The following is a 72,089-nucleotide window of genomic DNA, read 5'->3' on the forward strand; positions in this document are numbered from 1 at the left end:
TGGGGTTGTGGGATCAAGCCCTGTGTTGGGCTCTGTGCTGAGCATGGAACCTGCTTAGGATTCTCTCTCTCCCTCTGCCACTCTCTCCCGCTCATGCTTTCTCTCTCTCTAAAATAAAAAAAAAGAAGAAGAAGATAGAAGGAGCTATGAAGTCAAAACCATACATGGGTATGTATTACTGAATCTGAACACAATTTTCAAGGAGTTATCAAAAAGTATCTCACGTATATACCTTTGCAGGGACATAACACCAATGTGGATGTATATTACTGGATATGTTTGCTTTATAAAGTGATTTAAATTGTGCAACACTTTTCTTAACTGCTTTAAAATTGCTTATATGTATAATTTATACATATATATGTATAATTTATAATTGCTTATATTGGTTTAAAATTGCCAATTCATTATCATTCTACTAGGGGGTCTAGTAAGATGAATTATTTTTAGAAAATTTTGTTGCTTATCCATAGGCAGTTCTCTTCTCCTTCTAAATACATGGCTGGATTTCACTCTTCCACCTGCTTGTAATTAGGCAGGGCCCCAATGACTAGTTCTAGACAATAGGTTGTGAGGCAAAGTGATATATGTAATTTACTGGCAGAGATGGTACAAAGTCCAAGTATAATTTCAGTCTCTATTCTTCAATCAAGAAGACCATGTGATACACAGGATGCAGATAAAAGGTGTGAAACATACAACAGCCTGTGTTTTGTGTGACATGCGGAGCCAATCTCACTTTATGTACATTCTGGACATGGTGGATGAACAGGAGATAACTTTTGTTCAAGTATGGAGTCTTTGTGTTTACCTATCAACACAGTACATTAATGAAACCAAGCCCGACTAAGACTGTAAGCATTTTCTTTACCTTAGAATTTAAAGAAGGTTGGGTATCATTTGATCTTATGGTGAAACCCAATTAACAATCAGTTCCATACTTCATGGCATGACCCCTCTTTCACTAGCAGGCATCAATTACCAGGAAAAATGCTAGCAGCTAGTAAAAGTGCGGGGGGGGGCAGTATTTTAAGGGACCTCGTTGTTATTACGGTTAGGTGGGGAAAGGCAGTCTTAAAAGAACAGTAAAATATAAAACTCCTCATTCTACTAGGCTTATCTAGAATTAGATTATCCTTTAAAAGTCTTTCTAATTAGGAATAGGTTTTCTAAATTTTAGTTTAAATTTAATTCATAGGCAATATCATACCTCATAGAAAATAATGCCAAATATTTAAAGCAACAAACACTATCTTACTGAGAGAAGAGCCCCGCTAATATAGGGAGATAATGATGGGAGGTATCATTTAGGAAAGGTCCAGAATATATCCCAGTCTTGTTCTGGGTGATTGATCCTGTGTGGAAACTGACACTCTGCAAATAAGATGTGTCATGAGGCAGGAAGGAAGGTGGTCAAGAAGGACCGAAGAGGCAAGACATAAAGTGAGATGGCACGTAAATGTATTTCATTGTTTTGTGATATTTGTTCTACTGCTCACACTGATTTTGATTCTGTTATTCTTGTTTTCTTTATCTCCAGTCTGCTAGGCCACTTAGGAGATGTGTGTATCCAGGGACGCCTGGGTGGCTCAGTTGGTTAAGCATCTGACTCTTGGTTTTGGCTCAGGTCATGATCTCCCAGTTTCATGAATTTCAGCCCTGTTTCGGGCTCTGTGCTGGCAGTGCAAAGCCTGCTTGGGATTCTTTTCTCCACCCACCCCCCCCAGCCCCTCCCCCACTTGTTCTGTCTCTGTCACTCTTAAAAAAAAAACTAAAAAGATCATGTATCCACTTAGTTCACTGAAGATGCTAATGAAGACTCATCAGCACAATCTGGTCATTACAGTCCCAGTTTTGAATCCTTTTTTGCAGAATTTTTGCCCAAAGTACCTTGTACTACCTATAGTTTTTAAATGACCAGATTAGGAACAACTTGAACGTAATTTGTGAATATTTTCCATTATTTCATCTGTGATTTTGCTAAACCTTCTCTCTCTGGTTGGAAAGAGAGATTAGGTTTCACGAGACTGTCTTAATGTGTTTAAAGAGCTTTTAAAAATCAAATTGTAACTACTAGCTATATAATGACCTAACCAAAAGAAGCTGGAGCTATTAAAAGGACATGAGAAAATATATTCATAAGATATTCAAGAAAAATATTGCTTCTATTTTTGTAAAGATATTATCTGAAATAATGTAAAAATTTTATTGTCTTAGTGATGCCATTTTTGTTTTAACAGAAATTATCTTCATACTTTTATGCTATTGGCTATATAAATGGATCAATTAAAGCATGTACCGAAGCATCAATGTAAAATAATTAAATAGTTACTAGCATAGTCAGTGAGAAATAGCCCACAACTTCAGAAGTCACACACCTCATGAATATTTTATTCCTTAAAATAAACACATAAGTTTATTTAAATAAATAAAAGTGAGTTCCTGGATATTGTAGAGACATGAGTATCATATTTGGGAAATTCAGACTGAGCTAATACCTTTGGCTGTCTAAACACAATGAGAGGACAGCATTCCAAACTCAGTCGTGTCAGAAACAAAGTGAGAGAGATAATAAAACAATTTCCAGCACTTTTATTTTCAGTCTTGGTTTTGAGGCCATGTTTTGGAAACTTATAGTGCTATGTATATGAAGGTTGTATAGCATTCATGAGTAATGAATTGAAAATCTCTTTGAAAGGTTCTAATTTGTTTCAAAGTCACTGGTAAACTCAGGGTTATGCTAGGTTATACTACAGTTGAGAAACGAGGAGACAATATCCCTTTGCATTGGTCTGCTAAGGCTGCCATAACAAAACACCAGAGAGTGGCCGGCTTAAACAACAGAAGTTTATTTTCTCATAGTTCTGGCGGCTGGAAGTCCAATATCAAGGTATTAGAAGGTTTGGGTTCTCTTGAGGCCTCTCTCCTTGGCTTGCAGATGGCTCTCTTCCCATTGTGTCCTCACATGGCCCTTTTGCTGGGTGTGCACCTCCCCGATTTTCCCTCTTTCCATGAGGACATCAGTAATACTGTATTGGACTGAGGGCCACCCATATAACCCCATGTAACTTTACTTTTTAAAAATGTATCTCCAAATACAGTCACATAGGGGTTTAAGGCTTCAACATATGAAGTTGGGGGGAGGGACACAATTCAGTCCATAACACCCTTCTGATAAAATATTAATAAATATACTCTGATCTTCAAAGTCAGAAAAGATGTAGAAAGAAATTCCGCTTCTCCATGCATGTTTTAACATACTGCACATACAAGACATACATACAGTCATAAGAGTGGTATATGACCACGTTGGGTATTTAAAAAAAAATGGTTGGAATTGTAATGATAAAGGGGCAAAGCCATTTTGAAAGATGAAATCCCAGATTCTCAAGGAAGTTTTTCCTTCAGGGGCCCCTTACTGTGGGTAGCAGATGTTGTCAGTGCTCTGGCCATAACTCCTCATCTTCCAGCATGCTCCAGTGGACGTTCAGTTGCTGGGATCTGTACATGTATTCCTGAGGGCTGTTTTATTGGAATGGAGGAAAGCTCTATCCAAACAGAGAAGAAATTCTGGAAAATTCACAGCCTCATTCCACCTCCCCAGCATTTCTCACAGAGGCTCTCAGGAGCTGCACAAATTCTTAGATGTGTGCTTAGCAGTTTCCTGGGTTCTCCATGGGATCAAACTCCCGTTGCTCCCTGCAGTAGATGGTTTAGTAGTGTAGCCTTTATTGGCTGGCATTCCTGTGTCTCCTGTATCCCACAGGTAAACTACTTGCCCTTGATTCCTTGTAGCAGAGTCTACCCCTGGGAAAACCCAGTATCAGACCTTAAAGTGAACTGAAAGATCAAGTTTCGACCAGGACAGATGCACGTCTTACATAAGATGTTCTTGCTGGTGGGCTTCCTGGTTTAGGCTTGCAGATAATTTTTTTATTTTTATCTTCTAGAAACTGATGGCACAGGAACGTAAGGCGAGATTTTTCTAATTAGGATGTCTAGAGTTGCCAGTTCTCTGTACTGTATGGAAGAATTGGTTATTTTACAGATTTAGGTTTCTCTGGATTGCTAAGCTGGGAGAACCAAACGCATAGAAATGGTCCTGCCAAAAAAGATCAAGAAGATAGAGATGGGGAAGATCCAAAGTAGAGGTAGCTCTTCAGGAGAATGGAGGAAGGAGACGTCAGCCAGGGAAGAGGACTTAAAAGGGTCATAAAAAAATAGTATGGTAGAGTGGCTCATACCGGCTAGCCAGACCCAATTGCACATTTTTCAGGAATTTTGTAAGGTTGTTGTTTAAAATATTTAAAATTAAATTATAAATTTAATTTATATTTAAAATTATAAAAGCCAATATTTAAAATTAAATTATATAAATGTAATTAAATAATATACGCAAAACAAAGGTAATAACCATTATTCCCTTGTCATTGCTATTTTCCGTGGTCTTGAGGTTTTATGTCTATTGTATTTATATAGTGGAAATACTATATAATGATATTTGTTGCTACATCTAGTTTCAACTTTGCACTGAGTGATACCTTGTTGGTAGCCTGCAATGAGATATGCTGGGATATTGCTGTCAATCAGGACTGTTTTTCTTTTTTTTCTGGAGACCCAGTTATTACACATTTACCAGCATACCACAGATGACAAGGTAACATATTTATGATAACTGAGTATTCTGAATACAGAAGAGGTAAATTTGGAAGGTGTACAGGAGACTTCCCTGATAGATTGATCATTTGAGCTCAGAACACCCTGTCAGACTTGATAAAGTTATACAGAACTTCACCATAATCTAAGACCCTTCTGCCTCAACTTTACTCCTTCCCACTCTCCTTCACAAGAATCAGACCAACACGGTGATATTACAGATCTCTCAGCCTCCTCCAGCTCTGTTTTCCATCACAGGCATTTTCCTTAATAAATCTCTAATATGCTTGGTTCTGTCTTGGTGCCTGCTTCTCAGATGATCTAGACTGACACTTGTGGTTCCAAGAGTGGTCCAAGAAGACACTTGGTAAGATTGAGATTCAAGACTTTATCCACTGCCCTGCAGGTGAAAAGAACACCGTTGTGGTTGGTAGGTGGGGCCTGGGAAATGCCTGGAACACAGAAGCAGCTTAACCACTAAAGACCTTGGAAGAATATCCTAGTGTAGAAAAATAATGTTACAGGCCAAAGAATAAAAGAATTTAAAATATACAGAGAGGGAAGTCCGGAAAAACAGTGGAGTTTGCTAGTTATTGAAAAGTTGTATTGATCACATGAAGAGGAAAAATGAGAGATTAAGGGCCTTTGAAAAACAGTCTTGATTTTGATGGCTATGCGTGAGAGCCAAAGGCCTTAACAAAAAGTCCCTTACCCTCTGCAATGGGAGAAAGCCCTGCTGAGCAGCAGGCCAAGGACCTTATTGTTAAAATTTCAGAGTTTTAGAGACATTCCATGCATGGCCAAGTCAATTTCAATATGTGGAGATAAAGGCCCTGATGGGAAAGCCTGGGCCCTGTAGTATAAGATGGTAACATCTGGCTGGATGTCTCTGTAGAGGTTGAGTCTGCAGCTCGCCTGAACTCTCTAGGCTTGTTGAGGTGACCCACCCTTCCAAAGTAAGAACCAGCACTTCTGCTGTGCTAGAATATTCTACAGGTACCTCCTCATTGCAAGGCAACAGGCGTCTGCTTCAGGAAATGCCTCCACATTCTGTCCTGACTGCCAGGCCAAAAGTAACATTAAATTTTGGCATGATATGGATGGGGTTTGTGCTAAGCTTGGGATTTGTGAATGATTTGTGCTAAGCTTGATTTAAGAAAAAGATGTTGCACATCAACTGGTTTGCAAAAGGTAACTAGTATGTAGCAATAGGAGTGAGAAGAATGCCTGTTATTGAATTTTGAAAGTGCTTAGTAAGGCTGGATAACCAAGAATTCCATGACTTGGGCTCACTCTCTCAAGACACAGGATCTAGCTCCAGAAGACAACTTGCTACTGGAATGACTTGTAGAAGTCTGGACAAAGTGATGGTCAAAATTCGACAAAGTATAAATGGACAAGTTTCCCTCATAGACAGCAGAAGTAATAAAGAGGTTGAAAGAAGCATTCTGGAAGAGATATATTATATGAAGACCTTGCAGAAAATCATGTTCCATGAGAAAATCCAGAAGGACACACTATTCACTGAATCCATGAGGAATGTGCTCATAAAAGGGGCGCCAGCATCAGTGGAACTTCAGTAGTAGGTTTTCTATGTAGGCCAGGGGTAATGGTAGGGGAGACAGTTGTAGAGCTGAGTTATTAATATCCATGGAGATGTAGCCACGAAGTAATAAAAGCCGGGTGGGGGGTGGGGCACCAAAATATCAGAATCCAGGAGGCAGCAATTACTGTAAAGGCCAATAAGATTGGATGAAGAATCAAGAAAGCTTGAATCAAAGGTAAATTGTGGAGATGCTTGTGATTGTTCTCTCTATATATTGTTGTCATTTCAGTCCACCTCCACCCAAAATAAATAAGTAGGTACATGGTTCAAGGCTCTTCCTTTTGGGAAGTTTTTCCTATTATCTTTCAAGGGCACATCTAAATGAAGTGTAATTTTGGGGCCCCTGGGTGGCTCAGTCGGTTAAGCGTCTGACTTCTGCTCAGGTCATGATCTCACAGTCTGTGGGTTCCAGCCCCGCATCGGGCTCTGTGCTGAGAGCTCAGAGCCTGGAGCCTGCTTCGGATTCTGTGTCTCCCTCTCTCTCTGCCCCTCCCCTGCTCATACTCTGTCTCTCTCTGTCTCAAAAATAAATAAAAACATTAAAAAAAATTTAAATGAAGTATAATTTAGTCACTGTCTATTTATGGCTTGTACTCATGTAACAGACCAGCTCATCTGTAAACCGAGCTTGGGCTTACAGTTAAAAAAATATTTCATGGTCCTGTAAGTAGTATAAATGCTTGTTTGTTCTTCTAGTTCATCCAAGAAGCATATCCTAAAATGGGATTGAGTGTGCAAAGATGCTATTACACAAGAAATGCCTGAATCAGAGAAAATCATCCTTCATGTGTCCTCCTTCTCTGCCACCCTGTGCTGTGCATGGACTCACACACACTCCAGGGACACCCACTGCCAGTCTCTGTGCTCTTACCCCACTCCAACTCTTTAATCTCTGGCATCTCCTCTGTACAGCTTCCCTGCCACTCTGAAATTAGCTGTATTCAGTGGGTTGTCTTTTCATTTTGTTGATGGTCTCCTTTGCTGTGCAGCTTTTGGTGTTAGATTAAAAAAATAATCTCTAAAACCTGTGTCAGGAGCTTACTGCTTATGTTTTCTTCTAGGAATTTTATGGTTTCACGTCTTATGTTCAAGCATTTAATCCATTTAGAGATAATTTGTGTGTATGGTGTTAAGATAGTAGTCAATTTTCATTCTTTTGTAAGTGGCAGGTCAGCATTCCCAGCACTACTTATTAAAGAGACTGTCCGTGGGGCGCCTGGGTGGCTTGGTTGGTTAAGCGTCTGACTTCGGCTCAGGTCATAATCTCGTGGTCCGTGAGTTCAAGCCCCGTGTCGGGCTCTGGGCTGACAGCTCAGAGCCTGGAGCCTGTTTCAGGTTCTGTGTCTCCCTCTCTCTCTGCCCCTCCCCTGTTCATGCTCTGTCTCTCTCTGTCTCAAAAATAAATAAACGTTAAAAAAAAAAAAGAGAGAGACTGTCCTTTCCCTGTTGCATATTCTTGGCTCCTATGTTATAAGTTAATTGACTGTATATGTATGGGTTTATTTATGGGTTCTCTATTCTGTTCCATTGATTCTGTTCCATAGTTTTATGCCAATATAATGTAGTTTTAAAAACTATAGCTTTGACATATAGTTTTAGGGGAGCCTGGGTGGCTCAGTCAGTTAAGCATCCAACTCTTGACTTCAGCTCAGGTCATGATCTCACAGTTTGTGAGTTTAAGCCCTACATCTGGTTCTACACTGACAATGCAGTGCAGATTCTTTGTCTCCTTCTCCCTCTGCCTCTCTGGCACTCTCTCTCTTTCCCTCTCTCAAAAAGTAAATACACTTAAAAAAAATACATTTTAAAATCAGGGAGTGTGATTCCTGCAACTTTGTTCTTCTTTTTCAAGATTTTTTGACTATTTATAGATTTTTGTGGCTCCTTACAAATTTCAGAATTACTTGTTCTATTTCTTTGAAAAAGGACACTGTAATTTTAATAGGGATTGCATTGAATCTGTAGATTGCTTTGGGTAGTATGGACATTTCAACAATATTAATTATTCCAATCCATGAGCACAGAATGTCTTTCCATTTACTTGTGTCTTCTTCAATTTCTTTTATTCACATCTTGTAGTTTTCAGTATATAGCAGTTTCACCTTCTTGGTTAAATTTATTCCTAGGTATTGTATTCTTTTATTTATCTAGCTTTTTAAAAGGAAGTGGTCCCTTTATAGCCAACACCCTTGTATAGTGGAACTACAGGTCTTTCTGGGCTAACAGTGTAAATGAGGGAATTCTAATCTAGGATTTGGGGATAATAACAAAGCCACTGGAGTGAAAAAAGTTGCAGATATAATGGGTGAATAATGGGTAGTTCTTTTACAGGTGAAATTGAGAACAGAACTGGATAAGGTTCATTGTAAAGTGAAAAAAGTTTAAGTTGTCTTATCTCTTGAGTGACAGAGATGAGGATGGCTAACTATAACTATTTTGGGAGGTCAGAGAAGGAAAAAGGGGAAAAAAGAGGGTTTTTTTTCATATCTTCCCATTCTGCTTGTATCCACTACAAGGAAATGATGCAGCTGATATTGACAAAAATACCTTGCATAGAATAGCAGAGGCATAGAATATTTCTTTCTGTCGGGAGTAGGGACAAGAATTGATCATGGACAAATCAAAGAGTGGAAGGTGTTCTAAGATCCTAAAAATATTTAGACATTAAGCATTTATAATGGGAAAAATCAGCAGAGATATGGAGGAAATTAGAGAAAAATGGACAGCAAGAGTCCTGCAAAGTAATCAGTGGCCAAGAGAGCTTCAAGAGTTAAAGGTTGCACAAAACACATAACCAATGAACACATCACATGGGATCCTATGAATTTAGATACCGATTAGGATTTATGCCATCTTTCTCAGACCGAGAATATATTTTCTGACTGCCGTTAAGGTTTACCAAACCCAAACATTGAAACAAAGAGATGCAGTAGCTAATGAAAGTCAGTATTGACATCTTTGTGTGTGTAGATGATGGAGTAGGAGCTCTGTTCTACACACAGAGGTGTGCATGGTTCAGATCTTAGTTCTGCCACTATTAGTTCCATGGCTGGGATCTTGTTACTTAAAGTGTCTCATTCTATGTTTTCTTATCTGTAAAACTGGAATAGTGATATCTACCTCAAAGCGTTGATGAAATAATCAGGTGAAATAAACAGAATAGTTTCTCAATAAATAATTCACTTCCTTGAATTATATAAAAATATTAAGATGGTTGAAGTACTAATTTCCAGAATTTCCAGCACTAAAATCCAGAATTTCTATTTGGAGTGTTTGTGGACCCCAATCTGGATGGAAGCCTGGAGGCCAGGAAACTTCTCTTGGGGCTGTGTTTCTATAGCAAGAATACTGTTTTTTTTCATAGCTGTTATATTTATTTGGGTTATCTTTGGTGGGTTGCATGGCTACTGATAAGAGGGAGTGCTAAAGCATCACTCAGTTTGCAAGCCTCCCCTTGGCACTGCTATTGGTGATAAAGTTTGTTGCTTGGTGAAATGGGCCATGTCTCACTATTTTTGTAGACCCTAGCCAGTAGTAAATGAGCATACCAGTCAAAGTTGATGGTTATAGTTATACTGCATGGTTGCTGAGAGCCCAAGCTGGGTGACAACTATTAAATCATCCTGTAGAAAAATATTCCAAGAGGGAATGTTAGGTCAGAAGGCCTGCTTATTAAATCTCTGAGATGACGGTTTTCTATGTCTCACTGGAATTCACAAACCTCAACGACTGTAGCTAATAGGCCTGAATTTTCTCAACAGCCCTTTCTAGAAGGCATACAGGAGAGTGGCTGAGCAACTTCTGACTGGGATTTTGACTGTTTTTATGAGCAATCCTTGGGTCTTTCTAAATACACTCATAAGGTAGAGAAATTCCCTTCTGAAAGCAAATAAAAAGCTCTACAGTACATGGTCAAAGTTTAACTTCGAAATGAGATAAAAACTGTTTTGTAAAGTCTATGTGTAGAGTTTGAATGAGTCAGACATTTGGGAAAATCTTGGAGTCTCAAGAACAATCCACCAATCCTGCCCCAGACTCTGTAATAACACAGAATCTGAATTTTATCACTTATCTTTAAGGTTAGCTTTTTAATAAGGATTGTGTATTATTAAAGAAACAGAAATACTCCTATACACATATGTTCACACCATCTAAAGCTTTGTAGTAGGGGTATCACAGGGTAATTGAGCAGGAACTAGGAGTTGTGTGCTTAACATCTAGTTGCCTATAGCAACCAAAAGAGAATACTTAATGTTTCAGGGATTTTGTTCTGCTTTTATTGTTGCCTTGGGGCCATTGCTCAATTCTGGTGTTTTCATAAATGGATTGTAGAAGCTTTTGACCTTTCTCCTTTCACTTCTTCCTCTTCTTCCTCTTCTTCACCTTTCTGGTATGAAAGTCTTTTTTATGATACTACCTGATTTTTTCCAATTTTCTCAAGTGGGATTTTAAAAATTCTCAAAATGAATTGGACTACTGTGCGAATGTGATTCAGAAATTTGTCATTGTGATCTGCCAAACTGTTTAGGCTTATTTAACAGGTTAAGCCGATGTCCACTCACTTCTTCCCTCACTATTTCGTGAATCTCCCTTGAAACTGAGCTTGGTTGCAATGATGAATGATTTCAGGTAAAGGATTATGGTCACCTGTATATAATGAACTCCAAAGAACACTCAAAATACATTTTAATGCATTTAAACTCCTGTTTACATTAGGCATAAGTAGGATGTCTGGATAATTTTTCCTAACTTGAGTATATACAGTCTTTCTCTGTTGATGATTTTATACTTGTTCTAATTGAATTTCCCTCTTCCATTTATTGTATTATATTTTTAAAAACCTTTACATTTTACAATATGCCTTTTTTGTTCTTTTTTGTTTTTAACATTTATTCATTTTTGAGAGTCAGAGAGAGACAGAGTGTAAGCATGGGAGGGGCACAGAGAGAGGGAGACACAGAATCTGAAGCAGGCTCCAGGCTCTGAGCTGTCAGCACGGAGCCCAATGCGGGGCTTGAACCCACAAACCATGAGATCATGACTGAGCCAAAGTCGGACGCTTAACTGACTGAGCCACCCAGGCGCTCCTACCTTTTTTCCTTAATCCACAACTAAACATTGGATTTCTTGCATGTAGCTACAGCATTACTTATCCTTGAATCTCAAGAACTTATCAGTTCCTAACCCATAAAAGCTACTCAACTTAGTTTTGACTAGTAATTAAATGAATTAACAAAATAATTTTATATTTCATCCAAAGTAAATGCAAATTCAAAATAATAACAATAACTCATCAAGGTTTCATTCAAAGTGGTGTTCAATTATAGTTTGGTCAATTACTTCTGAACTAAATTAAGACAATGAGCCTTGTTAATTGATGACAGCCCACTGAACAAAGTTGAGAGTGTTGAGGAAAGGTTTGCATTAGTGAGAAAGCACAATATTATCTTTTGCATACTACGGTGATGAGCAGGTAATGAAGAATAGGACTGTTATCATAAGTACAAGTAGAAATCTGACTAACGTACTTGCTAATTTTCTTCCTTTCTGTTACATCTGGTGCCAAGATGATGTTCATGGTACACTATCAATGTCACAATTGTTGGGTATTGTTGTGATTGTAATTTTTGAGTAGCAGTAACAATGGATTCAAGCCAGTTCATCTAGAGTCTCTTCCTTAATATGGTTTATGACCAGAGGAGATGGTGTATGAGATTACCTGTATAGACTTTGCCCATCGATAGAGCATATCTAAATGTTCAGAAGAGCATTTAAGTAGAGACCTAACTCTTATCTTGTAAGACCCAGACAATGATTTTGACTATGTATCAATTCTCTTTGAAAGTAATGCTCAAAATGCTATGGCTTTAGAATAAGCAAATGAATAATAAATTTGAGAACATATAAGCAGTACAATTCTTAAAATTCTGTAAGAAACAATGAAAAGTCTATTAGGAAAACATTTGGAATACATATACAAGCAATGGGTGAATTATTTGAATTCACAGAGTTTACACAAACCAAATCTAACAGAAATATTAGATAGAATAGAAATATTATATGTAGTACATTATGTATATTATTTATGCATATAGAAATATTAGAATAGAAATATTATACATACTATTATACATATGACATATATACAGATATTTTATATGTATACACACACATATCATATAGAAAAATAATAGAAACATGGGCAAAGGATTTGAATAAATATCAGAAAATATACAAATGCACAAATAAATAATAAATTTTACTTAAAACTAAAGGCATACAAAACAAATCAGAGAAGTGATTTATTAAATATATAAATATATTGTCAAAAAATAATGTGTGGTATTATTTCTTATAGGAAAGATGGTGGGATAACAAGGCTCTCATACTTTGTTGGTGGAAGAATAAAGTGGTGTTGTGTATTTAGAGAGTAATCTGATATCTGACAAAACCAAAATCCACAAAGATTTTGACATATTTTTAGTGATTCATTCAGTAGTCATTCTTACAAAAGAACGTTAAGATGCAATAAACCTTATGTCAGCATTTTTAGCTATTGGAAAAACCTGAAAATATCTTCAGTTTTCACCAATTAACCCAGCTAGGTCCTGGTTTTTACCTGCCCCCTCACTGGTTTTCTGTCTGTTTAGCACTTGTCACTCTTAAAAATATGCTGGTTAGGGAATAAATTATATGATCACCCTCCAGTATGGAAACAGTTAATTTAATTATGGAAGAAAATATGGCACACATGGATCTCATTTTTCATTGTATACCTTTCTACACTGTTTGAATTTTGCCCATGTGTATGTACTACTCTTTTTGCTTAGAATATTTTTGGTAAAGTGTGTGCAACTTAGTTATTCTCTGAAATTCAATTAATGGGAATAAACTTTTACATTCCTACACAAACTATTGAGAATCACTGTTTTTATGGTTACTTTGAGAGGAGATAAACATTCCTGCTGAACCCTGAGGTTCTAATCCTCTGATTTTGATGCAGACTAAATTCTAGTGAATTAAGTTTTGTTTATCGAGGAACTGGAGTTTGTTCTATGTAAGACTATCAAAATCTCTTAGTTTGGTACTAGTATAATGCTTGTGAATTTCATAAGCAGATGTTAATATTTTCTGAATGAAGAAATTTTATGCCTGAAATAATATTCTCAATTTTAGCTTAGGTCATTTAGTGTTAAGCATTATGCTGAAAAATCACAAGACATAATTGAAAAGAAAGTCTCAGCAACCTTTTAATATGAAACAGACTAGAATTGGATGGATAAAATGGTGGGAAGGCTCCTTTGTAAGCCTACTTATTGTTGATTTTGACGGTTCCAGAATCAGGCTGTTAGGGTTCAAATCCTATAATTTGGAAGTTATGTGACTTTGGGCAAATTAGTTACTTTCTCTGTATTTGAGATTCTTCATCTGTAAAATCAGGATATTAACTGCTATGAACTTCATGTATGTGTCCATCACAAAATTCACACATTGAAACTCCCCAGTGTGATGATATTTGGAGATGAGACCTTAAGGAGGTCATTAGGTAATAAGGGTAGCGTCCCTATGATGGCATTAATGCCCTTATAAGAAGATGCCAGAGAGCTAGCTACCTTGCTCTTTCTCTCTCCATCCTCAGCCCTCTGAAAACCAAGAAGAGGGTTCTCACCAGGAACCTAATCAGCTAGCACCTTAATATTGGACTTGGCAGGCTCCAGCAGAGTAAGACATGAATGTTCACTGGTTAAGCCATTCAGTCAATGGTATTCTATTGGAACAGCCTGAACTAAAACAATAACTATATCTAATTCATAGGTGCATTTGTTTCCTATGACTGCTGAGACGAATCACCACAAATTTAGTGACTTAGAGCATCAAAAGTTTATTCTTCTATATTCTGGAGTCAGAAGTCAGAAGTGATTTCACTGAGTTCTGATTTGACTTACAAAATACAAAAACCCATCTAGTTATCCTTGCATCTTTCCGGTTGCTTTTTTTCCTTATGGTCTTACTTTTCCCTACACCTGTCTAAATGGGGATTGTTTTTATTTTTCACTCTTTCAAACTACCACCTTGACAAGGTTCTCAAACCTTGTGGCATATTCGTATTGCCTTAGGAGTTAAAATGCAGTACTTCCAACCAACGCAGTTAGATTTTCTGGGGCTGGGAAACGGGAGTCGTTTTTGTTTGTTTTAAAATTTCTTTGAGATTCCAAGGAGTAGTGACATTGGAGAAAAAATGTACTTCACTGTCCAAAGTGTGGTCATCAGACCAGTAGTTTGGGCATTACTGGATGCTCGTTAGAAATACAGAATCTCAGGATGCCTGGGTGGGTGGCTCAGTCAGTTAAGCGTCTGACTTTGGCTCAGGTCATGATCTCACGGTTTGTGAGTTCGAACCCCGCGACGGGCTCTGTGCTGACAGCTCAGAGCCTGGAGCCTGCTTTGGATTCTGTCTCCCTCTCTCTTTGCCCATCTTCCACTCAGCCTCTGTCTCTGTCTCTCTCTCTCTTAAAAATAAGAATAATAATGGCACCTGGGTGGCGCAGTCGGTTAAGCGTCCGACTTCAGCCAGGTCACAATCTCGCGGTCTGGGAGTTGAGCCCCGCGTCAGGCTCTGGGCTGATGGCTCAGAGCCTGGAGCCTGTTTCCGATTCTGTGTCTCCCTCTCTCTCTGCCCCTCCCCCGTTCATGCTCTGTCTCTCTCTGTCCCAAAAATAAATAAAAAACGTTGAAAAAAAATTAAAAAAAAATAAGAATAATAATAAAAAAAGAAATACAGACTCTCGTGCCCCACCTGAAATGTACTAGGACAAAGGGTACATTTTTTAAGTCTTAGACGATTCATATCTGTATTAAAACATAAAAAGTACTGATGCAGATGACTAAATTTCAGCACTTGTGCTAACTTTTGTCCTATGCTCTCTCTCTGTTTCTACTATCATTTGCTTATGGAATAGCTTTACCTGTATCATACAGTGAGGACCTCACACTGAACTTAAACTTACACTTGAACTAATCTTTGCTCTTCCAGTCATGTATCAGCATTTTTCTCTGAATGTTCACCTACGAATAATATCTCTGCTCATCCTGCCTTTATACTTTCTAAAAAATTGTCTCTTTTAAAAAACTTTTCTTTTACGCACAGTCCGATATCCTTTTATAATACTATTCCAAATCTCTCACGTGTCATTCCTTTCCATTTGCACCATCAATGCAGACATAATTACCTCTCACTTGAACTTTTCAGATTACTTCTCTACATAGATTTTATTTGAGTATAGCTGACACATGATGTGACATTAGTTTCAGGGTACAGTGTCATGATTTGACAGGTTTATACGTTATGCCACGTTCACCATAAGTGTGGCTACTATCTGTCCCCATACATCGCCATTACAGTGTCATTGACTGTATTCCTTATGCTCTGCTTTTTATTCCTGTGACTTACTCATACCATAACTGATGGCCTGCACTGAGATCGCTTCTTAACCAATCTTGTTGCCTTCGGTGGCTCCTCACGTCAATCTGTTGTGCACACTTGGGTTAACCCTCCTAATACACACCAGTATCAGCTGGCACAGAGGAGCGCCTACATCACTGGAAGTGATGGCATATCTTACCTGAGCAATTCATTCATAAACTTCACTTTAAGTGAATTATAATCTACCATTTTAATAACCAGATTAAAGTAATTTTCACATTTTCTAATTTCGTTGAAGATGGAAAACTGGTGACCATAAAACAGAGTGCAGGGGCACCTGCATGGCTCAATCAGTTAAGCGTCAGGTTCTTGGTTTCGGCTCAGGCCACGATCTCATGGTTCATGAGTTTGAGCCCCACATTGGGCTCCACACTGACCACGTAGAGCCAGCTTGAGATTCTCTCTTTCTCCCTTTCTCTCTGACCCTCCCCTGCTCATGCTCTGTCTCTCTCTCTCTTAAATAAATAAATAAATAAACAAACAAACTTAAGAAAAAAAACCAACAGTGTAGATTGGCAAAATCTAAAACAGTCAAAACAAGAAACCACAAAGTCCTTTGAGAGCAAATGCAACAAAAAGAAATTATTTTCACTTTCTATTAATTTAGAAAGTGTCCTGCATGTTTGTCATTTAATTTAGTTATTCTTTCCATCACTTATTATTCAGATAAGAAATTATTAAAATTTCTAATCACAGCTGAGAGTACTTCATGTATTTCCTCAGCAACAAAATGTAATAACATTAGTCATTCAGATTATGTCATTTTAATAAATTTGAAATTTCTTTCAAACAATAACCATGCCATGTAAGAATTATTAAATTATATCTGGTTTCCAATATTAATGATAATGTAGTTTTCTACTTAACTTAGCCATTACTTTTTAAAAACAGAATGGAAAAACTCAAGCTCAGTAAGAGGATACTTTTATTTCTTTAAAATGTTTAGGCTCAATTTAAAGAATGAAGCAAGACAGTCTTAACAAAATAGATTTCTTCAGTTTTTTCATGGGTAATTTGAAAAGTTTCTAAAGAAAAGTACTTGCAGAATTCCAGAAACTCAATTTGTGTTTGCCTGGACAAGGAGTTCGTTGAAGAGTAATTGGAAGAAACGAGGTTGGTTAATTACTAAAATAATTTCAATTCAATTGATTTATCATACACAATGCCCTTTCATGTTTAGTATTTATATGATCTATTAATCAGAGAATTGCAATAGAAAATTCCTGGGTCCTTGGAACTGCTTCTGAGTCCATGAGGAAACCCAAACAATTTACTATCCATTTAATTCTGTTGCCTGATGGGCAAGCATGTTTCCTGAATTCTCAAGAATACTGTAAGAATACTCATTGAGATACTCCTGATAGGAACATTTTCCACATCATTTTTTTCTAGCATAGAAAAAAATAACTGACTCCAAAAAAATGTTCATTAGCTGTGTATTTTTTGTTCACTATTTAAATTATAGGACTAATTCATTTCCACTTCGGGTGGTTATTAAACAGAGACAGATTCTGCTGATTTAACTAACAAATGAATGATAAAATGGAATGAACGTTTGATTGCTACAGCCACAGTAGGCAGCAGATGTTTAAAAAAAGCAAAACCACAAATTCTAACCAACAATTTAAAGGGTTGAGTCCTCCTCTGGGAAAAAAAAATGAGACAGCATTTTTGGAATCTCCCTTGCCCCAAACACTGAAACAATTTTTTAAATATGAAATTTCATAGATACCAAGATATCATAGAACAAACAAGTAAGTCTTTTCTCAATTTCTCTATGGGAATTTCAGTAAAAGTTCAAAAATTAGCAAAGTAATGAGCCTATGCTTGAGTTAGGGGATCAGGAAGGGAGTTGCAGGGTCTAAACAATTGCAATTTTCCTCTTTTATGTACAGACCACACTGGGTGAATGTGAAGATGAAGTGAAAGTGTAAGGGGGCTGGGGCCACTGGTACGGAGGGGGAGATGGCTGCCTTGGATGCCATGTTGACAACAAAGAGAGTGTTACATCCTGGCTTGGGTTGTTGAGTTTATTTGGAAGCTACCATTCTGATGCTCTAGGTGAGGAGAAGCCTGGGTTTAGATGCCTCTGGAAAATGGAAGAAAGTTTTATTCCCAAACAAGTGTATAAATTAATATAACTGGCGGTTTTCATCCTTTGACTGAAGTATGAAGGGGGGTGTTTTGACTGCTTGTCTTACAGGGCTAAGTTCACTGGGTTCAAAGGCACTTAAGTACACAGAATTACAAGAAAGTGACAGCATCACTATTCTGCTCATCCCCACAGATCCAGAAATTTTGAAGATCTAAAGTGGAAGAAAGTGTTTTCTTGCCTTCTTTGTGCTACTTTTGGGCTTCTGGGACTGGGGACCATACAGCACACAGATTAAGTACATAGTACAAGTACATAGAGACTCATGCCTATCAATTTTGAATATAAAAGTAAAACACAAAACAAAAAAACAACTTCCATTATTCACTGATGAAACCCAAAGTACTCGGATTTACCCATTTTAGAGTTAGTAGTTCTGTAGTCCTACCTTCTCTTGATACGGTATGTATCAAGGCAAATCCCTTGCTGCCCCCCTCAGTAACCACCATCTACTATACTCCATGCAGAATCCTGACAGTGTTTGCAATTTATCTGAGGAGAGTAGATAAGTGACATTTTCCAAACTTAATTTGAATCACTTTTCTTCAACACATACTGCCTTGACAAAAAAAAAAAAAAAAAAAAAAAAAAAAAGGCCAAACAAACAAACAAATAAAACATTTCTTCCAATGTTTGCTTGATTGGAATTGTCATTTTTCCAAAGAGGAATTTTAGAGGCATCTTTGACCCCTCTCTTTCCTTAATTTAAACATCTGTTCATTCACCATATCCTATTGATTCTACTTCCTAAGTATTATTGATTCTGTCCCTTCTCTAAATCCACTGTTACTCCTTCAACTCAGGCCCTAAATTCTCTTGTGTTGACTGCTCTATTGGTTTTCTAATCGGGTACCATGTTTTCAGCTTTTCTTTCTTATGAACCCTATACTTTATTTTATAAAAATCTAAAATGGATTACCCTATTTCTCCCATTAGACCAAAACTAAAACCAAATCAAAACAAATTTGAACACTCAAAGGCTTCATAATGCCTGGAGAATAAAATTTAAACTTGTCACTTAGGCTAAAGCCATCATTCAATCAGCATTCTATTCTTTGGGTTCCCAGATTCAGAGTAGAGTTTGAAACATAACACCTTGTAATTATGGATGAATTCAAAAGGTGTGGTGTCCTTCAAAGTCTACCCACTTATTTCCTTTCCTAATTGTCTTTTTCCATTCTGCAGCTCTCCTAATCCCATGTGAAGCCATGTGATTTAGGTACCTCTCCTTATAAAATAGCCAACACAGAATTAAAAAATAATTATGTTCCAACATGGAAAGAACTATTTAGAGATTATTAAATAATTAATAGAGTTAACCTCATGAATAAAACTGCCAGCTATTATGCCAGCAAAACAAGACAATGGGTTTATTTGGGAATAGAAGAAAATTGCAATCTGGGAGAAGCAAGCTACTGCAAAACCAGTAAGATACAGGAGAGGACGACTGTTTTATAGAGGAAAGAGGGAACTAGGGAGTGCGGTCATAAACAAAAAGTCTTTGGGAGTAACTGGGAATTTGAAGTATAGTGGCTTTTCATTGGCTGAGTTATGACTCTCATTGGTTAGGCTGCTACCTGTTGTTGAGGAAGAGGAAAACTTTCTTCCTCCTGCTGGGATGGTAAAGTAGGGGCTCAAGTAGTATGGGCTTGCAAGGCATGTCTCTTCCTGCTGGGTCTGCAATTGATGATGAGTAGTAGGGCACGAGATCTCCCTTGCTTGCCTCCTGAATCCTTTCTAAAGGAGGTTTCTTTTTATTAATTTTCACAAGAGTATATTCTGATGTACTTAAAAGTATAGATAGGTAGATGATAGATAGATAGATAGATAGATAGATGATACATAGATAAATTGATAGAAGAAAGGAAAGAAAGGAGAAAGAAGGAGCAAGAAAGGCCAAGTTGTGCTTACCATTTCATTCTTACTACCATCAATTTGAGTATACTGAATTATCGTGCCCTATTCTGGAATTCTATGTTTATATGTCATTTTGTCAAGCATATTAGGAAAACATGGAAACAGATTTATGATGCTTTGATGGAACTAATGGATTTTTCAAAAATAAAAACATGACTTGATGTGATAGCACTTAAGTGATAAATTTAGATAGAAGTTTCAGTGGAAAAAACACTAGCTTGAAAGCATGTTTTAGACATGTCTTTGATATTTATTTACTCTGAGAACCTGACAAATTACTATATATTTTTCCATCATCTGATTTTATTAATAGCACATTGCTATTTTTTAGACTAATATTTGAGCCTCAACTGCTTAACAGGTGAAATAAGGATATTAATATCCACTCCAACTTTTGATATTGCACAGTTTGATACTATGAAGATCATATCAGATAAAGAAAACAAAGGGCGCCTGGGTGGCTCAATCGGTTAAGCATCCTACTTCGGCTCAGGTCACAGTTCGTGGGCTCAAGCCCTGCTTCAGGCTCTGTGCTGACAGCTCAGAGCCTGGAGCCTGCTTCAGATTCTGTGTCTCCCTCTCTGCTCCTCTCCATTCATGCTCTGCCTCTCTGTCTCTCAAAAATAAATAAAAGTTAAAAAAAAAAAAAGGAAATAGAATATCCTGAAAATTGTAAAACTCTATGAACATTTATTATTTTTTCTACTCATTCAGCCATTGAATAGATAAATTAAAAAGTACTTATCTGTATATTAATAAATAGTGTTCCACAGAGTTCCCAGAAGATTCTTATATATCCATGGCTATCTTGACATTTATTTTTTTATAATGCTCTTCTGGGAATTTTATTATGAGGAAACTAATTATTGAGCATATTTTCTTTTTTAGTCTTCTCTGTAGGGGCAAGATGCAGTAAAGGTTATGCCAATATATATTTAAAAGTTAGCATTTTAAAAATGGAATACTTTGGGGGGTGCCTGGATGGCTCAGTCAGTTAAGCATCTGATTTTGGCTCAGGTCATGATCTCTTGGTTCATGGGTTTGAGCCCCACATCAGGCTCCATGCTGGCAGTGTGGAACCTGCTTGGGGTTCTCTCTCTTTCCCTCTCTCTCTGCCCCTCCCCAACTCACGCTTTCTCTGTCTCTCTAAATAAATTAATTAAAAAAAATAAAAATAATGAAAATGGAATACTTTGAGTCCACATGAAATGAAAATCCTTTAGACTCTGTGGGTTTTTGTTGAATATTTTATTGCTATGTTCCTATCAAATAATATATTTCTTCAGATTTAATGTTTTACTTTGAGGATGGCTTACATTTATGCATTTGAATACATTTGTTTTATTCCAAATCTCTTTGAAGACTGTATATAAAAATAAAACTTGTAAATTCTCCTTCAGTTGAAGAATTTAATTTATGGTGAAGATTAATGAACCTTCTAACTATCTAAATGTGTTCCACTTTGCTCTACTTTCATATGTATTTGTCTCTCATGGTCACTTGGATTATGCATTCTGACCGATGTAAATTTTATGGGAAATAATGAGTTAAATCACAGTCAGTACATCAGTCCCATTTGGAAATCCACTGACCTGAAGTGTAGATCTCGATGTATTACACATACATTGAAAATAACGAGTGGTATTTAAGTTTCTCACCATCTTAAGAACAATCCAAAGCGCGTTGGTATTTCCTGTAGCAGAGCAGGCATTATTACTCCCTTCTCACAGATGCCTCTTCCTGGTAGTCTAGATGCTGGTCTGACTGATTCTCACACTCGTACAAAAGAACTTCAAAGGGAAATGAATCAGATTTCACAGTTTTGTTTTGTTTTGTCTTGTTTTTGGTAAGCATGCTGGTATTTACTAGCTTTGTGACTTAGAGTAAACTCAGTCCTTGAGGACATCAGCTTTCACATCTTTAAAACAAAGGGATTAAAAGATGATTGCTAAGGTCTCTTTCAATTTAAAAATGTTACATACTAATTTAAGTGTGAATCTTATTCTATATGGTAAAATCAAATATGCTATCATGGTTACAAGTGTTTTACTGAAAATGTTGGGTAAAAAAAATCAAACTCAATCCCATGGCACTCAGGATTCTTTTAGCACTTTACAAACAGTTTTTTCATTCACAGCTCTCTTTTTTTATTGCCATTTAATAAATTATCTTCTCATAATACATATAATATATTGAGTCAGATAATTTCAAATTAGAAGCTTATTTAGTATAAGCATCACTAAATTTTAAAATTAACTTTCATTTTTTTTTACTGCTTTTATCCCATATTTTATTAACAAAAAATTTCAAAGATATAAGAAGCTTGACTTGAACACAATCTAGATGTTAAAATATACATTTTGGGCACTTGGGTGGCTCAGTCGGTTATGGGTCCGACTTTGGCTCAAGTCATGATCTCACAGTTTGTGGTTCAAGCCCCACATCAGGCTATGTGCTGACAGCTCAGAGCCTGTGTCTCCATCTGTGTGGATTCTGTGTCTCCATCTCTTTCTGTCCCTCCCCCGCTCATGCTGTGTGTGTGTGTGTGTGTGTGTGTGTGTGTCTCTCTCTCTCAAAAATAAATCAACATTTAAAAAATCTTTTAATAAATAAAATAAGCGTTTTGCTCACTCTGCTTTGTCACATATCTATCCAACCATCCATTTCTCTGACATTTCATCAATCTGTCTCATTACAGACACATTTTAAAGTAAGTTGCCAATATCAGTACCCTTCACCCCTAAACACTTCAGGATGCATGTCCTTAACTAGAGTTCCATATTTGTTTATAGCTTTTTCTTTTTTTAGTTTAAATTGCCATACAGTGTGGGGCACCTGGGTGACTCAGTTGGTTGAGTGTCCGACTCTTGGTTTTGGCTCAGATCATGATCTCACAGTCAACCCTGCTCTGTGCAGAACATGGAGCCTGTTTGGGATTCTCTCTCTCCCTCTATCTCTGCCCCTCCCTGCTCATTCTCTTTCTCTTGTGTGTTCTCTCTCTCTCTCTCTCTCTCAAATAAATAAACTTTAAATTGCCATACGGTGAATTGCACAAATCTTAAGTGCACCATATGATAACTTTTGTTGTACAGGAATATCTATGTAACCCAAAGATTTGTCAAGATAAGGAATATCATTATCTTCTGAGAAAGTTTTCTTGGGCCCCTTCCTGATCAAACCTTTTGCATATTCCCCAAAGACACCTACTGTTTTGGTTATTTTTCCCACCAGAGATTAGTTTTACCTATTATAGAACTTCATATAAATCGAACAATAAAATATGTACACTTCTGTATAAGGTATCTTTTACTCAGATACCTCAAAAATTTTCAGGCACATCAACATTGTATATATTAGTAATTTGTTCATTTCTATTGCTTAATAGTATTCCATTGACTGAGTATACCATAATTGATTTTTGTTTTGTTTATTTCTCATTAAACTTTTGTTTTAATGGATCTCAAAATTCTTTGACAGATATTTGGTCAAGTTGTGTCTGTAAAAAGTACTGACTTTTCCACACACACACAAGTTGTCCCCAAAATATTTCCCTTTCCTTCTGAAGGTTTTACAATGCATTGTTATCATTAACCAGTCTTTTACTATTAAACTTAAATGGCCAATTGACACAAACAGTTCTGAGACCATTCTTCCATCACTGATTAAGACTGGGGTGGCAGGTATTGGCGATATATTCATTTAGCCTTCTGAGCTTCTGGGCAGACTTGGTGACCTTGCCACTTCCAGCTGCCTTCTTGCCCACTGCTTTGATGATACCCACAGCAACTGTCTTCAAATGTTATAAAGAGCAAAATGGCCCAGAGGAAGATAGTCAGAGTAGCTCTCAACACACATAGGAACCATATCAATGATGGCAACATCACCAGATTTCAAGAGCTTGGGACCATCTTCCAGCTTTTTTTCCAGAATGACAATCTTCTCCTTCTGCTCAGCGAACCTGCAGGCAATGTGAGCTGTGTGACCATTCAGCACAGGTGCATATCCGGCACTGATTTGGCCTGGATAGTTCAAGATAATTACCCGAGCTGTGAAGCCAACTGCTTTCATTGGTGGGCCATTTTTGCTGTCACCAGCCACATTGCCACAATGAGCATCTTTGACAGACATGTTCTTGACATTGAAGCCCACGTTGTCCCCAGGAAGAGCCTCACTCAAAGCTTCATGGTGCATTTCAACAGACTTTACTTCAGTTGTAACATTGACTGGAGCAAAGGTGACCACCACACCAGGTTTAGGAATACCAGTCTCCATTAGGGCCACAGGGACAGTAGTAATACCACCACTTTTGGAGACATCATAGAGGGGCAAGGACTTGTCACTTGGACAAGTTGGTGAACAAGTTGGTGGCTGTCCATTCTTGGAGAGACCTGCTTCAAATTCACCAACACCAGCATCAACAATCAGGACAGCACAGTCAGCCTGAGATGTGCCTGTAATCACATTTTTGATAAAGTCTCCGTGTCTTGGGGCATCAACGATGGTCACATAATACTTGCTGGTCTTGAATTTCGACAGGGAGGTATCAATGGTGATACCACATTCACATTCAGCTTTCAGTTTGTCCAGACCCAGGCATACTTGCAAGAGCCTTTTCCCATCTCAGCAGCCTCCTTCTCAAATTTTTCAATAGTTCTTTGTCAATCCCACCACATTTGTAGATCAGATGACCAGTAATGGTAGACATGCCTGAATCTACATGTCCAATGACAATGATGATCATATGAAAGTCTTCCTTTCCATTTTGGTTTAGGTTTAGGGATGGTTTTCATGATACCTGTGTTCTGGTGACAAACCCGTTGGGAAAAAGCTGAGTACATGATAAATTATCTATTTTTTTTTCATGGACACTTGGGCTGCTTCCAGTTTTTAATCTAACATAAATAAAGATGCTATGAAAATTTGTTTTAGGTCTTTATACAAGCATATATTTTAATTTCTATTTGGTGACTACCTAGGAGCAGAATTGCAGAGTTATAGGGTAAGGTATACATCTAGTTTTATGAGAATCTACCAAAAGTTTTTCTAGGATTTTTGTACCATTTTACACTCCAGCTACCAGGGTTTGAGAATTCTAGTTGGTTAATATACTCACAAACATTTTATGTTGTGTCTTTTTAAATTTCAAACATTTTGGTAGGTATGGAGTGGCATCTTATTGTGATCTTAATTTATATTTCTCTGATGACTAATGATGTAGGTTACCTCTTCAGAAATATATATGGACCTTTGTCAGATACATAATTCATGAATATTTTTCTCCTGGGATTTTGCTTACCTATTCAATTTCTTAATTGTGTCTTTTGATGAACAAAGGTTTTTTAAAATTCTGATGAAGAGTAATTTACTCAGCATTATAATAACATAAAATAAAAATAATTTTTTATTTTTTTAAATAAAATAATTTTTCTTTTATGGTTATTGATTATTGTGGCCTTAAAATAAAACTTCTCTCTTCCAACTCCCAAAAACCTGTTTTCTTCTAAAAACATTGTTACATGTTTACCTTTTATGTTTATGTGTTCTAATGTAATTATTCAATTCTTCCAGCATCATTCTTAGGCTTCCTTTTCCCCATTGCATTGTTTTAGTGCCTTTGTAGACAACTGAACAATCTGATAAGGTGGGCCTATTTCCGAGCTCCTTATTGTTTCACTGATTTACACCAGAATTATTCTGTCTTGGTTACTGCATATGTATGGTAGATCTTGAAGCAAGATCTTCAAGCAAGATCTTGAAGCAAGATCTTCAAGCAAGATCTTGAATCAAGATAGATTCTTGATTACACTATCAAGAAGATAGTGTAAATACTTATTTTCTTCTTTTTGAAGATTGTTTTGTCTATTCTAGTTCCTTTGAATTTCCATGTACATTTTAGAAGCAGATTATCAATTTCCACTAAAAAAGCCTGATGGATTATGACTGGCATTGTTTTAAATCTCTAGATTAATTTGAGGAAAATTGATATCTTAACAATATTGAATCTTCCTATTTATGGATACAGTATCTTCCTTTGTTTCAGAATTTTTCAGAAGAATGAGTGGTCACTACATCTTTTTTAGAAATGAATGAGTAATGAAATGAAAGGCATAGCAGAAAGCAGAGCAGGGGAAAAAACAGGTAGAGAGGGAAAGTTGGAAAATGTGGGTGTGGCTTATACTATGTATTCAGAGCATACACAATTCTTATGAAACAAAAGATCAAAGATCTTGAGAAAGCTCTGTAATCAGAGTATTTTAGACCCAGTGTAGAGCCAAAGCTGCAAAGCAGTAAATATTTTATTATGTAAATGGCATATCATAGCCACTTCACATGTATGTGGTTAACATGTAAGATAAAGGAATGATGACTGAAAAAACAAATTCTAATCTTATCCTAAAAATTAAAAACAACAGCAACAACAACAAATGCTAAGATTGTGCTTAGAATTAGGTTTCTGTTTGGAAGTTAATATAATTATCTCATACCCACAGCTTTTATGACAAACCAGATCTATTGCTGGCTGACTAAAGAGGAACAATGATGATCAGTTAAGGTACTGAACCGGGTTCTCTTCCTGATGTTTTTGTTTCATATACTAAGTCATGAGTATAGTAGTGTTATTGATACCATATAGCAGTGGAAGTTTTTATGATCTCTGTAAACCTGGTAATGGAAGTTTATTAAGATTACTTATTATAAAGAAAATCAACATTTTTAAAGTGGAAAAATGACTTCATAGTGGTTTCAAATTACCTACAAGATAGTCTTTGATTAATGAAGTTAAATGAATTAAAGAAGCAACAACTGACATATCAGTAATATTCATTGTTCTCAGAGTTTCCTCTCTCTCTCTCTCTCTCTCTGTCTCACACACACACACACACACACACACACACTTTTTAAAAAATCAATTTAACAAAACAGAAAGTTTAAGTGGTTTGTCTGACTCATAAGGTGAATGTAATTTGTATTAGGACTTTCGGGCTTTAATGTGACATATTTCTATATACACTACAGCTTCCTGAGTAATCTTAGCAGGTGGTGAAAAGAAAATGTGTGAATGGTTATCACCCACCCTATTGCTATATTAACTGGATTTAAAAAATTTTACTACTACTGGGGCGCCTGGGTGGCGCAGTCGGTTGGGCGTCCGACTTCAGCCAGGTCACGATCTCGCGGTCCGGGAGTTCGAGCCCCGCGTCAGGCTCTGGGCTGATGGCTCAGAGCCTGGAGCCTGTTTCCAGTTCTGTGTCTCCCTCTCTCTCTGCCCCTCCCCCGTTCATGCTCTGTCTCTCTCTGTCCCCAAAATAAAATAAAAACGTTGGAAAAAAAAATAAATAAATAATTTTACTACTACAGAGACCATCTTCAAACCAGACCCAGATAAAGCTCTACTAGGTTTTTTCAGGTAATTTTTAAACTAAACATTCTAAAATTAGAACTAAGCAGTAGAATGCTAAAACATTAAACTTTTTTTGTGAACTGTTTTGAATCAGATTCCAGAAATCAGGTGGTACTTCCTCTCCTTCACATGAATGCTTCATCCCAATTCTGAAGTATGAATTCTTTCCATCCATCTGTATAATAGAAGCACAAAATACTTTAAGTTGTAGAGATATGCTAATGGTTTCTGCTTTAATATGCTCTTTTGCTTCTATTTGGTGAATTTATCTTTTACTGATGATTCCTTGCATCACATAATGAATTGTTCCACTTACCATACTAAAAGAGTGAAAAACACAAGGTTATATGTTTTCTTCTCTAGACTGTGCACGAAATGCGACATTAAAAAAACATGAAATCCGTGGCTTCTTTTAAATGTCATACTATAATATGTGTTCATTTTTTTCTTTTATAATAGTAATAATGCTTGAAATAACTTAGACATCAGCTGTTCAGCCTCCTCATGTCATACATAGGAAACTAAAAACCAGAGCTATGTAGCAACTCACATAAATAATTAATACTTAGTTCACATTAGAATTCACCTGGGTCTTCTGGCTTCTAAAGCAACACTGCTTCCATGACAGGAGAGAGAGCCACAAGGTACTTGTCCATTTACTGTCAAAATGGGATAAGCAGCCATCAAGAGAATCCCAAACATACTATCTTGTCCCAAACACATTCTTCCCTGACTGCTTGTATGACAGCAGCCTTACCAGTATCAGTTACCCAAGCCAGATAATAACTCATCTTCTGCCTACTGGTCCTGCATATCGATAAAACCTAGCAAGAGTTATCTACTTCCATAGTCTTTATAGATCCTATTTCTACTCCATTTCTCAAAAGCCTGATAATATCACACCGGCTAATGAATTCTCTTCCACCACTATTCTATCCCAGTTCACCAGTACAAGTTTTAATGATTACACTGCCACCTACCAGAGGCTATTTGTGTTCCACCTACGACTAGTGATTAGGGTCTTACTGCCAGCCAAGTGGTAAATGATCCAGTTCCAAAATGCCATCTCACCATCTGCTTTCTCAAACTTTTAGTGATAGGAAGTTCTACAGAGTTGGTTCCTCAGGAAGCAGCAATTAACATGTAGATGATTTCTCAGGGAGTAACCTTGAGAGCAACACCCTTGGAAGGAAAGATTAAACAGCAGGACTGAGCAGCTACGGACGTTGATTTAATTTCAGTGAGGGCCTCAGATCACTCTGTGGAGTGTTCTGAAGTTGAGATAAGGGGGCTGGCATTTATACCCCTACATCAATTAATCATTAGGATGCAAGGCTGTATGTCCTTGATCGAAGTGATTCTCTTCAGCTAAGGCAATTCTGCAGAGGCTGACACCTAAAGATTTTCTGCCAGCAGTGGGGGAACAAATCTTTCATTCTTGAAGGGGATGTGCATAGCACATCACAGTGGCCACCACACTTCTTTGGAAAATTCACAGTTTGTCATTTTTCATATCACTGTTACCTATTTATTGATATCATCCCACCTACTACACGGAAGGCATATTGAAGATAAGATGTTGACATTTTCAACTTTGATCTGCCTGGCAATGTCAGTTACTCAGTTTTATATTTGTGTTATTATGCTGCATGAATGCATGGCCTTTTCTTTTTCCTAAAATTTTTATACTAAATTGAGCACTTCTACGATGCAAAGTTAAAAATGCCAACAATTGTTCCAAGTGACCCTTTCTTTTTTCTTCTTTTGCTGGTTATCTTGTACTCTATTTTAAAGATACAACTATGCTGGAGTGCCTGGCTGGCTCAGTCAGTAGAGCATGCAACTCTTGATCTCAAGGTTGTGAGATGCATTGGGCATGGAGCCTATAAATAGCTAGCTAGCTAGCTAGATACAGCTGTGCTATAAAGTTCTTCTCCTGGGGCACCTGGGTGGCTCAGTTGGTTAAGCATCCAAATCCAACTCTTGATTTTGGCTCAGGTCATGATCTCACCATTCATGAGTTTGAGCCCTGCATCAGGCTCTGTGCTGACAGCACGAAGCCTGTTTGGGATTCTCTGTCTCCCTCTCCCCACTCACTCTTCTCAAAACAAACAAGCAAACATTAAAAAAAAATGTTCTCCTTCTATCCTTTTCAACTCTGGCTATATCCAGAAATTATGGTGATTTTGAATGGATCATACCAGAGACAGTTTATAAAGTTTAAATATTTTACTTTTAAAATATGTCTAAAGTCTCTATTAGCTCCTTTTATCATTGTGTGTGTGTATGTGTGTGTGTGTGTGTGTGTGTGTGTGTGTGTAAATTATGGAAAAGATAAAATCTAAAGTGACATAACAGATCACCTGGACTTTAATTATTTCTCCATTTCAGCATGAAGCTTTGTGCATATCAGATCTTCAGAACTTCTGCTTATTGAATCCACATATTGGAATATTTAGTGCATTGGAGACTTTATCCAACAGTGATGAATAAGGTAATCAGGTCACCAGTTGACCAGCTCCTTAGCAACCAAAAGTACAAATTGACCTCATTTGTACCAACAGTTCCCTCAGAACAATTTGTTTAAGGTATAAGAACAATGAAAGGAAAAGTAAACTTTTGCAATGTCTGAATTATATTTATAAATATGTATCAATTCTAGTTGAACCATAATAAACTGGAAATTTGCCCAAAACTTGAAGAAGAAAGTTGGAAATAAAACAACATGCCACATGGACTTCTAGCATTCTTTTAGTTTTAACAAAGTAGTAGACAGTGTTCCCATAAGATTGCCCCTCCCTGGTCATACAGAGACATTATTTACTCTACACTGCTTCTTTAAAACTGTGTCCTTTTTCATTTGTGTATTCTGCTAGGGGCTATCAGTCATAGCTTGGTAAGATGACAGGTCCTTAGCAATGTTTTTGCACTCCCTGAGGAAGACAACTAATAGTTGATGGGATTATATGCTTAGTGAGCTGAAGGCTGACAATATTTCATTATGCCAACAACAACATTTACAGAAATAAGGCTCAAATAAGTTCAGCTAGCAATGTTCTCTTCAAGGAAATTGATAATATGAACTCTTTTTCTGTGTAGAATCAATAACATAAGAATATTTCATACTATACTATGACAGGATGTCTATATGAATGGGCTCCTAAGTTAATAAGCATCCTAATAATACTCTTCAAAATTCAAAGAGTGTAAAACTATGGAACTAAAGATGAGGAAGCAAATCTGATTGTTAAAATGAATAAGGATACAGAAATGGTTAGTGGTTCTCTATTTAGTTGTTTAGTGTCTTATACAAATAGCCATTTCTATTGTTTTGAAAACTGACTTGTTATTGTTTTATTTTTATTTTTAAAAATTTTAAAACATGTTTTGTGTATTTTTGAGAGACAGAGAGACAGAGTGCGAGCCGGGGAGGGGCAGAGAAAGAGGGAGACACAGAATCCGAAGCAGGCTCCAGGCTCCGAGCTGTCAGCACAGTCTGACATGGGACTCAGATTCATGAACTGTGAGATCATGACCCGAGCTGAAGTCAAACAGTTAACCAACTGAGCCATCCAGGCACCCCTGTTATTGCTTTAATGCTACAAATTCAAAGAAGAAATTGCAGCAGTACAGAAAAATAAAAAATTAAAAAATTCCCACGTTTCTCCACCTAGAACTAATTATGATAGATATTAGGTACAGATTATTCCAAACATCTATAAATATATGGAGAGAAGGATAGATACACTAACAGAGAAAGAAATTTTATAAAAATAAAATCACATCTTGCATGCTATTTTTAACAAAAAACATTGAAATTTATTTTTTTAAAGTTTATTTATTTTGAGAGAGAGAAAGTTCAAGCAAGAGAGGAGCAGAGAGAGAGGGAGACAGAATCCCAAGCAGGCTTCACACAGAGCAGAGCTGGACACACGGCTCAAACCCACCAACCGTGAGATCATAACCTGAACTGAAACCAAGAATTGGATATTTAATCAACTGAGCTACTCAGGCGTCCTGAATTTATTTTTTATTATATTTAACAGAATGAAAGAAATCAGACTGCAAATAAAGGAAATGGTAAAGTTCAGATTCTTTTTGTTTTAATTTCAGAAGATGGTAGCTACTAAACTTTCCCTAAAAAGAATAAAAAATGAAAAATTAAAAAATCCTTTTTTTTCTTTTTCTTTTTTAAAACCAATTACTACCAATTTGTCTCCCTGCTTTGGAAGCAAAGTAAATTAGTACACTCTACACTTTTCCACTTCTCTATCATTCTTAGTTTTGTTAATTATACTGTTAAGTTGCTATGGTTTATAATATTTACATTGTTATATGACTATAAGTCCCATAGTTATTTTTTCTTAAATCTGTATTCAAATGCTCCACACTCATATTTTAGCAAATATTATCTATTTTCAATTAATTTATATACATATATTTATCTTTGTTATTACATTTGGTCATCGATCAATTTTTGAAAGAAAGGATCTTGGGTACTACATTTCCTCAATTTTTTCACGCTTGAGAAAATTCTGTAATTTTAAGAATAAGTCTATGACTTAATGAAGAACAATGCTAGGTATAAATGTCTTGTTATAGTTTCTATTTCTTATACTTTTATAAATGTAGATGCTGCTTTATTTTTCTCTGGCATGGTATGCTGGTGGAAAGATGTCTAAGGCCACCCTAATTGCCTCCTATAAGCTACTCAAATCTCCATCCATAACTTAAATAATTATTTTCTAAGCTATAACTTATCATAAACATATATTTATCTCTTTTCATATAACTGTGTGTGACCTATAAATTCATTTCAAAAACTTTTTAGCATTGTATCATTGAATGGTTTTAAAGACTACCAATTACATTTATGTTGGATGGTCTTTGTCCTCTTTTCTGTATTTTTTTCTCTTGATGAATTTCATTTGTCTCTACCTATTTCCTACTTTCTCTACATTTATTGCAATAAGTAATTAATTGTAAGTAATCAATGATAAGATAAGTAATTAAAATTGAACTCTTCTATTCTTTTAGATGCTATCCAACTTCTTGGTTTATAATAATGCCATTTTAATTCTTGATTTTTTTCCTTCAGTAATATTTCTTTTAATGTGATTCTGCTATTTGTAATAATCTTATCTTTGAATAATTTTTTCTCAAAATTTATGTCTTCACTAAATTCCCCTTTAATATGGAGGTTTTCTTATGGTGTTTGGATTATAATTTCTTCCAGACTGAGTTCTTCATCTCTCTTTTGTTTAATACGTTACTTATTTTTGCTATAAAATGTTCATGTTTGCAGTGACAATTCTTTATATTTTGCTCACCCAAACATTCCATTTACTTTTATTTCATTTTGATGACCTTGCCTTGACTCTTTTACTCCCTTTCTAAGATTTTGAACATGGAATTTGAGGAATAAATGTTGCTTTCTAAAAACTTCATTCAAGTCTGAAGGCACAGGACTGGGAGGAGATTTTCTGGAACTTTGTAGAGTCTTTGTTGGAGGACTTGAACCCTACTTGTTCTTTGTTATTTTGTTGAGAGCCTTAAGTTAATGTTATGGGTTGAATTATGTCCTCCAAAAGTTGTTGAAGTCCTAACCTTAGCTTCCTGTGAATGTGACCCTATTTAGAAATAAGATATTTCAACATGATCAAGTTAAGATAAAGTCATTAGCATGGAGTCTCACCCAATGTGACTGTATCCTTGTAAACAGGGAAATGTGGACATTGTGGTAGATGTGCACATGGAAATAATGCCAAGTGATGATGAAGGCTGAGACTGAGGTGATGCATCTAAAGTCAAGGAATACCAATGATTGCCAAACAGCCCAAGAAACTAGGAGAGAGTCACAGAACAGATTCTTCCACGCAGTCCTTAGGAGGAACCAACTCCACTGACACCTTGAGCTCAAATACTGAGCCTCCAGAGCTGTGGGACAATAACTGTCTGTTGTTTATGCCACACGGTTTGTGGTACGTTGCTATGACAGTCCTAGGAAACTGATACGTCTAGTTAGGATTATTTCTTTTTATCATGGGGAGAAAAGACATTCAGTTTTGGCTTATTGCCCCCAATGAAACCTAAAGGTCTGAATTTTTAGGCATTTTTTTTAAACAGGGAAGGGGGGAATAAGAGTAATTAAATCCTGTTGTTGTTCAATCTTCTCACATGAAGATAGGAGTCTTCTCTTTGTCTCTTACCTTATTATTCAGTTATTATTCCTTCATTTATTCTCAAGAGCTCATTAAGTTTAGACACAGAAACATATTAAAATAGATTCTACCTAAACCCTTTATCTGGATTCATATTTGGCTTTGAATGCTTTTGAAAGAAAAGATGTCCGTGTTGTCTTGAACAGAGCAAGTCTTAGGCCAAGGATCCTCTGAGCCCTGAGCTCTAATATGAATGGCCCTGTGCAGATGTGCCCTTCTCAATTTCTTTGGTCTCTAGGCTAGTATTAGATCTATGAGCAATCCCTCAACCAGTTAAACAAAAGGGAACATTCTAGTAAGAGTGAATATGTCACTTTTTTATACAAATAATGGTAGTTCTAGGGGTGTCTGGGTGGCTCAGTCAATTAAGCATCTGACTTTAGCTCAGGTCATGATCTCATGGTTTGTGAGTTTGAGCCCCACATCAGGCTCTGTGCTGACAGTTCAGAGCCTGGGGCCTGCTTTGGATTCCATTTCCCTCCCTCTTTCTGACCTCCTTCCCCCCTCAAAAATAAATAAACATTAAAAAAAAAACAAATAATGGTAGTTCTAGAAAAATGATATGTTTGGATAACAACTGAATTTCTAATTTCTCTCATATCTCCCCTCTTTACTGAAGTAAGAGGAGCAATGATGACTACTTATCTCTGTACAAAAAATATTTTCCTGCAAGGAATCCAGACTGAAGGGATCAAGTTAGTTCTCACTTTACTTCTATTCAGGGGTAAAGGAAAGAAATTGTTAAGACATTGGAACATAATAACTGAATTCCCAGTATTCTCAATTAGAGTATCTTCATTTAAATGTATAATCCAACATTTTTTTTCTGACTGCCAACATACTTAAGAGTAGTTATTTCTCTTAGCACTTCCCATCAGAAAAGAACTACTACTTGGGCACCTGGGTGGCCCTTGATTCAGCTCAAGTCATGATCTATCTCATGGTTCCTGGGATCGAGCCTCACAATGGGCTCTGTGCTCAGTGTGGAGTCTGCTTGGCATTCTCTCTCTCTCTCTGCTCCTCCCCCACTCACTCTCTCTCTCTTAAAAATAAATACACATAAAAAAAAGTACCACTCAAGCTTAGGAAAACTATATTACAGCAAAAACAAGCAAACAAACAAAAGGCTTAATTACTGATGAATAAAATCTATGTACTGCTTTTTTTCTTTATATATTTTTTGAGAGAAAGCAAGAGAGAGAGTATGGGAAGGGAAGAGAGAGAGGGAGGGAGAGAGAACTCCAAACAAACTCTGTGCACTGTAGTCACAGTGCCTGATGTGGGGCTCAAACTCACGATCCATGAGATCATGACCTGAGCTGAAATCAAGAGTTGGACGCTTCTGAGCCACCCAGGTGCCCCTCTATCCTGCTTCTTCATCCTAATCGGTACAAAACTAATTAATCCTGTCTGAATAAAGTAACATTCATTCATTACAGAATACTTTATTAGGAGAATATTTCAATTCCTGTATTAGGCAGTGATAGTTGTTTGTGGCTTCCTTTTTGCACATTAGTCTGTGAAGGACAATGATCCTTATGAGCAAACACTGGTCCTGGAATCACATATCTTAAACATAGCGGTGCAGCAGTTTAAATGTGTTGACATGCATACGATAACAGAAGCCAGCTGATAGTGGCCTAGACAAATGAACCTCATTGTTTTCTTTAATTACAAAAAGTCTGGAGGTAGATTTCCTTTACTGTTGATGGGCCAAAGGACAGAGTGCTGATGCCAACCACCATGGTCCCTTTCATTAGGAAAGTGAAGGAGGGCTGCAGAAACAAGTATTTGGTTAATTCTATCAAGAAAGGCATGGAGACAGGATTTGGGAATGCTTATTGAATCAACCATTCATCAGGAAACAATATGAAAATAACATATTTTACATGCTCTTTGTTTTCCTATTAGCTTATTTTCCACATTTGTCAGCAAGCTTCTATTGAGTAATGAATATTCATTTGCTGGATTAAACGCTTTGGATTTAAGGTACTCAAAGATCTGAAGTTTTCTATTTAGAATATAATAAAAACTGACTCACTCCTTAACTCCTTTTAGACTCTTCCACCATTTCCATTAGGAAAGTACTTTTGTAAACTATTTGCTGACTCTAAACGTTGGAGTTTTTCTTGCATGAGTCAAAATAGACTTAGCAATCAAGTGAAAACTACGATGGCCACAAATACTCACATTTATATTCTGATCCATTTCACATACATATTTGTGAGATAAAACAAAAAAGTGACAACAGCAAAACCAGGATCGGTGAACCAAGAAAAGTGAGAGCCTAAGAAATGATTCAGGAGCTCCAAACTGGTTTTGAAACTGAACAGTGGCTTCTGAGGATATTTGCCTCAGGCAGTCGAGTTATTAGACTCTGGGTTAAACTAACAATGGGAAGCCCCAGACATGAGGGATTAAAGTTAATATTTACGTGAGCTTTGAACTGTTGGGACCCCTTAGGTTAACTAGTTACATAATATTAATGGGAAAATTTAGTTTTATCACTATTTCCCATAGAATGGGAATGTATTAAATTTTTTTTATAAACGTTTAACAAAAGTATTACAAAGTATCAGATTTATCTGGGGAAAAGTATCCTGTGGGAGATATTTAAGGCACTCAGAACACCAAGATGTTTTTAAAAAATAATAAAAATAATAATAAAGGAAAGAAGGTTGAACAATAGAAAGGCAATTAGCTGAACTTAAGAGGCAAGGGCAAGCCTCTTAAAATCTCAAGTCCTAGCGAGCCCAGCAGAGGGTTCTCTTCAACATTAAATCACAACATAATCAATTGCGTCTGGGTGGCTGGGGTAGGGAAACATGCTAAGTACTGACTTTTTAAGATGCTTTTGAAAACCTTAAAGCTTCAGACTAAAGTGTTTGCTAAAGAGAATAGAGTGGATGTTACAAACACTTTGAGTGATTATGTATGTATGTATCCAAAAAAATATTTATAGCAAGGAGGAGCAGAAAGTAGAGGAAAAAACAGATGTATGAGGGAAATAAAAAGCCAAGTCTGTAATAAAAGAAGGAAAACAACAAGTTCTCAAAAATGGGCTATATTGTTGTGACCTAGACCTGCCCTTACCACTCAACCTTTCTGGTCTTTTTCTTCTTCTTCTTCTTCTTCTTCTTCTTCTTCTTCTTCTTCTTTCAAAAAGATACATGAATTAGAGAAAGTTTCTCAGTCCTATTCGGAAACCAGAAGACCTTGCTTCCTGCCCTTAGCATGGTCGCTCCTTCTGCCAGAGCCCAGTTTCCTTGGAGCACTTTCTCTATGATTCTGTGCAGGCTAAGTAGGGCATAGCAGAAAGTTAAAAGTACTCAAGACTATCAGCCTAAGGTTTACCCTTTTCTGTGAGTAAACCAGATAATGTTTTACTACAATTACCTCCATAATTCATGGCCCATTGCCCATATCAAAACGATAGGCTTGCTGTTGTTAATGCTATGGGATTGGTTTTAACCATTTGTGAGATTGTTAAAAGTATTTTTAACTTGTACAAAGGCCACACAGTTTTGACCTGTAGGAAGCTGGACAAAGAAAGAGCAACAGAGTGCCAGCCCTTACAGTTACGTATCTTGGGCAGATGCCAGGCAAAACTGAGTCACATAGATTGCATTCAGCATCGGATCACCATTCTTCTCAATGTTGCTCTTAGCGCTCCACCCCACAGTCCTCAGGGTATCTTCTGGTTGTTAAAACTCCATCTTCCCTGTTTTCTCTGCTAGGAACCTGGTCTTATCTAACCAAACTGGCCCCAGTTTCTCACCCCAATAGCTACCCGGGCAGATATTTCTGTAACAAAGGCTAGTGTTTACAGTGGTGATGTGTTGAACTGTGGCTTGTCTGCATCATTGCTATTTTGGGTTACAGGCTTTTGTGAGTACTTTTAGCATCTTGCTCTTTGATCTTTCTGATTCTTGGCTTTGTTTTAAAGGATGTCTTAGCTTTAAATCCCCCCAAAGAGAGCCTGGGACAAAGGCTTGTTTGTACGTAGTTATTTAAGAAAGAGAGAGACAAAACAGAAAGTGGGAAAGAAGGGAAAAAAAGCCAGAAAAAAAAAGCCAGTACAAGAATCTGCTACCTATTTATCCACTGCAGGTGGCTGGCGCTTGATCCAATGTGACTTTAAGTGGAGACATACGACATATGCCTCAGAGCTGTCCAACCAGGGGACAAAGGAGAAAGCATATATCCATCAGTTCCTGGCCCACTGGTCAAGGATGAGGTCATCAGTATTACTCCCCAAGCTTCCTTGTTTGCCTGCCTGAGCACCCAGAAAATCCCTGCAGCAGAAGAGAAGCCCATGGCAGAAGCAGCACTCTGCAATGAGTCTGTGCAAGGTGCTATCAGGATGCAGTTTTGTGAAACTAAGTAAAGGTTCAGTGAGCTGGTTTTGTAATAGAGGCTGGAGGAAGGGGTGGGACAAATAGAATCTGAAATAGTATATAAGAAGTGTTAGATATACTGGAAAGGCCAGTTCTGAAATTCCTAGCCTCCAAGGCTGTCTCCTCTCAAGATGTACAACATGAGGCTGGATAAAGTACTTTCCTTAAGGAGGGTTAACCAAATAACAAAGTCAGACATTTTTCTCCCTCTTGGCTTTATTACAAGAGAGCCCTAATGAATGGGCCTCTTTGGCCATGAGTTATTCTCAGATGCAAGCATGTTCTAAAGTGTTCCAACTTTTCATTAAAATGAATAAGGATAAAAGCAGTACATAATCTATAAGAAAATCTAAATATCAGGAAGGGTCACAGAGTAAAACATTCTGGTTTCTTTCACTTCTTATGGATTTGTCAAAGGAAGCCATGTTCTGTGAAACATTTCAAGAAAAGCAAAGAACTGCTTTGAAATAAATCAGGGTATTTAAGTGGGTGAACAGAGAATTCAGAAGTCTAATTCCATGGAATGTTGGTATCTAAAAAGCAGGAAGTTAGGATTCCTTAGTATCCCATCAAGCCATACAATGCCAGCTTTCCTGCATCTTTGGTTTTGCATGGTTTGCTCATAGTTTCCTCTTAACCCTTCCAATCCAACTCAAATTCCATCTTTCCTTCAAGATGGTGCCCCAAGCCCTTTCTCCTACATCAACCTGTCCCTGAATCTGTGGGCCCATGTGAACCTTTACTTTTCTTTACCTTTGCTAAAAGCAAACTATAGCTTGCCAGTATTTCCAAACTGCTGCTTCACAGACTGAGCAGATAGAATATTTAACCACATACCTCAGTTTGCTTCACTTCTCTTTCACTGATGGAATTCATGGCCCAGTTCTTCTCTTCTCTACTTCATTACCTGATATATATATTTATATGAAGTATTACATACATTGGAAAACATGAGTCTACCTTTTAAAAATGGAGCATTCATTTATTTAGTCATTCACACACACAAAAAAAATGTATTAAAACACTTACTCCAAAGTAGGTACTTGGGCTGGGAGCCATATGCATAAAACTAATACGGTTTCTGCTTCACAGAGCTTATGTGGGGCAAGGGATAGGGTAAAAACTGGCATGCAATTTGATTTTTAAAAAACGTAAAAATTGAAAGCTGAATAATGTGCTAAGAATGAAATAAGGAGTTGAGCTGGAGAATAACACAGATGGACTTTAAACCCAGTGTTCAAGGAAGTGTTCTCTGGGAAGGGGATACTTAAGCTAAGTCCTAAATGATGGAAAGGACCTAGCTCCAAGGAAGGTTGGGAGGAGAATATTTTAAGAAGAGGGTTACAGCATGGAAAAAGTCCTTGAGCCAAGTGGACTATAGAGAACAGTGTCCAAGAGGAGACTGGAGGGATGGGCAGGGCTGCCTCATTCTGGACCTTGTAGCATAATGAGCATTGTGGGTTTTTTTTCTAATGTGTAATGAAAATTCCTCGAAGGATCTTATGTAAAAGAATGGCATAATTGAATTTGCTTTAAAATGACTAGTTTGCCATATGGAGATTAATTTGGAGATGGGGTTGAAGGGACTAGTTTAAAAGAGGTTGTTCTGGCCTAAGATGATTGGTGACCTCCACTAAGAAAGAAAAGAATAGATTCAAGATGTATTTTAAATTTTTTTTTCAACGTTTATTTATTTTTGGGGGACAGAGAGAAACAGAGCATGAACGGAGGAGGGGCAGAGAGAGAGGGAGACACAGAATCGGAAACAGGCTCCAGGCTCTGAGCCATCAGCCCAGAGCCCGACGCGGGGCTCGAACTCACGGACCGCGAGATCGTGACCTGGCTGAAGTCGGACGCTTAACCGACTGCGCCACCCAGGCGCCCCTCAAGATGTATTTTAGAGACGAGATTGTCATGTACGGAACAAGAATAAGGAAAAATACATTTCCTAATATGTATTACCTTGGATAAATTAAATAAATTTTTTGGTATGCTTGCTTTCTCTCATACACCAAATTACTAACTCTTCAAGATAGGATCAATTTTTTATATGTACTCTATATTTTCCTTAAATTTCTGAGAACAAGATAGATGTTTAATAAATACTTGTTTTCTTGTCCAGTGTTTATTAACTAAACCACAGGATATTTCATCAAAATTATATTAGATGGCAGAATAAAATACTGTGAATACTTTCAAGTCTTTCCAATGCTGTTTTTATTACTCTGTTACTTGGTGGATAGATGCTAAAAAACAGAATGTTGACTTTTGTGGGTGTTTCATAAAAATGAGAAATCTCTCTGCTTGATTTAGCATTGATTCTGCCAAACTATTCAGTGTGGTTTCCAACAGAACACAAACTTGGCACCTAAAATAGGGCACTGTGTGCCCTTGCATTTGGAGCTGATCAAAGCATTCGTAACCCGTGTAGACTCTGGACAACTTTAGAAAACAAAGTCAAAATCTTCACAAGATAGTCCCAAGCAAAGGGGACACACCAGCCCTCTTGTAGCAAAAACACTTTCTCCAGGCAAGTTCTGAAGAGGAAACTACCATCTGCACACTTCCCTTTCACACGCTTTCCCTTGTAGTGATATCCTTTTCTCCACCAAGTACCAAAATTTACTCTCAGGGAAAAGACCAATAAGTGTATTTACATAATGGCATATGAAATTCTTGAGGGGGTTGTATTTCCCAGGAATATCTGGTGCCAAAAGTATTTCCATAGATTTCATTTTAGATATGGAGGGGCTAAAGGGACAGTGATTTTCATAAAGAAATCCTACCCGAAGGTCAAATGGTGATTCTTCCTACTGCCCTGACTGACATGAGGTCTGCGGAGGATGTGAAAACAAAACTCTAGAGTGGGTCTGGCTGAGGACAAATTGGGAGGATCCTGGCAGCCCATATATCTAGGAACTTTCCTTTAAATTCAGAGGTCCCTGATTCTCTCTTTGGCATCCCTCAATCTGCAGCTTTTAAAGAATTCCAGAAAAATTATATTGCCTTAAGCCATGGAAGGCCTCCACAACCTCTTGTTGGACCTGGAAGACCTAGTTGCAGAAGGGAGGTTTGTCTCTCTTGTGTTTGCTAAGGTTTGTCATTTATGCCATCTAACATTTGAAGAGAATAATCAAATGTTTGGAAGTTTCAGATAACTGTCAGCATAGTGTTTGGGATTAAAGGCTAAGTTGGGGGGGGCGCCTGGGTGGCTCAGTTGGTTAAGCGTCCGACTTCAGCTCAGGTCATGATCTCACAGTTTGTGGGTTTGAGCCCCGCATAGGGCTCTGGGCCGACAGCTCAGAGCCTGGATCCTGCTTCGGATTCTGTCTCCCACTCTCTCTGCTCCTCCCTTGATCATGCTCTGCCTCTCTCTGTCTCTCAAAAATAAATAAAAGTTAAAAATTAAATAAATAAATAATAAATAAATAAATAAATAAATAAAGGCTAAGTTTGGGAAACAAGGTCCTCACGTTTATTAATTGTTCCACAAGAGCACAAGTCTGTCTACTGGACCCAGGTTGGACTGCATGATTCTCTTTTTGAGTAGCATACTATTGCTATGTCCTGTGGCTTGCTGATTCTGGTTCTGACCCTGACTCTTGACTTAGAAAATTTTATGTTATGTTCTTGACCTTTATGGGACAGAGTGCAAGACTCTAGCTTCATACCTTTGTCCACCTCTTACATACTGACAAACCTTCATATATGAACAGGGATCAACTATCACAAACCCTTCGTATACTCCCAAATTCCTGAACCCTTAGTAGTCCTCGATACTATGTATAGTTTAATGACATGGAAGTCTTACCTCTTAAAACTCTTTGTAAAGTTCTAGATCATATGAAATTTCCCTCTATGATGAGGATGTTCAACCTCCATGTAGACCCATTCATACTAGCTTTAACCTCTGAACCATATGAGCAGATCCTTTCTCTTAGGAGAATCTTTCAAAAATTTGGAGTCATCCATATTTCAGCCAAATATTTGGAGTCAGTCTTCAATTATTCACCTTCTTTAGATTATTAGCTCCAATTAATTCAACCATTTCTGATAATAAAAGTTTTAAGACTTTTTACTGTCCCGTGTGCTATCCCAATCACTATAGCTTTTCAAACATTTCTTCCAATGATTGATGCACAGAGCAGAATACCGTAACTCAGGATTCACCCTAAGGCACATGGAAATGATAAGTCTTCCTTGTCCTTCATACTACATCCTATTCAGATTAAGGTGACCCTTTCTTAATGTTCTGATCACTTCTCAGATGTTGGTATTTATTTGCCATAATTCCAATCAAAAACTCTAAATAGCCTTCAGTGTGTGCCTGCCATGCTCTTAAAATATTATTTGTTTCATTTTATTTATTCTTATTTGACCAACATTCCTTCTTTATATTCACTTGTTTCCTTAAAAATTTTTTTGATATTTTCTAAATGCCAGTCACTCTGCTATTTAGTGGGGAGACAATGGTGGCCTACATATCATGCCTCACCTTGTTCACAGTTTATAATCTAAGGGCAACTAAAAGAAGTAACTAATCAATTACAAATTACTATAATGAATTCTCTAAGGGGGTGACTAAGGGTGTTACTGGTATATAAATGAGGTAGCATAGGGAGGTGTTTCTGGAATAGGTGGCACCTGAGTTAAGGAGTTGAAGTGGGTACAAAACAGGAAAGGAGGATTAGTTCAAACATAGAACCTTCTTATCTAAAGAGCCAGGCATGAGGCTGAGCATGGTGTTTTCTCAAACTGATTATAAGAATAGGTAGAGCTTATGCAGGATCTGAGAGGCAGATATTAATGAGAGATGACTCTAGAAATATAAGTAGATTCTAGATTCTGAAAGACTTGGCACTGTAACTTGAAAGAAATTGGTAGCCATTGAAGGATCTGATGGAAAGGAGTGACACATCATTCTTGTATTTTACAAAAATTACTTTTCCTGTTGTGTTAAAAAGAAACCACTCAAATCAGGGAAATAAGATGGGAAATTATGGCAGCTATCCAGGTGCAAGATCATGATGGCTTAAATTAAGAAATTGGTAGAGGGTTTAATTGAAAGGCCTAAGACATATAAGGACATATGTTATGAGGACACATCTATTATATTAGATGTTTGGCTGATAGAATTGGTAGGATTCAGCACTCATGTCTTGGTGGATTAACTAAAGTCCAGGAAAGTGAAGAATAATAACTAACTTTCTGTTTTGGAAAAGTATATTGGTTGTATCACTCACTGAAGGAAGACTGAGATTTGGAATGCAATAAGAATAAGGGATTCATTTTAGACATATTGGATTTGAATTCCTATTGGGTCATTCAAAAGTGGATGGTCAGTAAGCAGATACACATAAATTAACTACCTGGGATTTAAAAAAATAGATCTGTGAGTCATTACTATATATGCACTGCTTGAAATAAAAGACTGGAGAATTGTAGAATGAGATGAAAAGCAAGCTCTGGGTAGAATGCAGATGAAGGGAAAAATGGGAACCCCAAAAGGAAGATGAAAAGTATGGGCATAAAGATGGTATTTAAAAAAAAAGAAGAAATAGCGGGTTGTGTTACCATGGAAACCAAAGAAAGAGAATGTCTTAAAGGAAGCAAGGGGTCAAGATTGCCAAATGTTGCTGAGCACTTGTGTCCATTAGATTTAAAACTAGGGAATTTGTTAGACATCATGATGAGTGTAGTCTTAAATGATAAGGGGAAATAGCTGCTTGTAGATAAAGGAGACTGAGAGGAAACAGAATAAAAAAAGGTGCCTGCAAAAGCAGGAATTCTCTCTTGGATGCTTCTGAAAAAGGTAATGTAGATTTTGCTCGTGTCATTCTAGTGAATATATTGTTACCATTTCCATTTTTTGGACAGTTTTTGTTTTGTGTTATTTTTAACTTTAGAAAAGTTTTATCCTGGTGCAAAGTGGTAGTTACATAGGGTGAATAAGTCTAGAGATGTCACATACAGTGTGATGACCACAGTCAATACTGTGTTGAATACTGGAAGTTGGCCAGGAGAGTAGATTTCAGGTGATCTCACCACACACATGGAAGAGAACTAGGTGAGGAGATGGATATGTTAATTGGCTTGACTGTAGCAATTATTTCACTATGTATACGTACATCAAGTCATCAGGCTGTATGCCTTAAAATACATATAATTTTTAAAAATAAAGGATAAAAAGATAACAACAAAATATTACTTAGGGGACCAAAACATTCCCCGTGGACAGTTTTAATTGTTAAAAAAAATAATGTTTTATGCATAGAAAACTCTGTCTCTATTCATTTATTCATTCCACCAATAATCACAAATGCTGACTAAGTATTACAGACACTGGGCTAAGCACTGGAAATAGAAGAATAACACATAGTCCTAGACTTCCAAGAGATGATAGTATATATAGAAAAGACTAATGCCCTCTTTAGCACTTTTTTTTGCCTTCTGATTCCTCACCAAATAAAGTTAATTCACTCTAAAAATGGTAGCTCTTCAATATTTGAAGATACTTATTATACTTCCATCTGATTCTTCTGGCAACCATGAAAAATTTTAAGGTATGCAATGTGGAAAACAAATCTTTCATTAGCTAGGTAAGTCTTTTGTATAGTAAGCTCCTAAAATGTGACAAGGGTGGAAAACAATATTCCTAATTGTAATATGCTAAGAACAGAATAGTTAATCTAGACCCATAGATAACATTAAAATGATCTAGACCCATGGATCATATTAAACAATATTCCTAATTATAATATGCTAAGGACAGAATAGTTAATCTAGACCCATAGATCACATTAAAATTATCTAGACCTATGGATCATATTGAAATGGATAAGCTTTTTTGGGCAACTGAATCTCGATGCTGAGAAATAATGAGATTTCAGTCAGTCACCTATCTTTGGATTTTATATACAAACGCTTAAACCAATAGTCTCCAATCCTGGTCACATGCAGTTGATATTTGCAATGAAAATAGATAACTTCCCACTTATTTATTTTATATTTCATCTCTGTTTGTTGATTATTTTTATTCTTTTAAGTAGGCTTCATGCCCCTCATGGAGCCAAATGCAGGCTTTGAACTCACAGTCTTGAGATTAAAAACTGAGCTGAGATTAAAAGTCCAACACTTAACTGGCTGAGCCACTCAGGCACCCCTGCTTTTAATCCAGTTCATATCATCATTCCAAACTGTGTTAATCTCTAGACATTCATTCTATTATTGAATGTCTTGCCAATCAGTCTTTTCTTTTAAAATTTTAACTTATTTTGATATTCATTAAAATTATCTACGAAGACATCAACTAGCACAGGACCAAACATAAATTTGAGAACTATCTGGCTTGATGTCAATCAATAGATAATTTAATGTTCTTTGGTTTGTGGATTTTTTTTTTTCCTGGAGGGGAGGCAGGTGGTTGGAGTGAGGGTGGCTAACTATCCAGAAAACAGTCTTACAGAATTCACCTAATTTGCATTTTTCACCACTCATTCTAAAGACTATCATGAGAGACTTTTGAGGTTCCTGACAAAAATTCCAGAAAGCCTGAGATTTAGAAGGGCTATGTTAGCCCCAGGGAAAGAATCCACCATTTTTTAAATCAAAGGTTAACCTAGTGGTATAAGAAGGTCAGTGGGTCATAGATCTCCTGTTACCTTAACCAAAAAACCCAAAACCAAAACGAAAAGAAACAAAAACACAAAACCCCAACGCCATCGCAAAACAAAATATAAACAATTTTCTCCAGACACATCAAGGCTTGTCCTACGTAAATAGTGATTTTCCTGTCTTTGCTTTGAGATTTTAAATGTCAGCCAACAATCTTCTTGGCTTCTTTTTCTGGCCCCAACTCCTCTTGGCCATTTCTAAAACCTCATGGAGACTGTTTGCTTCTCCATACTACATATAATTAAGAGTTCAATGTAGCCAAAAATTAACAAAGTTCCCATATAATATTCTGATTACATTTTATAAATTCTAAGCCATAATCTACTTTTACATTTTAGTCTTACCCTACAACAGATAAATATTGCTCATCTTGGTATCTAAGTTAATTTTAAATAACTTATGGTAAAATTCTTTTAAAATTACAGTTTTGTTTTTATTAAGGAAGTAAACATATTCAATATTGCAGAACATGTGGAAAATAGAGAAAATGTAAAGATAAAAATAACGTAGTTGGTAACATTTTGGCAAAATATCTAACATTTCAAATACTATATGGATCCCATATTACAAACTCACTTTTTTCACTTGGGCATTTATTTTGAATCTTTTTTCACAGTTGCTTTAATTTTCTCCCACAGAATGATACTGAGGATAAAGAATTTAGTCATATAGATGTACTAAAATATATTTAATCCATGTCCTTATTTATCAACCTTTATTTTCACTATCTTTAAAAATTACATAATAAATGTGTGAATTTCTGATTATTTAATAATACATATGTATTGAATTAGACACTAGGTCAAAGAACTCTACATTTTTTAATGTTTTTGATACATATTTCCAAACACCTCTCCAAAGGTACCATTATTACCAACTGTATGACCGGCAATATCATTGATATTTTCTCTGCCTATTTTATCATATACTGTATCTATTCACCTGGGTCTTCCTTCTTTCCATCAATCCATCTTGTTTTATGAAGTATTTCAAAATAAATTGCAGACATCAGTACACTTTTCCTTAAACACTTCAGCATACGTAATTAACTAGTGTTTAATATCTGTTTATGGTTTTTTCTTTTAATATAAGAATATAAGATATTAGAATATAAGAATATAAGAATGCATGTCATAAGAGTATTTTTGCTGAGTTCTGACTAATGCGTATGCTGTGTTACCCAAAGTACCATCAGTGTGTGTGTGTGTGTGTGTGTGTGTGTGTGTATTCATGTATGTACTGATATATATATGAATATATGTATATATATGACATTATAGAATTGTTTTGGTCGTTTATGTTTTTATTGAGCACTTTTAAACCTTCTCTTTTCCTCATCTCCCACATTAAGTACAATGACAAGCCTGACCAAGTCTATCTCAAATCAGTTTTCATTCTTTTTCTATTGCTCCTCTCGTTATCCCCTTTGCTTTGCTATACCTCTAAACAAGCATTGCAAACATTTCCCTTACTTATAACCATGCTCCCCTTCAGTGCATTTTTCACATAGAAAATGGAAAGATCTTTCAAAAATATGAATTGGGTTTTGTTCCTCTCTTGCATTCAGTTCATTCAGAATTCTTGCTGTGGTCTACAAGACCCTGCATGACTTGGTCTCAGCTCCCTCTCCACCTTCATCCTTTGTCTAGCTCCTTCATGGTCTGTGCACTTTAGCCATACTGGCCTTCTTCTAGCACTTTCTGTCCTCAGGGCTTTTTACACCTGTTTATTTTTCCCCTTGCCTGGAGTGCTATAGCTTCCTCTCTTTGCTTTTTGTCTTCATATATCCTTCTTTTTAAAAAAATTGTTTAATGTTTATTTATTTTGAAGGAGAGAGAGAGAGCATGAGCAGGGGAGGGGTGGAGAGAAAGAGGGAGACAGAGAATATGAAGCGGGCTCCAAGCTCTGAGCTGTCAGCACAGGGCCTGACATGGGGCTCGAACTCATGAGCTGTGAGATCATGACCTAAGCCGAAGTCGGACATTTAACCAACTGAGCCACCCAGGCACCCCTGTCTTCATATATCTCTTATTGAATGAAGTCTTTCCTGACAACTTAATGTATCTTCCATTGTTAGTCTCTTGAATCACTCCTTGCTTTCTGTTCTCCAAGCATTTATTACAGTATACAATTAGATAATGTTTTGTGTGTTTTCTTATTTCGTGCATTTCTCAGTCCCTAGGCTGTAAACTCGACCAGAGCACTGTATGGTTGTGCATCACTTTTGGGTGGTCTGTATTTGGCAACACAGCAAGTGCACGGTACACTGTCAGCAAATTGTGCAACAAATGGATGGGTTTTGCATGCTCAGCTACAAGCTGCTAAGGAAACCTCTAGCAAAATGTTTTTCACATGCTTATTATATATGTTTAGTCCATGTATTCTAAACATGACTGGAAATGGAGAAACACTTCATAAGATATATGATGAAAAAAAATAATCTAAGATAGGGCAGATAGACAGAAGGAGTGTTCAGTCCTAATCTTTTCTTAGTAACATGATTTCTTTCCCATTATATTTGAACAAACTTTCTGTGTCAGCTCATTTATTTTTTTTTCTTTCACCCCAAAGCTACAGCTCTAACATACCCTTTGCACACAACAGTACTTAATCAGTTAAAGGAAGGCACATGATACACAATTATTAACACTCTATCACAACACAGAAGCTGTTAATGAGGAATGTGTTGCCTTTTCGTCCTGCTCTATACCATTAGCCTAAAACTGATACTATAACTTGAGCAACTCTTTCAATTTTTTGTGACTTGTAGATAAAAATATTGGTAATTACCTACTAAGCTGCAACAGCATGTTTCATTAGAGATGTTTTTTTGGACAGCCATTCCTGTAAACTCTGACTGTATGATTGTCCAAGTGAATGTTTTCAGATTTTAAACATGTCACAGTGAATTACATCTCCAGGCCTAATATTCTGACCACTTAAAAAGAAGGTGCAAGAAATGCTAAATTTCTGTGATGCAGAGGTGAGTCAAGACTAAATATCCCTTTGCCTGCTTTATTCTACTATAAAGAAAAGAGTAGAGAGTAGGGGCTCTGATTCCTTTCTTTACTTTACACTCTCAAATGTGAGCTCCAAAGTATTCGTATTTTCCACAAACCCAGCCCAGAAAAAAAAATAATATTAGAGGTTCATGAATGCCCTGGCCCATAGAATAGGGAGTAATGTTTTAAAAAAAATCTTTCAGGGCTTAAAATGCTTTATCAATATTTCTTTGCTGTTTGTACTACCCACCTCCCACATTCGTGGCTGTAACTTTATTGTGGTATAAAGATAATGGAAAAAATCTTGAGAGGTTTCATTAAGTATTGGATCTTTGAGAGAAAAATATTTCCACGTTGACAGAGAAAATATAGAGTTCAAAAATAGCATTTCTCTAATTGTCACTACAATGGCCATGTTTGCAGTCTGGTAAATACCATGGAAACACATAAAGCTTAGGCAGTGCCTGGAACATGCTAAATTAACTTAGCCCCTTTCTCTACTTGAAATTTTGTCTCCGTTTATTTGCTGCATACCTAACTTCTTGTCTTTGTGCTTCAGATTCCCGAGTGTCTAAGAGATTTTTATAAATGCTTCATTTATTCCTGAGACAGAGCATTTCACTATGGATGCAGGGTACCCAGAGTATCCAGAATGTCCCTCTTTACCATCTTATTGAGTCATATCTCTTCAACTAAGCAGCAATATGTTGAAAAGTCTGCTACCTTAGAGATAGTGCCAACCTCAGTGGGTCAGAACATAAATACAGCTTGCAAAACTAGTCTTAACCCAGAGTTCATTTTGCCAATCACGCATCATTCTTTCAGTCCGCCTGGTTCTTGCAAGTCTAAGCTGGGCTAGAATGAGGGCCTGATGGTCAGTAGGAGTGATACCTTCCTCTGAGAAAGGTTTTGTGATTATTACTTTTTTAATTTATGTATTTATTTTGAGAGAGAAAGAGAGAGAGCAGGGAGGAGTAGAGAGAATCCTAGGCAGACTCCAGTAGAGCCACCCAGGCATCCCTGATTATTATTAATATTGATTGAAAACTTATAAAGTAACAATAAGAGGTTAATATTTATTTCAATCCCCATAATGATCTTTGAGGTAGGTGTTATGATTATGGCCATTTGATAGATGAGAAAATGAAGATTTGTCCAAAGTCATACAGCCACTAAACACCAGTTAATAGAATTCGATTTCTGATGTGTCTGGCTCCAGAGTTCATGATCCTCATTTTTCTACTCCTCTCCTTCCCTCTGCATGGGAAGGAACAGATTAAGGCTCATTTTTCCTAGTGCCTCTGCTTTTCTAGAAGAGATGAAAGAGAGACACTCTGGCATTGCCGGAGCTTTTCTGGTTTACTCTTTGCTTAATAATGTTAAAGAAAAATTATATACCAGACACGTGTTACAAATGTCAAGGAAGACGTTGCTCAAGACAATGACAATAAAGTTCAAAACTACTGTAATAACGGATAGAGATTGAATTAAACTCTGAATACAGTAGAGACCAGTGCAGATTCATAGCCAGGGGACAGGGTGAAGGAGAAGATGGAAAATGAGTAAAGGGAACTTGGTTAGACGTCAAAGATGGACAAAGAGGAGCCTGACAGAGAGTCCTTCTTGTCAAAGAACAACATGCAATACAAGGCTTCTTAACTTCTTGATCAGTTCACTACTTGTCTCTGCGAGGAAAACAAAATGTAACTTAAAAAGAAGAGAAGGGACACAGTAATGGTATTCCATATAGTAATTCATCTGGATTTGAATAGAAGGCCTGAGCCATATTCACTATGATTAAACTCTAAACTCTCTGAGCTTCACTTTCCTTCAAAGGAAACACCCATATAGAAGGTAACTCCTGCCCCTGGCCTTTTCCATTCCTTCCTTAAACTTAAAAAATAGCGGCTCAAAGGGGGAAAAGGATCCCAAAGATTATCATCCAACCTTTTTGTTTTCTAGAGCATATAGATATCATGGGTCCCAGAGCCATGCCCAGTGCATTGTTCCTTCTCTAGCAGGAAATATTTGAAGACAAAGATTTTTCCCTTAATCATGGTTTATTCTGAACATTATTTAAATAACATTATTGACCTTTACAAATGCTTTCTTAGATATGTCAGAATCACTATTATTTTTATAGAAATATTTTTAATAATATCATAATTCAATTCCCTACATTTTAGTTTAGTCCTGTTTCTCATTATCAATATTGCTAAGGGCTCCTTCAACTGTTTAAGCGGCACAAATCTAAAATAATTTGTGTCCAAGTCTATAGTGCAACTCTATTTTGAACAATCTAAACATTGGGAAAACAAAAGGAAATAAACATCTTAAGAGTAACTTGAGTTTACCTGAGCCGAATTTTCCAAGAAAGTTACATGTATATTTCTCTAAGGATTAATTAGACTTCATGAGTTTTTACATTTGTTTTTTACTTTGTTACTAAATTTCAAAAAGATATGTGATTAAATCTCATTATCTCAGGGGTAAAATCCATAATTTTAAGGTTGACAGTCAATTTATAATTTAAAAAAAGGAAAATAAATCTTATTGGATACAGAAACAAATTTAAGTAAAATATTCCAATGCAAAAAAAAAAAAAAGTGTCAATTCAGAGGAAAAACTCTTAACAACATTTTGATTTTTTCCAAATGTCCCAAACATGAGAAAAAAATTTGAATTTGAATATTTGACTTTGGCCCTATTAGTACATCCTCATACAACCTCAACCTATATGTCTTTGTCACTTTTTATTTTTGTATTATTCTTTGTGACTCTCCTTTCCAAATCCTGGTGTTCTTCTTAGGATCAGCCAGAGAACAAGGAAGTGCCTTGAAGAGGAGGTAAGTCTTTCATACCCAAATACTTGACAAATAGTTTTGTATATTCATATGGTTACCCACTTTCTATTAGATTCAAATAGCTGCCTCAGGATGACTATGATGGATGAAATGGCTTGAAGAGGTATGCTGGTTCTTTCTGGAGAATTTTAACTCACTTCTGTGCAGATAATACATGTTTACTATTTCTTCACTTTTCCCCTATTCTATTTTGTCCTGTCTCTTCCTTTCAACTTTCTTTTTGTGCCTACCCTTTACCTCTCTTCCTTGATTAAAGAACATGTGGAGAGGGGTGAGACTTTCAGCTGTGAATTTGGCCCCTTCCTGTTCCCTGTCTGGCCATGGCTTATGTGTGGAGAGTGGGGCCAGAATCTCAGGCAGGGGCCCAGTGATTAAAACATGGACCTGCCGCTCTTGGCACCTGCCAATGGTACTGTGGTGCAATCATTATGTTTGGATTACTTTGAGTCCAGTGGTGCTTGGACCTCATGAACTTCTATAATTATAAAATGCACTAAAGAAGTGTCCAAGGACAGTTGGAGACTTCAATAAAGTACCATTATTTAAAATCAGTTTATCCTCCACTTTGTTCTATTGCCAACTCTCAGGGCTGGGCTGGTTCGTTTGTTTAAAACTGAGAGAAGAAAGCTTAGACTCTGGCTCAGGCCCTGGGCATGCTTCTGGAATTCATGGTTGTAAACTGAGTCAAGTACTATAGTTAAAAAGAATTCCTTTAAAAATTCTACCTCAGTCTGACTAAAACCTTTGAAACTTTCACCATCATAGTAAGATCTCTGGTCCCAAACCTCCATGTCAATTTTTGTAAGGTTGAAAAATTTTTTTTTTTTTTTCCCCCCCCCCCCCCCCCCCCCCATCCTGCCCCGGGGCATATTTCTCCATTGATACGTCAACTTTAAATACTTCACTTAATTTTAAGATCTAACCCAACCACATAATTACAGGGAATAAGACATGCAGCATTCCTACAAATATCAAAATGTAGGCCAAATTTGATTTCAAAATAGCATTTTTGTAATTGAATCTTTATTTTTGTCACATTGCCCAAACTATTCATGAGGGAGAGATTAAGAAGTCCTAATTTTTTGTGAGAGTTTATATTTTTCTTCAAACTCTTGTCTACAATGTTATCAAATATTTTAGAATTTATAATTTTAATACTACATGTGTACCAAGAGACTAAAATAGGGGATTGATGACTTTTATTTAAGGCCATTATTATTTTTTTTTTATTTTTTTTTTCCAACCTTTTTATTTATTTTTGGGACAGAGAGAGACAGAGCATGAACGGGGGAGGGGCAGAGAGAGAGGGAGACACAGAATCGGAAACAGGCTCCAGGCTCCGAGCCGTCAGCCCAGAGCCTGACGCGGGGCTCGAACACACGGACCGCGAGATCCTGACCTGGCTGAAGTCGGACGCTTAACCGACTGCGCCACCCAGGCGCCCCTAAGGCCATTATTTTTCTAACTGCACTTCCTCAGCAGAAGATTTGTCATGTCGTGTTATATTGGCATGTCTTACCTACACCTGCCACCTGGAAGTCCAGTATAGAAGATGCAAAATCATATAAACTATTTCACTTCTCCAAGTTAAGTGCCCTTATGGCCAGTTCCACAAAAGAATGATTTAGTTAAAGACGACGACATTATTCAGAGGGCTTAAGTGAAAGGGCTGTCTTCTCTCTCAGGCTTAATAGTCTATTAGTTTGTGGAAATGAAAGAAGTTCTCCACTGAATTTTTTTGGTTCATGTATTTATGAGTGTATGTGTACATGAGATCTTGCATATAATTTATATTTTCCTAATTTAAAGGCTTTTAAATATTTCCATCAAATATATAGATCTAGAAATTTGATACTGAAATTCATTCATAAATGCCAGTATCAAATCTTTATGAATAGTCATCATTTATCCAACATATATGAATGTCTACTCTGAGCCAGCACAGTTCTCTTAGCACTTTAAATCCATCTATAGAGGAAACCAATGACATCTTTCCCATGGAACTTATATTCTAGCAGGCAGAAAGCATAAATAAGCAATGAACATGACACATACATTAAATAGTATGTTAGAATTCAGTGACTACTATAAAGCTAGAGCAACTTAAAGTGTGGAGAATGCTGAGGGGCATAGAAATGTAATTTGAATAACATGGTCATCGAAGGTCCCAGTGAGAAGAGGGCATTTGCAAAACACTTGAAGAAGGTGAGAGAGTGAGCCACGTACATGTATGAAGGAAGGTCAGTTCACACAGAGGGCAAACTACCTACAAAACCCTAATGTTGGAAAGTCCCTCTAGTGTTCCAGAAACAAAAAGAAGGAAAGGGGGTCTGGAAAGGAGTGATCAAAGGACAAAGATAATGGGGTGGCTGGTAATAGGGGCTGTTCTCTGAGCCCTCTGCATTCTCTGAATTCTCTGAGCCCTCTGTATTCTGACTCTGTATTCTCTTACAGTGGCTTGTAGGCGATTTTAATGAACGGAATGAGGAGGCATTGAAAGGATCTGAGCAGGGGAGTTCCATGATTTGACTTAGCTATTGAAAGGATCACTTAGTAACAAGACTAAATGTGGCAGACAAAGATAAAAGCAGGGAGATAGGAGGACTGGTTAGACTCCATATGATGATGGTTCAGGTAACTGATGATGGCAGCAATGGAGATGGTGAGAAGTGGCTTAAGTAGGCTTAGTGGTAGTTTATCAATCAGAAGGCTGAGCCTGTGGGGACAGATGGCAGTTAGAGGGTAGATATGGTTTGCTTCAATTTTCTCAGGTAGGTAAGAAGTAAAACCATCAGCTGAGAGTGAGAATAGGGGAAAAGGTCTTGGGAGTTTCTAGAGAAATGAGAGGATATGAAATAGTCCTTGAAGAGAATAAGCTATTGACATGATTAGGGGACACTAAAATGATTTTGTGAAAATATTAAGGGCTCACTGTGAGTTTCATGCTCATGAATGTCAAGTGGAACAAGCTTATCATGGTTGTATATTTCTCCACAAGAATAAGCTACACAGGGGCTGGCACAAGGGGGCTGAGAGTTGGCCTGAACCAAGGTTTTGGTTTTGCCAAGTGTGTAAGGCAAAGACAAAGAGTAATCCTGGAGTCAAAAGTATGTGCCAGAGACTAATTATAGTGACTGGCCATGGAACTTAAGCTTGCTAAGGAAAGCAAGAGTGTATCAAGTGGATGAAGAATATTGAAACCGATAATATATCAATGAAGCATGCGAAGGGGTTGAAAAGTTTGAGGTAATAAGTTGAAAATTTAGGAGAAGGTTGTCAGAGTGTAGGATGAGTGAAATTGAAATTATAATTATAATGTGTTGTATTAATTGGTCATGACTGGCTTTAGAATATGACCAGAGGAGGGATTGTCTAAAATAGGGTGAAAGACAAGATTAAAGGATTGAGAGGAATTCAATCTGATGACAAGAGATTCAAACTGCTTTCTTTTGGTGGGTGGGTTGTGTTTTTTCTTTTTTTTTTCTTTTGTATTTGTTGTCCATGTATATAGTGAAAAAGGAGAATGGCAAAAAATCATTATGAGGAGCAAGGGGGAGACTGAGCCCTCCTCCACGTAGAGTGGCATTGCTTTAAGTCTTAAGTGTGGCTCACTTTTGACCCTCTTTGGCAAAGGGATAAGTGGATTATCTTTTGACTTCTGTTGATAGAGCCAAGATTTACGGGGAAGCAAGATCTTGATTTCTTATATCACACCCAGTGCTTTGTTCTCCACAGAGCCTATCAAATGACTCCAGTTTTCCTATGGGAAATGATAATACATGTTTAAAACAGCCTTTGGATCATTAAAAAGTTGACAACAAACAAAATGTTGTTAAACCTTTATTTTAAAAGAGAATTTATTTAATACTAAATTCATGTCTATTTCATTTGTTGGGAAGACATTACTATAGCCAAAAATGTGCTTCTGATTTAATTAATTTTGTTGAATGTCAATGTCGATAAAATATGTTTTTCTCAAGATTCTGGTTAGACTGTTTTCATAACAAATGTGATAGCAATTTAGTGAGGCTAAAATCACCTTCTACTTGGACAGGAACAGATGAAGTTCTGGAAATCGTCACTTACAAAATAGAAGCCACTAAGTAAGACTCACAGAAACATTAAAGACAGAACACCAGTGCAATATCCAACCTTGACTCCTTTTCCTCATTGTAGAAGGAACTAGCTTGCTTAAATGGCCAGTGCAAAAAGGGGAACTGTGTTTTTCAGCAGAATTGTGATACTTTGAGTTAAGATGTGGAGTATTAAAATGGCTAATTCAAGATAGAGTTTTTCCCCCCATTAACTAAAATACTTGAAGATCAGGAGAGTTTTTTCCTCCCAGAGGAATGAGAATTTTCTAGTTTTTACCTGTGAACTGCTTCTATTTTAGCTCAGCAAGTTCTACAGCTCATTTCTATAATTCACTGCACTCTGTGTGGAAGTTTTCTTTCACCTCCTGGTTATAAGTTGTATTTTGAGACATTCCCCTGAGCCAACACACGCACACAGACACATGTGCATCCATACTCCTTCTACTTGCAAGGCAAGAAAAATAAATAAACCCTACATTTTAGTGCAGTCGGGCTAAAGGTTAAATGAAAAATTAATAGTATAAAAGAGAGAAAGACAAGAAAACAAAAAATTGAGAGAATCAAACTCATTAGCAAGTATGGTTTGCTTACAGGTTTACAGACACAATGTTTCTGTTCTTACTACTAAAAACCACGTGGGAATAAAAGCCACTGAGGAGAAAGACAAGACTGGAGCTAGAGGGGAAATAAACTATAGCACAATCTGTTTTTCTCTTTTTTTTAAATTCTAATCTTTTTTGCAATATTCTCCTCTACCTTTCACATCCAGGGGCCACCAAGTTCTCCGCTAATTAATCAATCCATCTCTTGGGAAATATATGTCAATTATTAAAGAAGAATTTTTCTTAGATTTTTTAGTTCATTTGTTGTAATAATAAGGATATAGTTCCTCCGATACAATTAAATGATGTTTTGTTTATTGCCTAATTCACACATTGATTCTACAAATAATGTATATCACTGTAAGGATATGACACTTTAAAAATAGGAAAGTCCATATTAGCTAGTATAATAACTGATAGAATTTTTAATGTCTTCATGAAAAGTTCATTAAGTAGGAATTTGGATGAAGAAGAACATAGCAATGACCTGCTATATTTTGAGCCCTTGAACTCAAGAAGAAAAATAACTGATAAATTAATTTACTATAAGGTTATTTAATTAGTAAGAAATTATACGATGTTTACGATGTAGCTGGCGTTATTTTAGAAACATTAACTGATTTAAACCTCATAACAATTGTATAAGAGAGGGTCTGTTATTTTTACTTAATTTAAAAGAAGACAGGGGCGCTGTGTGGCTCAGTCAGTGAAACATATGACTCTTGGGTTTCAGTTCAGGTCATGATCTCATGGTTTCATGAGATGGAGCCCACCTCAGGCTCTGTGCTGACAGTGTGGAGCCTGCTTGGAATTCTCTCTCCTTCTCTGTCCCTCCCCTGCTCTAAACAAACAAACAAACATTAAAAAAAAGAAGACAATACTGAGACATCTCAGGGTTAAGGAACTTACTCAAAGAGAACCTGGGTGGCTCAGTTGGTTAAGCATCCAACTCTTGATTTCAGCCCAGGTCATGATCTCACAGTTGATGAGTTCAAGCCCCACATTGGGCTCTGGGCTGTCTGTGCAGAGCCTGCTTGGGATTTTCTCTCTCCTTCTTTTTCTGCCCCTCCCCAGCTCATTCTCTCTCTCTCCCCCACCCCTCTCTCTCTCAATATAAATAAATAAACATTTAAAAAGAAAAAAAGAAGAAACCAACTCAAGATCACAAAGCTTGGTGCTGACAGTCTTTGAGGCCATGATCTTGACCCCTGTGCTATATACATCCTTGAGATAAGTCTAAAATAGGGTTTCAGGTGATTTCAAAATTCTTGAAATCCCCTGAATTTGTACAAAGAATCATGTACAACTATACCTATAAATATTTGATTAGAATAAGATTGGGATTTGGTAGTGATGAGCCATAGCTTTGATCAGTTTTATAGAAAAATCTAGACCAATAAAATTCACAATCCCTAATAAAGATTTTTCTTATCTTCAATCAAGAAAACAGTATAATAACCAACCTTACTTTGTGTTTTTTACCCTAGAAAATGGAAGCCAAAACCATTTTGTAACTATTGTTTTCTCAATTCATTTATTTTAATCCAGAGAATGGCCAACTCTGGGATTGACCACCCACATGCATTTTTAGCAATTATATACAGCATGTCATTGACCAAGAGTAATCATACAGGAAATAGTTGAGAAATCAGGCTTGACCACATAGAAGCCCAGGGAATTATTCCAAAGTCTCCTGCCTGATGCAGTCATTGAATCTTTATGTGTTTATTCAAATTGGCTGCCCTGCATAAGGAAGAAAGGTAAGGTCTTAAGGAAATGTTTTTATTATAATCTGATTTGTCAGAGTGGATGAACTGATATTAGATATACAATTTAAAGCAACACAAAAAATTAAGAAGTGGAAGAATCTGGGGAAAATTGAAACCTACATTAAGGTGAGAAATAGTAGGAGAAAGGAGAGAAGGGAAGGTAACTTTGTTGGAGCTACCAGATAAGAATGAAAGTGTTCTCACAGTGGAGGAGTCCAGCCTTCTGAACTTAAAGAATACAGAAATCTAACATTCTATGGGGCAATGCTGGGGAGAGAGATGAGAATGAAAACCAGATGTATTGTATGATATGTTAAAGAATATGTCATACAGGAGAGATATGTGTAATCCACACGTCTCAAACCACCCCATGGGCATGCACCTCTCTCCACTCATATGAAGACAGTGCAGAATTTCTGGGGAAGAATCATAGAGAACTAATAAAGATCTTGATAGTGGGTACTGGATATGAAAGGCAAAGTATGAGCGATAACAGAGCCAATCAAGAGTGTGCTATGACTGAGATGGCTAATGGTCTGCCCATGTTCATGCTCTCCCTTCCACAGTATAGAGTTGTCACTGGCAAGCAGCTGTCTACTCTCGAACTGTATTTACCAAGCCTTTATCTGTGGCCATAGGGCTAGTTCATACCACCAGAATCTGAGGATAAATTATATGTGTCATTCCCAGGTTAGGTTCATTAAAAACTCCTATGCATTATATCCCCAGTACTCCCTTCTATTGAGGTCTATTGAGGACTTCCAGGCCTTACTGACTGACAGAGCTTCAGGGGGAAGGAACTGGGGTCCCTGAATTACCATATGGAGGACAGTTATTTGCCAATCAGGAACAATCATACTTTTTATTTGCTAGTGAGATATAAAATTCTAAAGTTGAGACAATAAAAATTTGAGGGTTATCTATTACAAAAACTAGTGTTACCCCCTCTCCACACACACATATATACAAAAATACCAGGAATAAAAAAATAGAAGGTGACAGTAAGTAGATTGTCAGTTAATTAAAACTTCTGTGTGCTACCCGTTACTTCTTATTTGAGGACTCATGATTGAAACCTTCCAAAAATAAATGATTAAGGTCAGGAAGGTTATTAAGAGCATCTAAACTTTTTTTAAGTTTATTTATTTATTTATTTTGAGAGAGAGCATGAGTAGGGGAGGGGCAGAATGAGAGGGAGAGAGAGAATCCCAAACAGGCTCCCTGCTGTCAGCGAGGAACCCAACTTGGGGCTCAATCTCATGAACTGTGAGATTATGACCTGAACCCAAATCAAGAATCAGATGCTTAACTGACTCAGCCACCCAGGTTCCTCAAAAGCTTCTGAACTGTTGGAAGAAAAAGAAATGGAAAAATGGAAAGGAATGATAAAAATGTTATTTTTATTTTTCACTAAATATTAGTACTTTAACAAGAAAGGGGAATGGATTACAAGAGAAATAAATGGATAGCCAAATGGAAAACTGAAGCCCAAAGCCCTTCTTAGGACTGAGATCTCTCGAGCTCTGGGAGCAAGTCATTTGCCCAAATGAAGCTTTAAAGTAAATGCAAGGGAGAGAGAAGGCTCCCAAAGTTGGGAAGCAAGTGACCGTGGAAAACATGTTACTACAGGAACAAAGGGCTGTGAGGGAGGTGCCAAGGGTTTCTAATAAGAACACTGTTAGGTAAAAAAAAACAAACAAACAAACAAACAAAAAACATACAAATAAACAAAAAGTGATACCAGCATGGTAGGCAGAATAATGGACTCCCAAAGATATACCCATGTTCTAATTTCCAGAACCTGTGTTTAAGTTATGTTTTGTGGCAAGAGAGGATTAAGGTTCCAGATGGAATTAAGGTTGATAATCAGTTGACCTCAAGATAAAGACATTATCCTGAAGTATCCAGTGGGCCCAGTGTAATTATAGAGTCTTTTGAATGTGGATGAAGGAGGCAGAGGAGCAGAGTCAAAGAGAGATTTGAAGATGCTATCCTGCTGGCATTAAACATGGATGAGAGAAGAAGAACCATGAACTACAGATGGCCAGCAGAAGCCAGAAGAGATAAGGCAAAGGATTCTCCTCTAAAGACTCCAAGAAGGAATACAGCCCTGCAGAAACACTGATTTTAATCCAATAAGACCCATTTCAGATTTTTAACCTCCAGAACTAAAAGATTACAAATTTGTATTGTTTTTTAAGCCACTCAGTGTGTGGTAATTTATTACAACAGCAGTAGGAAACTAAAGCAAGTGGTTTCTTGCATATCTCCATATGCTACTAAACAGGGTAGGAATAATAAACAAGGTACACTGGAGATTAGAACACATTTTAGTAACTGTAACTCCATGGATACAATGCAAACTTGAAGAGATGAGTCTAATAATGGGAATAAGGTGATGGATGAGAGTTCTGGATCAAAAAAAAAGACATGTTAAGAGGCAATTGTGCAATATTTGATGTAGATATACACCTGTGTGGGTCAAGACATTGAGCATGGAAGCGTTTTGAAGACCATCTGAGAAAAATGCAAAGAAAAAAAGGGTATGTGATATTAATACTGATAGTATACATTCACAATGCTTCACATTTGTTAGGTTTTAAGAAAGGGTGTTGCCATACATTCTCCCCCACCCCACAATGTTGTTGGGGTTGTCAGGGAAACAAGTTAGGAAATGAGGACTTTGAAAATCATAATGGGGCACCTGGGTGGCTCAGTTGGTTGAGCGTCCGACTTCATATCAGGTCATGATCTCTCTGTCCGTGAGTTGGAGCCCTGCGTCGGGCTCTGTGCTGACAGATCAGAGCCTGGAGCATGTGTCTCCCTCTCCCTCTGCCCCTCCCCCACTGATGCTCTCTCTCTCTCTCTCTCTCTCTCTCTCTCTCTCAATAATAAATAAACACTAAAAAAAAATTAAAAAAAAAAGACAATCATGGCCCAAGAGACAGAGATGGGGCTAGAATGAGTATCTTTTGTCCAGTTCACTTTCCACAATATTGACTGCAGAGAAAGAAAATCATTATGTTCACAAAATGTATAAAAACAACAAATAATAGTAATGAAGGATTTAAACCATCATAACATCTTCTAAAAGTCCTGTATGAAAAATTAAGTACAAATATATCCTCCCTCAAAGATTTTCATGGCTTGTCTCTTATTTCACCAGGTAAATTTTACAGTTCCTTTCTCTTGCCTTCCTGTTCCATATATATGCAACCAAAATAGTATCTATAATCCTTAAACATACTTATTTACACATCTGCCTCTTGTTAAGACCACTGAGGGCAGAAATTATGACATATTTATTTAACCATCAAGCTTGGGAATTTTTCTAGATCTTTTTAGGTACTTACAAATGCTTTTTGAATCTAAAATTAATGAAATAAAATACCCCTAGGCAGAGGTCAAAAGTGAAAAAAAATTTAGATGCAATGAACAATTATTAAGGAGAATTGTTTTTAAGTGTTATATTTAGACAAAAAGGAATACCTGTGTTATTAAGCCAGAAATTTTTATTTTCTATTTTTCCTCAACATCTCTAGTGAAAGAAATGGTATTTACACAAACCCAAAACACAGTGTAATTTAAAAGCTTGTAAAAACCATAATAAGATACCACTTTGGAAAAGGTCTGGCAGTTTATTGTAAAAGTAAACTTACATTGTTCCTATGAACCACTAATTCTAGTTCTAGATAGTTACTCAAAAGAAATGAAAACAAATGTCCACAAAAAGATGTGTGCAAGAATATTTATAGCAGCTTCATTAATAACAGTCAAAAATTGAAATAATCAAAAAACAGATATATAAATGGTGTATTCATACAGTGGAATACCTCACTAAATGAGCAGACTACTAATGTACAACAAATTAATAAATCTGAAGCCATCACAAGTGAAAAAAGCCTGACTCACAAAGGACATATTGCATGAGTCCATCTAAACTAGAGAAAATACTAAAAGAATCAGAATAGTAAGGGTTGTAGGTCAAAATCCACTGGAAAGGGGCATAGAAAAATTTTCTGAGACAATATATTATTGGGATATAAATATCAAACTTATCTAATGTTATACTTAAAAGTCATATTTCACTGTATATAGATTTTACACCAACAGAACAAAGTAACCATAAAAAAAATTTTTACTCAAGTTAATGGTATATTATAAAAATAATAGAAACTGATGGATAGGTAGGGGGAAAGGATAGATCATAAAGCAAACATAATAAAATATTAATTGTAGAAAATAGGTAGTGAGTGAATATATGGGTGTTCACTATGAAACCCTTTCAAACTGTTCTCATAGCAAACTTTTTTAAAGCATGTAGGAAAGAATTTTGCCTGCTGCAAATAAGTTTGAATCTCCTGGAAAATTTTATTTATCATTATTGAGTTCTTTTTTGTAAACTTCAAAGAATTTGAGAGAATGGAAGCAGTATTAGAAGACTGGAGGTCGGTAAACACAGTTTTGACATCCAAAAGTGGTGGAAAATACTTGCTGATTTCACGCATGATCCCAGACTGACTGGTGCAAATTTCAAATTTCACAGGTCACAGATTAATAAAATTGGATGTGAAAAAGTATCCATAAATGTCCTTAGCTATAAAAAAAAAAAAAAAAAAAAGATGAGATCTTGCCATTTGTGACAACCACATGGATGGACCTACAGGGTATTATGCTAAGTGAAATAAGACAGGGAGAGAAAGGCAAATACCATATCATTTCTCTTACATGTGGAATCTAAAACAAAAACAAAAACAAAAACCACACATACACACACACACACAAATAGACAACAAAAAAAGCAGAAACAGACCTATGAATACACAGAACAAACTTACAGTTGCCAGGGTGTGGGGAGGGGATGAACAAAATGGGTGAAGGGGAATGGGAGATACAGGTGACAGTTATAGAATGAATACGTGATGGGAGTAAAAGGAAAAGCACAGGGAATATAGTGAATAATACTGTTGTAGCATTGTATGCTAACACTACACTTGTGGTGAGCTGTATGGTATAGTACACCATACAGATTGTAGAATCACCATGCTGCACACCTGAAACGAATGTAGCGTTGTGTGTCTATACTTCAACAGACAAATAAAAATGAAATAAGGTAGTCCACAAATGTATACATTTTACTAAGTGGCAATATTATTTCAATCATTATCCTTGATAATTCCAGAATTTTCCTATTGACAGTTTTCTCCTTTCCCATGTTTCACTCGGGGTGCATCCAAGTTCAGGGTACCTGATACAGAGATAGGGCATCAATGACAAGAATTCTTCTGGTTCTCTATCATAATGATCTACCCAAATTGGCAACCTATGACATGTCTCCATTCCATCAGGTTTCTCTCTATGTTCTAGATCCCAAAGAAAGGAATTTACCACCACCACCCCTACTTTATCATCTCTGCCCAAAAATACATGGTATCTGTGTCTCCATGTACTATTTTGTGAACTTGTGCCCACAGCCAGGCACTTTTAAGGTCTTTGCCTCGTTACACCCATTTTGGAATGGTCTTTGCTATCCATAAGCCCCCAAACCATTTTAGGAGTGGTCTCATAAATGTGCTTCAGCCACATATTTTGAAAATCAAAGCAAAAAATCAACTTCTTTGCCTTTTTCCTTTTAATTCCTGAACATCTGAGTTCTAAGGCAGTGGATTTTTTAGCCTCAAGGTCTGGTTTTAATGGAGAACATGTCCTAGGGTAAAAAGGAATTTCCAGGTATAAAAGTGCTAATATTTCAAAGTATTATCTTGCTACAGAATTAATGTGTAGGTGATTTGAAAGCAGCTAAGAGAAAACACATCATTCTGATTCCTAATGACTATTAAGAGCCAGGGATCCTTCAACTTAAGAGCAAACACATCTTTATTAATAACATTACTAATTCAAGAAAATTCAGTACAAATAAAGAACATAGACTTTAGCAAGGTATTTGGAAAGAGCTCTCAATATATTATCGCAGCCCCATATTACAATAAATTGCAATGGAGGTTGGTAGAATTAGTGTAGGCTGTGAGCTAATGAGGGTTTTGTTTTAAGCCAGTAAATTTGTGGTAATTTGTTACTTGGCAATAAAAAAACTAATGCATAGAGTGTGCGTGTATTTGTTTTAGTAGATGCTGCTAACAGTTCTTCAAAATACTTTATATTCTTAGCAGCAGTGTATGAGAGTTTCAGATGCTCCATAAAATCAATACATGTTGCTTTTAGTCTAGTCACGGAATAGAAAGCATCTAGCAGAAATTTGCCTATTTCACCATTTGCCTATTTCATTCATACATTAATGAAATGTAGCATTTGTAATGTAAAACAAAGACAATGTTAATAAATTATAATACCACTCCTCAAATCTACCCAAACACATGTGCAGCTCAAATTTTAACAATTGGTCATTCAAGGGAACTAGTAATTATTTATTATTTAATGTGACTGGATGATGGTAAAAAAATGACAGCAGTTGTCTTTTTCATAAATTAAATAGTTATAATAGGAAAATTTAAAAATTCTACAGTTATTTCACTCAATCTGTTTCACTGCTCTTTGCTGTGTGTGTGTGTGTGTGTGTGTGTGTGTGTGTTCAACACAACATCCCTAAAGAGATGTTGGATAATCTCTCTTTAAATATCAAGGATAGGGGCACCTGGGTGGCTCAGTTGTTAAGTGTCCAACTTCAGCTCAGGTCACGATCTCATAGTTTGTGAGGTCAAACCCTGCATTGGCCTTGGTGCCCACGGCTCAGAGCCTGGAGCCTGCTTTGGATTCTGTGTCTCCTTTTCTCCCTGCCCCTCTCCTGCCTGCGCTCCGTCTCTCTTTCTCTCTCTCTCAAAAATAAACATTAAAAAAATTTAAATATCAAGGATATATTATGGAAAACATCCACAGGGACTCTGAGGAAAGACTATATTTTTTCTAAATTTAAAATCATTTGACCATTGGTGTTTTTATCTTCTCTTTTAATACTCTTCTTATTCAGTGTTCTAAATATCACTCTCCTAGTCATTTTGACGCTATATAATTATATAATTGTTTAGAGTTTACTCTAAGAATGACAAATATATACTTATTTTTCTCAGTTTGTTTAGAATCAATATTTTATCACTTAATTGGAATATGGAAATGTTACCACTAAAATTTCTCTCCTTTATGCTTCAGCTGTTTTTTGTATTACCTCTACGTACACTAAAACTCCCATCAGAGAATGGTCTATTTTGTACTTTCAACAAACCCGAACACATTTTACAAACTTCAAGAGGAGAAAAACAAAGTATTATATACACCTAGATATTTTCCCTTTGTTTCTCTTTCTTCACTCCTGATGTTCCAAGTTTCCTCCTGGTATCATTTCCCTTGGATCTGAAGAACTTCCGTTAGCAATCTTCTGAAGCAGGGCTACTGCCAAGAACTACTTTCAGTTTCCTTTCATCTAAGAATGTGTCTAATTCCCCTTAAGTGCTGAAGGACATTTCACCGATACAAGATTCCAAGTTGACGCTTCGTTTCTGATGCCACTTCCTTCCGGTAAGGCACAGATTGGGGGTGAGCCCAGGATGTCACAAACGGCTTGACAGTGTGGTCTTCCTGAGTGCCTCCTCTTTATTATCTCCCAAGAACTTTCCAGTTCCAGCTCTTTGCAAACTTCCAACCAGAAAACTGCCCTCTCCCACCCTGTCCTGGGTTACACACATCAGGGCAGAGAGAAAAGGAAAACATGAGCACAGCAGGTCTGATGGCACCTTCTTGAAGCCACAGCTGGATTGAAGGAGACGACACTTCCCGGCCCTCTAGGTTTTGACTGGTTTCTGCCTGGCCAGTTGTACTTTATGGGGCTTATTTTAGGATTCAAAATACTCTATTGTACATAGGAAGCGTGCTACCTTCTTATTCGTATGTTTACCATATACTTCGATATTTGTAGTGTTGGGTACTGGAAGGGCCACTTGTATTTCCAGGACAAGTTACAGTATATGCACTTTGTTTTTCCCCTTCAAGGAAAGAATGTTTTTCTCCAAAGAAAACTTAATAGCAATTAAAAAACAAAGGGGAGGAAAATCTCTTGCCACTACAACTCCTCCAAAAGTAATAGAGGAAAAGAAGGGGAAAGAATCCAAGAAGTCTCCCCAACTGTCTCTGAGTTTTAGGAATTTCTTTTTCAGGGTCTTGAGTCAGAACATTTGTCTTCTTCACACTGCTTATTCTGTCTGGATTGTGCGATGTGCTGAGTCCTGGCTGGGGCACACCTGGGCAGAAGGAAATGGCAAACACACAGTTGGCTCAGTGGTGCTTTGAATTTTGGTTCTTGCCCAATCTGTCTTCTTACATTTACTTCTTAGAGTTCTCAAATAGCTGGCCATGCATTCTGTCCAGGTTACAATTGAGTTCAGTGGAAGATAAAGGGGTGTTGACGCCATTGTACGCAGGACCAACAGTCTGTAACTTACAGTTTAATTCTACTGATGGTATCTTTCTCTGTAAACACCGTCTTTTGTTTTTACATTTTAAGCAAATAAATCTTAAGCAAGTAAGTCTATCTTCTTTATGACTTCTGAATATGCTATTAATGTACGTTTCCATCACAATTTTAAAACACGTTCTCTTTTATTTTCTCCTAATTCATTCATAGATTTACAATACATGTCTTTAATCTATCCATACTATATTATATTATTTTTTCCCTTTCATAGGTAGTAAGTTGCAGTAATAGATTTTCCAATGTTGAACCATGTTTGTATTTGGGGGAATGAACTCACTGTGTCCATGATAAATTATTCATTCAACACATTATTGTTTAATTATTATATGTAATATATGAGTGAGGTAGGTTTATAATTTCCCTTTTGTTTATGCTATTATCTTGTTTTTTTAATAAGAATTATGCTAGACTTTTAGAGTGGTTTAGAAAACAGACCATTTTTTGTTATATTAAGAATTCTGGGCATTTGAAACATTGGATGTGTCCTTATTATCCTTTGTTATTTTAAGAATTCTGGGCATTTTAAACATTGGATATGTCCTTATTGCTCCTTCTCCTCCAACATAAAATACAATGTATGGAATATAGTAACTATTCAAGAAATATATGTTCACAGACAAAAGAAAGGAGGAGTGTAAGAATAAATGAATCCGTTTATTTTTAAATTACCTTGGAAATTATATCCTTTGGAAATATAGCCATCTTACCAGGTTCATAGAACGATCAAGTACTATGCATGGTATTAGATTCCAGAGAAATAAAAGACATTTCTGACCCTTCAAAGAGTTTCAGTGGCTTCTTAAAGATCCTAAAAATTTGCTCCCTAACTACTTATGTGCCCCTATAAAACAATAAACTAATTGATGCAATAGATACAATAACTAAATAAAAATATATTCCCAAATCATAAGTAGATTACTTATAAATATTTTTCATGCATTTTATTTCTTAAATTTCATCTATCCACTGACTTTTATTAGGTAAGCTTTATTATGTTAGACAATAAGCTTCATTCTCAAATAGGCTGATATAAAAATTAGAAATATAGAATACTCTTGATAAAATATAAAAGAAAAATAATTATCTGTTAAAATATCAATTATACCATTCTAATTATGACTAATAAATTTAATCAGCTAAACATTTTTCTTTAACCCTATATTGCCAAATAGAAAATAAATAAATAGGAATAACATAAAAATAATATGAGACACTGGTAATTAATGAGTTTCTTATGTGAGAATAATTTTATAGCTATGATGCAGGTAATAATACCAAGAAAAATCATTATAAGCATTCTCCAAAATTCATATTAAACCTGAAAAGCTATGGCAGCTTACTCAAATCTTTAATATTTTTTAAAAAGCTAATTGAATATTTTTCTTCTGTGTGTTCTTTTCATAAACTCTTTGGTTTCTTCCTGGAAAGTGAATTCTGACAGGGAAAAATCAAACACTCTCTTCATAGCCAGGCAAACAGAAACAAATGAACTAAATGGAGTCAGTTACACAGAAGTTAACTTTATAATGTCCTATAATAGCTACCGAAAGTACCAAACAGGGCATGAATGGGCAGTTTCTTCTCTAATCTCTGAACTTTCCTTGAAAAAGAGTTGGGCAGGATACAAAGTGTGTGGTGTGGTAGAGTGTCTTGCCTCAATGTAGCTGTCAATGTAAGTTCCTTCAGAGGTATGTCTCAAAAAGAATAGTGTACCATCAGTGCTTGCAAAATAAAGTTGAACAGATCCTCTGATAAAAGCCGTTAGTTGAGATGATTGAGACAGACTCATACAGCTATCCAGCTGCCAAGGCCTCAGAGTCCTGTGGGAAAAATAAATACCAGAAACTTCAGAGAGGGGATGCTGGAAATGATTGTTCATGAGCCTCCCTTGGGAGCAGCAGGTAGTAGTCTGGCCAAAGAGCCATTATTGCTTAGAATTCTCTGGCTTTCTCTGCTCTAGGAGAATGAATCATCTTTGACATCTCGGGCAAAGGTACAGATTGTAGATATTCCTTCTGGCACTCACTGAAATCACTGTTTCCCATGAGGAAATGGATAGGGTTAGAGACACAGTTCTGGAAGCTACTAAAGTTTAAAGGTCATAACTTCTAAACCTGTTCTGGTCTTCATATTTCTAGATAATGTCCCCCTTCTCCACCAAGGAGAATTTATGGGGCCATCTGAACTTCTTCAGTCTCCTATCACCCAACTGGTCATAAGAGGTTCATCCTAGATCTTCCTTTAGTGTGTGTGTGTGTGTGTGTGTGTGTGTGTGTGTGTATGTGTTTTATGGTATTTCTGAAGAAAGCCAGCTGAAAGTGCAATTGTGGAACCTGGGAAAAAATGTGTTTGGTTTTAGCTATACACCCCAGGTACAGCATCTGCCAGAGATAATTTTGACTCTAACAAGAAAACTATGACTGCCACATACTTGATTCTTAACATGTACAATATCTTGTGATGATTCTTGTATTTCTGCCTTAAATGGACTTTATGAAAAAGCCATTTTGGAGAATGCAATCTTTGAGATTAGTAAGATTTAACTAAATAAATATCAACAGTTAAAACCATTTTTGATCAAAATCCATTCAAATAAATTCACACATAGGGGATGTAGTAAGCCTCTTCTTGACAATTCTGGTAATAGTTATGCCCATATATTTCTGGACTGTGTTCTAAAAATTGACTTTGCATAACCATTGGGAGGCTAAGGGGGAATTTTGCATATGATTCCTGTGAGCATTTAAGTCTTTAATTATTCTGCCTATTACCTCATTGTGAAGTAGTCTACTTATATTCCTTGATATCCTTAAAGTCCTTGCATGTAGATGGCCGTCCACTCTCTAATTAGTTGCTTTTAATCTGTGAAGGGTTGGGATAAGATATGACCAAAGTCGTTCAGATTGTATGTAAACTAAGAATAACTGGGTTCTGAATGAAAATCTGAGAAGGTATCCAAGACACAAAATATATCTGTTTAAGTGCTTAATATTTGGCATTTACTTTGGTTATTTTTTTCTTGTTTGTTCTTAGCAAACAAGCAATTTTATCTACCCAGGTAAGAAAATTTCCAGGAACTGTAAAGTATCACTGAATTGGAGTATTCTACTTGTATTTGATTTTTATGTATATTTTTCTAATCTACCATTTATGTTTAGATCCCTAGAGCTGGAGGGGTTTTTTTCTTGCATCTTTGATAGTTTATTCCCAGTAGTTGAACTCTTAATAAGCTCTATAAGTTTAGTGAATATGTGAAAATAAAATAAAATAAAAACAAAAAATCTATGAGTTCCATCTGTACAAAATAAAGCTTTGTTTTAAACATTCATGATGCAGGATGACTACTTAAATGCTATCATAGTGATTAGTCAGCAGTGTGTTCAGAACTAAACTCATCTGAGTTTCATTCTTGTCTCAGGCAGAAGTGAAAATGTCTTGTACCAATGGTGAGTCAGCCTGACTTATCCCTCTTCCCTCAGCCCGCACACTCACATATGAGCAGGTGCTGATTAAGTAATGTTCTAAAGTTTTGAAAGAATAAAATCAATTACTAATTTGTCAATTTGAGATGATGAATTGCAACTCGGTTTTATAAGTCGTTTGCTAATTGCCCACCTAACATTCAACTTCAAACCATTTTTGAGAAACTTTTGTCATCTACTGAAAGCAAATTTCAAATGTGCCTTTCTTTAATGCTGAAGCTCTAAGCTCTAAAATCTAATGTAAAATGTCTAGGTCTCTTCATTTTCTTTTTCTTCTAAGACAAACAAGTTGTCTTAGGTGATCTCTTCCTCCTTAGATTGTGTTTCCTTATCCCCTTAAACAGTCAGGAGGAGAGTGAGAAATTCAGTTCATCTTGTGAGCCAGAAATTTATACATGCGTAATAAAACAATAACTTACATTTTTTTCAAAGCAGACTTTATCCTTTAAATTGTTACCATGAGTTTTCAGAAAAACAATGACTAGATGGAAGCCAGAATTTTTACTTCTTTGACTTGTTGATTCATCTGCCTCCATGACACAGGCCAAATATCTGACCCAAATATTCCTTCATTTTCATCACCCAGGGTATTTTAGAGCAAGAAGTAAACTAATGATGGAGATCATAGCATGGAGAAACCCATAAAAATTCAAGTTCCCTGTGGAACATCCACACCTGAAGTTATATGGCTGTATACAGGGACACTAAATGTTGAGGTGTAATATGATTCTTTAACCTGCCTCTAACAAGAATTCTGCAGCCTCTTTCTTGGGCTTTCTTCATGCTCACCTGTGTTTAGAAACATGTAGAGATGCTGGGGCACCTGGGTGGCTCAGTCAGTTAAGCATCCGACTCTTGGTTTTGACTCAGGTCATGATGTCACAGTTTGAGCATGCAGCCAGCTCCACATTGGGCTCCATGCTGACGGTGCAGAGCCTGCTTGGGATTCTCTCTCTCCCTTTCTCTCTCTCTGACCCTCCCCCAATCACTCTCTCTGTCTCTCTCTCAAAAATAAATAAATAAACTTAAAAAAAAGAAAAGAAACATGTAGAGATGCTGTATTGAATAAGTCAGAGGAGTTAAAACAACTCCTATGAAAAAGAGAGACAGCCCCTGGGGAAGAATAAAATACATTTGGAGGGACGAGAAAAGAACAAGATAGGGAAGATTTTTAAAAATCCATGCAGATTGTGTTTAGGGAGAGAAAAAGAATAAGAATGAACAGATTGACATGTAACTTTTATTCTGGGTGACTTTTTTTTAGAGTAAGATAGTGAAGGAGAGTGTTAGAAATATTATTTGTATTATAAATATAAACATTATTGTCTTTTGGAAACGTACTGCCATTCAGACTTCCTTAGAATTAGTTGCAAACAGGAGAATGGTGTGATATTTAAAGCACAGGCTCTGAAACCAGATTGTCTTGTATAAACCCTGGTTCTCCTATTCTGTCTAAACTTGAGCAAGTTACTTAACCTCGCTTCCTCAGTCAGTGCATCTGTAAAATAGAGGTAATAATAGTATGCACCTTATAATGTTTGAGTAATACATGAGCTAATATATGAAATATATGAAATATAGAGTACCCCTTTATGTGTGTGTGTATATGTGTGTGTGTGTGTGTGTATGTGTGTGTTTAGAGATCAAAACAATATTAGTTTTTTAAAAATATATAAATTTGCATTTATATGTATATTTTTAAATCTGATACTGTGTGAAATGGATAGTTAGGTAGAATCAAGTCTCATATAAGTTATAAATAATGCCAAAATATATTCTTTAGAATACTTAAAAGCTACTGAAATAGTTATCTATTAGATTTTTTCTTTATCAATACAACTCCAGAAATACTTTTTAAACCAACTTTCTTAGAAAAAAACAAAACAAAACAAAAAAACCAAAAGATCTTTTAAATCCCAGTTATTCACGATATTCACTTATTTGAAAGTCACTATAACCATGGCCCAGACTGGTGAATTTCTATGTGAAGTGTTAGCAATTCAACCCCACTGACACATTAAAATGAAAGGGCTCCAAGTACCACTGAGCTTCTTATTTTTTAGTGAAAAATTGGAGACCAAAGAGAGTAAGAGACTTGTACAAGTTCAAATAGCTAACTTGTCAGAACAGCATGTGACAATTGACTCTGGAGATAGGCCAAGAAACTAGACTCACAGGACAAAAATTAGGAATCTAGAGGGTCCTTAGATTAAGCAAACACTCAAAATTCAGGAATACTCAAGAGAATAGGGAGAAACAATGAAAAAAATCCAAATAGAAACCAT

General features: G+C 36.6%; 2 long non-coding RNA genes and 1 pseudogene across 2 annotated transcripts in view; 1 reads left to right on the top strand and 2 right to left on the bottom strand.

Annotated features, from left to right (window-relative positions):
* Window positions 1-23,470: 23,470 nt before the first annotated feature.
* LOC121041678 (elongation factor 1-alpha 1-like) lies at window positions 23,471-24,087 on the bottom strand (annotated as a pseudogene).
* On the bottom strand, window positions 24,088-41,341 carry LOC121043945 (uncharacterized). The gene is made up of 4 exons (XR_005797036.1): window positions 41,327-41,341; window positions 28,121-28,123; window positions 26,321-26,325; window positions 24,088-24,266 (listed from the first exon to the last, which is right to left on the bottom strand). It is a non-coding gene; the product is annotated as an uncharacterized LOC121043945 (long non-coding RNA).
* Window positions 41,342-65,177: 23,836 nt separating this feature from the next.
* LOC121043953 (uncharacterized) overlaps window positions 65,178-72,089 on the top strand; it is a 13,082-nt gene continuing 6,170 nt past the window's right edge. Inside the window, exon 1 of the long non-coding RNA XR_005797037.1 lies at window positions 65,178-65,370. This is a non-coding gene — a long non-coding RNA (uncharacterized LOC121043953). The remainder of the gene's footprint in view (window positions 65,371-72,089) is intronic.

The sequence above is a fragment of the Herpailurus yagouaroundi genome, unplaced genomic scaffold (genome assembly GCF_014898765.1).
Source record: "Herpailurus yagouaroundi ecotype Mexico unplaced genomic scaffold, PumYag 29, whole genome shotgun sequence".
Lineage (NCBI taxonomy): Eukaryota > Metazoa > Chordata > Mammalia > Carnivora > Felidae > Herpailurus > Herpailurus yagouaroundi.